Source organism: Eleutherodactylus coqui, unplaced genomic scaffold (assembly GCF_035609145.1).
Source record: "Eleutherodactylus coqui strain aEleCoq1 unplaced genomic scaffold, aEleCoq1.hap1 HAP1_SCAFFOLD_73, whole genome shotgun sequence".
Taxonomy (NCBI): Eukaryota; Metazoa; Chordata; class Amphibia; order Anura; family Eleutherodactylidae; genus Eleutherodactylus; species Eleutherodactylus coqui.
The window spans coordinates 456,228-528,316 of NW_027102266.1; the positions used below are offsets into that span (position 1 = coordinate 456,228).

General features: G+C 47.1%; 1 long non-coding RNA gene across 2 annotated transcripts; it reads left to right on the forward strand.

Annotated features, from left to right (window-relative positions):
* The first annotated feature begins 5,008 nt into the window (after nucleotides 1-5,008).
* LOC136601608 (uncharacterized) lies at nucleotides 5,009-44,792 on the forward strand. 2 transcript variants are annotated; one of them, XR_010789365.1, is made up of 3 exons: nucleotides 5,009-5,128; nucleotides 40,802-40,874; nucleotides 44,715-44,792. It is a non-coding gene; the product is annotated as an uncharacterized lncRNA (long non-coding RNA). The 2 variants fall into 2 exon arrangements; XR_010789364.1 differs by lacking the exon at nucleotides 5,009-5,128 and adding an exon at nucleotides 13,932-13,973.
* The last annotated feature ends 27,297 nt before the right edge of the window (nucleotides 44,793-72,089 follow it).

The following is a 72,089-nucleotide window of genomic DNA, read 5'->3' on the forward strand; positions in this document are numbered from 1 at the left end:
CTCAGGGACCGCTAACAGGTCATATTTTCAGGATTTCCTCAGTGATGCACAGGTGATGTAATTATTGTTGGTGCCTCAGACATTGGCACAGGTGTTCTTTCTATAGGATATCCTGAAAACATGACCTGTTTGTGGTCCCTGAGGACTGGAGTTGGGGACCGTTGCTCTACACAACCTGACTCTGTCAAGCACTGATTGGATAGTGTGAGAATGTCTAGGGACACGACCCCCAACTAGTAACACCAAGTGGTCAAGCTATTCATACCATAGAAGTGGAAGGAACAATAAAGGAATAGTACAACAAAGAGCTATAAGTAAAGCTGCTCCAAGGTCGCGACAATAATGGGGAATACAATTATTTACCAAAACGGGTATGTCGGGCCTCTTGACAGGTCCTCTTTAAAGCCAGACAAATGGGGCAATTTTGCAATATATGGGCATCCATTTGAATACTTCCCATGTCTACCACACCTCCAAAATAAGGGATTTTAAAGCTCTCACCATTTAACACTCCAAATAAAATGTTTTTCATAGATACATTTGAAGGTCTATAAAAGTAAAGAACTGGCATACTAAGTAGAGAGGGACATGAAATTACAAGACACTGAACTCCTCCATTAGTAAGTATATAATAATCACATGTGTTAGGCTGGGTTTTATCCCCTGGGGAGAGAATTGTGTGGGGAATGGTTTTGCAGAGGGAGGCATTTGATTAATGAAAATATATGTATTGTCCTTGCCATATATTCCTCTTCTTTTATACACATTTGGAAAATGTGTATGATCTGTATGACCTCTAATGCTTTGTATGTAAGTGGGATGTGAAAAGGTAACGCAGACTGGATAGTCAAATGTCATTGGTGATAGAATTAGAGATGAGCGAGCATACTCGATAAGGCAAACTACTCGAGTGAGTAGGGCCTTATTCGAGTACCTGCCCGCTCGTCTCTAAAGATTTGGGTGCCGGCGGGGAGCTGCGGGGAAGAGCGGGGAGATCTCTCTCCCCCTCCCCCCCCCCCCCTCCCCCCTGCTCACCGCCGTAACTCACCTGTCACCCGCGCCGGCAGCCGAATCTTTAGAGAAGAGCGGGCAGGTACTCGCATAAGGCACTCGCTCGAGTAGTTTGCCTTATCGAGTATGCTCGCTCATCTCTAGATAGAATGCTTTTGTAGAAATGATGTTGTTGAATGGAGCATAGTTAGAGGAGTGATGTTAATGCTAAAAGTGAAGAAACTAATGCAAACACTAATGTATATGAAGAAAAGTGATACTAATGTTATATTTAATGGGAAAAATATGGTTTATTACACAGATGTTAGTGTTTAGTAAAGGAAATACTCAGGTTTATCATAGCAAATACTGTGTTGTTTATTACATAACTACAGAGGTATATTGGATATTGTAATTGTGTATTATACAACTGTTTGATGTAATTGCTGACATGAGAGTTCGGCTGATGATTACTGCCTGACTGATGATGAGTATTGTTTGTGACCATGCAGTTAGAAAGTGTGATAGTCTCTGTCATAGCCTCCATGGACGTCATAGGATTAGTTTGTATCCCAGTCATTTTTTTGGTGTTTCTCCCCGGGTATCGTGCTGCGCAGAGTATGTGTGTTGGATGGATGAATAGTGGATCAAGTCTGATTCTGTGGGAAGGTGCCTGTTGGGGTATGATAGGCAGGGTGTGGTGCACAGCTGAGGGTTGCGTTTTCTGTGCTGATGAAGTGCGCAAGAGAATTGTGAGGTTCAAACAGAAGTTGATGCAACCTATAGTCATTAGTCACAAGTGAAGTTCTGTGACGCCTGCTGTGGGGAAGAGGCTGGGTGAAGGTAAACAGGGTATTAGTGTAGTATGTCTACACCGGAAGTGTGGGCATGACAAGGCTGAGCTACAGGTAATGCCCAGGTCACGCCCACAGCTCCCAATTAGCTGTGGCATACACACCTTCACCGAGCTGCCAAAAGCTCGGTGCATCATAGAGACGCTGTTAAAGGGGTTGTCCCGCGAAACAAAGTGGGGGTATACACTTCTGTATGGCCATATTAATGCACTTTGTAATGTACATTGTGCATTAATTATAAGCCATACAGAAGTTATCAGAAGTTATTCACTTACCTGTTCCGTTGCTAGCGTCCTCGTCTCCATGGTGCCGTCTAATTTTCAGCGTCTAATCGCCGGATTAGACGCGCTTGCGCAGTCCGGTCTTCTTCTTTTCTGAATGGGGCCGCTCGTGCCGGAGAGCGGCTCCTTGTAGCTCCGCCCTGTCACGTGCCGATTCCAGCTAATCAGGAGGCTGGAATGGGCAATGGACCGCACAGAAGCCCTGCGGTCCACCGAGGGTGAAGATCCCGGCGGCCATCTTCACCAGGTAAGTAAGAAGTCACCGGAGCGCGGGGATTCAGGTAAGCACTCTCCGGTTTTCTTTTTTAACCCCTGCATCGGGTTTGTCTCGCGCCGAACGGGGGGGGGGGCTATTGGGGAAAAAAAACAACGTTTCGGCGCGGGACAACCCCTTTAAGGGTTTTCTTAGAGGGAGGCAGCTCCCTCTGTTTTTGTCATCGGACCCCCGAGATAAAAATCGTGTACTGCCGATGGGTTGTTATGGCAAGAGGATTCCAGATACAGGCGTCCTGTTCTGCTATCAGCCCCCACAGTGACGAGCTCTGGCAGCGGGAGCCAGCTGTCAGTGATAGCTAGCCTCCTGCTGCATCAGCTGCAGGGTGCATTAGAGCAGTGACTCCCATTGTTAACCCCAGGTTGAAGGTGTATGTGTGCCACAGCCAATCGGGAGCTGTGGGCGTGACCTAGCCGTTACCTGCGGCTCAGCCCGGTCACGCCCACACTTCTGATGAAGACATACTACACTAATACTGGTAAACAATGTGAGTGAGAAAATTTACTAGAACCTCTTGTCCTGAGGAAGAGAATGCATAGACAGTTTGGACCATGGTACCGTAGCTCTGAACTGGGACTTGTTGGTTTGAGCAGTCCATGAGAGATAGACTAGCATCATAAAGACTGCAAGTAGACCAGTAACTTGACTGTGTTAGGCCGCCTGCAGATGGGTGGGTCGGATCCGGCTGCGAGGTTTCTCGCCGCGGGATCCGACCCGAGCGCCTGCAGAGAGCGGCGCGTACTCACCTGCGCCCGCGGCTCCAGCTGTTTGATGTGCCGGCTTGCTGGGCAGCCGGTGCATGCGCAGACCAGAGCCGGTGGCCGGACAGTGACGTTTCTGCTCTACGAGCCCCGCACAGAAATAAAGCATGCCGCGGTTTGTTTGCCGCGCGGCCAAACTGCGGCCGTCTGCATAGCATTGCGTTTGTCATCGTACCCCTAGATAAATTCGTTAAGGGGTCTACTTTTCAAAATGGGGTCACTTGTGGGCGTTCTCCATCGTTTTGGTCACTCAATGGCTCTACAAGTGTGCAATAGGGCCTAAATCTCCTTCAAGCAAAATTTCTGTTTTGAAAGCCACCGGTTGCTCCTTTCATTTTGGGCCCCATTGTGCATACAGGCGTAATACTAGGGCCACAATGGGTATGTTTCTGAGCACGGGATAAACAGGCTTATCCATTCTGGGGTGCAAATCCTCATTTTCATGTGTACTATAGAAATAATTCCTGCCTTTAAAATGACATATTTGCAAAAATATGAAATTTTAGTTTTTCTCTTCTAAATTGCATTGACTCCTAAAAAAAAACCTGTTTGGTTTAAACACTCATAACACCCCTTAGTGAATACGTTAAGGGGTGTAGTTTTAAAAATGGGGTCATTTGTGGGGGTATCTATCATTTTGACTTCTATGAGCCTTTCCAATCTTGGCTTGGTGTAGAAAAACAAACTGTTCCTCAAAATGCTGAAAAGTAATATTAAATTTGTACGTCTCCTAAATGGTTAAAAAAAAAACGAAAGTTTTTCCAATGTGCGCCCAAAATAAAGTAAACGGATGGAAATATATATCTTAGCAAAAATTTCTATATTATGTTTACACATATTTGAGATATTGCAGTTGGAAATGTGAAAAAATGACTATTTTTAAAAATTTTTCCCAATTTTGGCGCTTTTAATAAATAAACACAAATTCTATCGGTCTTTTTTTCCACCTAAATGAAGTACAACATGTGGCGAAAAAACAATGTCAGAATCGCTTGGATATGCAAAACCTTTCTGGTGTTTTTCCATGCTAAATTGACACGTGTCAGATTTGCAAAATTTGGCCTGGTCATTAAGGCGCAAACAGGCTTGGTCACTAAGGGGTTGATTCCACAAAGACTGGCTAGCAAATACAGCATTAAAAAGATTTCTAAGCCTGTGTAGTTGAGTGTTCCGAATTATATTGACAAAGGATTTAAAACTGTATTACAACATTTGAAAACATATGCTACTTAAAGGGGGTGTCCAATTGTAAGCTATTGAAGGTCTATCCTCAGGAAACGCCATCAATAGCAGATCCGTGGGTGTCTGCCACCTGGGACTACCTCTCATCATCTGTTCTCTGGTCCACTGCTCTCATGCACTGAGCCAATTTTTGCAGGAAGCAGACAGCCCCTTTTCCACTGCAGTAGCCAGGGAACGAAGCAGTCTGCTTCCTGGTAATATCAGCTCAGTGTACAAACTCACCAGCCCAGAGAACAGCATATTGGTGAGAATCCCATGCAGCAGGCCCATTCCAGTCTACTATTGATAACCATCTTGAGGACAGACCATCAGAAGCCTACCACTGGACCAACCCTTAAAGGGTCTGTATGTTTATTGTGTACAACTTAAAGTAAACATTGTTATAGTTTGCTGCAAAATGTGCTTAATCTCTCAAGACTTCTGCACAGTGGGACAACTCCCCTCACATGCTTATACTACTGTCCGGTCTTCCATTCTTCACAGACATGGCCAGTAGGAGGGATTCCTCCTTATTAATGACAGATCCCCTTTGAATGTGTCATTTTGTGATGATAATGTATTAGTTCTGGTCTTTCTTACCATAACAGAGTTTTCCTGACTCATCAGCATCCATATCCTGGAAAAGTTTGGAAACATCAAGGTCTGGAACGCCAAGTGAAGATCTTAACAGGGAACTGAATTCATTTTCTGTGATGCTGCCATCGCCATCAATATCAAATAACTAGGGTAAAGCAAAACATTATAATGGCATGTGATATATCTTGTAATTACTTCAGACTCAGCTGTATGTGATTATTATACCTGTACAGAGACAGAGAAAAGTAATAAGGGCTAATGCCCACGGAACTCCGCGACGTTGCCCTGCAGCTATAAGGTTCTATTGAACCTAATAGCTTAATGTTCATGCAGCGGAGTTTTAAATGCCACAGGAATATGCGTGGCCAGCTTCCATTGTAGACAACGTGGCCTTGCCCACTGTAAATACGTGGCCCTGCCCACTGTAAATACATGGCCCCGCCCACCGCTGGCCACGTCATCTGACACTGCCGGCACGTCATGCACTGTACTGTGAATGCCTGCTGGCCCTCCATGCGGGACGTGTACAGAGGATCCGGAGCGGTAAGTATGGAGGTTTTGTGGTGGGGTGCAGGGGGCGTGGCGGACTGCGCTGTGATATTCCGCTGGCGGAGTCAGTCACGGCCGTGGGCATGAGCCCTAAGGCTGGGTTCCCACACGGCGTATTCCTGGCGGAAATATCGCAGTTTGGCCACAGCGAAAAACCGCGAGATTTCCGCCTGCAAAGCGCTACTTCAAAACCCGCGGCACTTAGAGGAGAGCGCGGCCGCAATGAAAAAAATAAAAGAATGGACATGCTGTGGCCAGTGAATCTGCGCCACAGCACTTGCTTCTGCCACCTTTGCTGCAATGAATTTGCCTTCCCATGTGGACAAGATTTCTGAAAAATCTTGTCCACATGGCTGGCTAATCCCGGGATTACCGTCCGCAAGTGGATTCGCCTCGGCCTAAGAGAAAAAAACAACTGCAGGACTCATCATCTACAAGCCTATAGCAAGTGCTTTACACAAATAAACTGGATCCAGGGTTTGAGCGAACGTCTGATCAACCACATGTACAAGGGTGGACAAAAATATGGAAACACTGAACGAAATGCATAGGATTTTAATCATTAGCACTGAGCTGCCCTATCGGCCCCTGCTTAGTGGAGAGCTTTCCACTAAATTTGTGTTTACTTTACCTCTTGCCCTGCTCTGGGTGGTTTTGGGAGCCAGCTGGTAACAGAAGCTGAGTGGCTCAAACTCCTGATTAAAGGAACCTTGTTGCTCAGGCAGATGTTCACTTTTGCCCAGCAGCATATATGTCCTATTACCTCCACTTAAAATTGGTCTCTATATGTCTTATTGAAATATGGATTATAATCCTAAACATGCATTTTGTACGGTGTTTCCATATTTTTGTCCACCCCCCCGTATGTCTTATGTAAGCACAGCAGTAATACTCATATGACTTACAAATGTTTTACAGAATGTCATTTATCTAAGAACTACCAGTTTTGTTCTATAAGCGTTAACAGGTCCATTAATGATACTTTTTTCTGCAATTTCGCCATTTGTAAGGCTATTAAAACAGACAGATATGGCCCAATTGCTATATTTTATGCAATTTTTCTAATACATTTTGATTTGTTTTCTGCGTGTTTTCTAACGCAATCCTATGGCAGCTTCCACGGGCGGAAATTCTGCCGGAAATCCCGCCGTGGAATTTCTGCCCATGTGCAGGGGGACTAAGGCATTTTTTTTACATGCATAATAATATATATTGTTTGTAGTACGGTATGCATTGCAGAATATCGTTTGTACTTATACTTGCAGAACCTTGCATAAGCTGAGGCTATGCTTAAATATAAGGGTTAAATAGTACAGATAAGAGGTGATTTTGGTTACCAAGCAGATAGATCTTCAGCAAGTTTTGCAGAGTGCATCAGTTTTTGCAAAGCTAAATTCTAGCAGTTTTGCAAGGCATCACAATCCCCGGGAATGTGGGAGGAGCCAGACGCCAGGCACCAGGCAGAGTAGAGTTGCTTGTGGGATGGGGGAGAGAGAAGAACAACCTGGCAGGTGAGTGCAAAGACCAGAGACCCAGAATCTTCACCCGCCCTGCCATGTTTTCTTTGTGCGCAATATGCAATCAATAGAACCCCTTGATTTCAATGGGTTCGTTCACATGCGCAATCTTGCGCGCAAATTTTCAAACAAAATACGCTGCATGCTCTATCTTCCTGTGGATTTGCACAGGCAAATAGCAGATATAGAACTATTAGACTTAATTACCCATTTCAATGAAGAGGAGTATGGTTGCATGTTGGTTTTGCTGTGCAAATGCACACAATTTGCGCACACAAAAAGTACAGTAGGACATGCATTTGCGCATGCAAATATGCAGCATAAATTCTGCAAATATGTGGCGTAAATGTGCACATAACTGCACTCATGCCCATGTGATAACTTTAATAAGCTTAGTCCTCGTGGCTCTAAATCTATCGCCTTTGATGTGTTAAGCCTCTGTCTGCTGGAGAGTCATGTGTGCGGGCATCAGAAATGGTGGCAGCAAGAATCTTGGGGTGTGTTGAGGGGCATTTTATGCTCAGTTTGCTTCCTGAGTGTAAGGTGCATGCAAAATTAAATGATAGATCAGCCTCTTGCAGTCACATCCAAGTCCTGAGATTGCAGAATGTGTACAGGACATAAGGCTAGCAAGGATTAGACAAAAAGGCCATTTTAATTCAGATCAGCACCACTCTTGTCTATTTTGCAGTGCATTCCTATTCAAGTTCATGGGCCTAATCTACAGTATCAGTCATAGTGGAAGGTCATAGACAAAAAATGGGCTGGGTTTTTTTTGGGGGGGAGGGGGAGAGACACAGCATCTTTTCTAACCCTGGATAATCATTCTAAGATCTGTGTTCCTTAGGCCTCATGTCCACGGGGAAAATCAAATCTGCTCCGGATTTGTAACGCGGATTTGGGCCGCGGATGCAGTGCGGATGAGCTTAAAATAGTATTTTATTGCATGCGGATGACACGCGGATGCGTTTTTTTTCACGCGTGTATGCACGCGGATGGCATTTTTGCATCTGCGCGTGAAAAAAAATGCAAGGCCACTGAAAAAGAAGCCAAACTTGTAATCCGCATGCAGATTTCACGCACCCAAATAAATGGCATTTAACACCCGCAGCGGATTTCCCGCACCCCATAGAGATCAATGGGGCCATCCGGAGCGTGATCCGCACCTAAGGCCTCATGTCCACGGGGAAAATCAGATCCGCTGCAGATTCTCCATGGAGAATCTGCAGCGGGTCCCTCCTGCCCCGCGGACATGAGCGCCGAAAATAGCAATTTAAAGCATTTACCTTTCCGGCGCGGGCGACGAAGATCAGCTGTTCCTCACGGCCGGATCTTCATTTTCGGCCGGCGGATGAATTCCTGACGCCGGCGGCACGTCGCCGGCACGTCGTCGACGTGCCGCGCGCATGCGCCGGGCACATCCGCCGAGCCGAAGCAAGGGAGATGCGGCCGTGAGGAAGAGCAGAGCTACGCGGCCCGCTGCGGGTGAGTAAATGCTTTAAATTCCTATTTTAGGTCTCCCGCGGATCCGGACGGCTTCCATAGGCTTCAATAGAAGCCCGCGGGAGCCGTCCCCGCGGGAGACCCGCATGAAAATGGAGCATGGTCCAGATTTTTTCATGCTCCATTTTTTTTTAAATCACTTTTATTGACGATCCGCGGGTATTTATGTACCCGCGGGTGGTCAATGCATCCCTATGGGATGCGGATCCGCATGCAGGAAATCCGCTGCGGATCCTAAATCCTATTTTCCCCGTGGACATGAGCCCTAAATGGAGCATGTCCATTTTTTTTCATGCTCCATGATTTTTCTAATTCACATTTATTGACCATCCGCGGGTATTTAGCTACCCGCGGGTGGTCAATGCATTCCTATGGGGCGCGGATCCGCGCGCGGGTGATCCGCTGCGGATTTTAATTATTATTTTCCCCGTGGACATGAGGCCTTATGATTTTGCAAAGAAATGCAAACAAATCTAACAGGTGGCATTGCTACCTTTCAAGGTAAGTGCATGACTACTATAAAGTCTGGTGTTTATCAGTAGCATTAGGTTATAAGGCAGGGGTGTAGAATCTGTGGCCCAGGATGGCTATTAATGTGGCCCAACACAAAGGGGAGGCTGCATCTGCAGGAGGCGAGGCCGCAGGCAGTACCTGGCACTGGCATTTGCTGTGATTGAGTTACTCCAGGTCCAGTGTGATTCTCCTTGTCCTCCCAAGTCCTGACTGCTGCCAATCCAGTAACAAGGTGAGGACGAGAGACGTGGTCTCATAGTGGACGGCCAGCGCTGTGTCCCCTGTTGTCAGAATGGCTGTAAACTGCATGCGAGTCTGCACAGGCTTCTGTGTCTAGGCTTGCATGCATGGCCTTGCAGCAGTGGGGGTTATTTGCAGGATGATTGGGGTTGTGTGGAGGTTGATGGAAGCTGTATGGAGTACTGTGGAGGACTATGGGAGTTATGTGGAGGATGATGGGGGTTGTTAGGAGGACTGTGGATTAGGATTATTAGGGGAGGATTTTTTTTGCTCATCTGTGGTGGCAGATATCCCTATAGTTATGCACATATCTGTTTTGTTTGCTTATAAGGCCTCCTTCCCACGAACGTATTTCCGCTGCGTAATTCGCAGCAAAAATCCGCTGCGTTGCCCACAGCTATTAGGTTCTATTGAACCTAATGGCTCAGGGCACACGGTGCGGAATTCCGCACCGTGAAATCTCCCGTTCTCACCCGCGGCATGCTCTATTTGCCGCGGGTGTACGCGCTGACGGCTTCCATTGCAGTCAATGGAAGCCGTCCGTTCACGCTATCTTCTGCTGTAACACAGCGGAGGATAGCGTGAAAACGCTTTCCCGCCTACCACGGCGAGGTATATCAGTGGGGCGGACGTCACAGCATGGGGTACTGAGTTTCTAGGAGTGAAGCTTTTCCCGCAAAGTATGCAGTAGTGTAAATAGAGAAGACGCACTGCTGTTTGCAGTAGTCCGGCGTGAAGTCCAGCAGACCTGACCTCTTTATGTGTTGCTTAGCAGAGTCATGACTTAGCCTGGTTGCACATGAGCGAGCCGGAGTCGGCTGTGGGCACCCTGTTCCCAGCTGGCATCTACAGGTACCCATCATTACTTCTCTTCTGTACTGCGGATTCTGCTGTGGGCACCCTGTTCCCAGCCGGCATCTGCGGGTACCCATCATTCCTTCTTCTCTTCTGTACTGTGGATTCTGCTGTGGGCAACCTATACCCGACTGGCATCCACGTGTACCTCATTTCTTCTTTTCTGTACTGCGAATTCCGCTGCGGGCACCCTGTTCCCAGCCGGCATCCACACGTACCTCTCGTTTCTTCTCTTCTGTACTGTGGATTCCACTGTGGGCACCCTGTTCCCGGCCAGCGTTCACACGTACCTCTTATTTCTTCTTCTCTTCTGTACTGCGGATGGCCCGCATGGCTCACCGTCTTCAATGGAAGCCATCTCAAATAGAGAATGCTGCGATTTTTCCTCCACGAGCAGAAAATCACAATTGATTTCCGCTCGTGTGTAGGAAAAACCGCTTTTCCATAACATGCTATGGAAGTGATTTGCTGCAGATGCCCGCTCCGGATTCCGCAATTCAAATACAGTTGTGCAGCCGGCCTTATTTAGTGTACCAGGTGATTGTAATTTCATCCCGCTTGTGCCCCTCATCCTACCGAGGTAGATAAAAGCGTTTCCCTGGCTGTCAGCCTGACCGAAACGTGATTTCCTGCCTGCAGCAATTAAAGCTTGCGCAGTGAAGCCCCTGCCACCTGCAGGTATGTTTTATCAACATCTGGAATATTCCTACTTCTGGACCCGGTTCCATCTGCCACCTAGTCTGCATGGTCAGACCCCCATTACACTCCAATGGGGCCTGTGCATAGGATGGACGTACCCATGAGTTACATATAGACACTTTCAGACGTGGTGGCTTACGTAAGGCTGTCCGTCCTGCCTTGTCCACCACAGTCTAGGATTCTTTTTGCACTATGGAATTTATGCCCGCCTGACACTTCAGTGCGCGACTCGGTATGTCTCTAATGCTTGAAGAAAAGGAAATGCACATTACCTAGAAGGAAAAAAACTACCTGCCTGAATGCCTAAAGCAATGTGTGAAGGTTGATTTTTGAAGTATCTACATATAGTGTCGGGTTATGGTTTGGGTTGGCAGGTTTTTTTATTTTAACCCAATAGTAACTTTGGGTTTTCTTTGTAGATTTTAGATGTGTTTACTAATTTTTATAGAAAAAAAATTTGCACACAATTTTCCTTTATGAGGTCATAAAAAGCTTTGTTGTACATTAGGAACTCCAAAGAGAGGGCAAAATAGCCCTCTGTGGTGACATTGATAACAAGTAGAACTGTTCTGGGCCTGCTAAAACCCTTACAGACTAAGAACATCATCTGATCCAATAGAGGCAATGTATGGTCATGGACAGCTTTGCTTCCTTCTAATGTACACAAAAGAGTTCTCATTCACCGACAGCAAACTAATATCTTGTAAATGGTGAGAAATTACATTGTAAAGTTTTAGAACTTTTTATTTATTGGGTGACTAAGAGTTAATTGTATATAGAGCAGAAAATCTCGTTACGGCCAGTTTCATAGAAGCACACTGTGGGTACATTTATGCGCCCGTAAGATAGACAACTGTTCCAGCCTTTCTACAGGTCTACTACCCTAAATTCAGAGGGTCTAAGGCTGCCTGTCCACGGCCGTGATGGAATATCGCTAGCGATATTCTGCTCCAGGGGAGGAGGGGGTGGGGGAGCACTGACAGGTCTCTGCGATGAGCCTATCTAATAGATAAGCTCACCGTGTAGAATTGCGGCAAATTGTAGTATGCCACAATTTCAATCCCGCAAGCGTAGAAGCGCTATGATTCTCCGCTCGTAGATGTCGGGCTGTGCTTTCCATAGTTAGCCTATGGAAAGCTTTTCATAGCGTGATCCGCGGGCGATTTATCACAAGTGGATCCTCGCCCGTGGAAGGCAGCCTTATGATGCTCTCAGTTCTGATTAAAGGTGCATTTATGCTCGTATAAGCAAACGTAAATGCACCCTTAATACTCATGTGAAATTAGAGGAGAAGGGAGGAAGTGTTCCAGGCACACACACTTGACACTACTGAGACCACTGCGAGTGGGGGTCGCTATTACAACTGAGACCACTGTGGTGGGGGTCGCTATTACAACTGAGACCACTGTGGTGGGGGTCGCTATTACAACTGAGACCACTGCGCGCGGGGGGGGGGGGGGGGTGTCGCTCTTACAACTGAGACCACTGAGGAGGCGGGGTGTCGCTGTTACAACTGAGACCACTGTGGTGGGGGTCGCTATTACAACTGAGACCACTGTGGTGGGGGTCGCTATTACAACTGAGACCACTGTGGTGGGGGTCGCTATTACAACTGAGACCACTGTGGTGGGGGTCGCTATTACAACTGAGACCACTGTGGTGGGGGTCGCTATTACAACTGAGACCACTGTGGTGGGGGTCGCTATTACAACTGAGACCACTGCGCGCGCGCGGGGGGGGGGGGGGTCGCTCTTACAACTGAGACCACTGAGGAGGCGGGGTGTCGCTGTTACAACTGAGACCACTGAGGAGGCGGGGTGTCGCTGTTACAACTGAGACCACTGAGGGGGGTCACTTACTACTGAGACCACTGTGGGAGGGGGAGGGGGTCACTATTACTACTGAAACCACTGGGGGAGGGGGTCACTATTATTACTGAGACCACTGGGGGAGGGGGTCACTATTATTACTGAGACCACTGTGGGGGGGCCACTATTACTACTAAGACCACTGGGGGGGCACTATTACTACTAAGACCACTGGGGGGGTGGGTGTCACTATTACCATTGTAGTGGAGGTGGGTGTCACTATTACCATTGTAGTGGGGGTTAGCATTACTACTGAGACCACTGTGGGGGGGGGGGGTCACTATTACTACTCAGACCACTAGGGGGGGGTCACTATTACTACTGAGACCACTGTAGAGGGGGGTCACTATTACTACTGAGACCACTTTGGGGGGGGTCACTATTACTATGGTAGTTGCCGTTTGGTTGCATAAGGCATATTTTTCACATGCATAATAGTATATATAGCTTGTACTTTGCATTGCAGAATGTTGTTTGTACTTATATTTCATCATAGCCTGAGCTTATATAAGGTTCTGCAATTATAAGGGTTAAAGGGGTTGTCCCGCGCTGAAACGGGTTTTTTTTTTTTTTTTCAATAGGCCCCCCGTTCGGCGCGAGACAAACCCGATGCATGTATTAAAAAAAAAAATCGGATAGTATTTACCCAAATCCCCGCGCTCCGGTGACTTCTTACTTACCTTGCTAAGATGGCCGCCGGGATCTTCACCCACGGTGGACCGCAGGTCTTCTCCCATGGTGCACTGTGGGCTCTATGCGTTCCATTGCCGATTCCAGCCTCCTGATTGGCTGGAATCGGCACACGTGACGGGGCGGAGCTACGAGCGGACCCATTTAGAAGGGAGAAGACCGAACTGCGCAAGCGCGTCTAATCGGGCGATTAGACGCTGAAATTAGACGGCTCCATGGAGACGAGGACGCTAGCAACGGAGCAGGTAAGTGAATAACTTCTGTATGGCTCATAATTAATGCACAATGTACATTACAAAGTGCATTAATATGGCCATACAGAAGTGTATACCCCCACTTGCTTTCGCGGGACAACCCATTTAAACTGTACAGAAGAGATGTGATTTTACCAAGCAGATCTTCAGCAAGTTTTGCAGAGTGCATCAGTTTTTGCAAAACTAAATTCTAGCAGTTTTTTGCAAGGCATCACAATCCCCGGGAATGTGGGAGGAGCCAGACGCCAGGCACCAGGCAGAGTAGAGTTGCTTGTGAGATGGGGGAGAGAGAAGAACAACCTGGCAGGTGAGTGCAAAAACCAGAGACCCAGAATCTTCACCCACCCTGCCATGTTTTCTTTGTGCGCAATATGCAATGAATAGAACGCCTTGATTTCAATGGGTTCGTTCACGTGCGCATATCTTGCGTGCAAATTTTCAAACAAAATCCGCTGCATGCTCTATCTTCCTGTGGATTTGCACAGGCAAATAGCAGATATAGAACTATTAGACTTAATTACCCATTTCAATGAATAGGAGTATGGTTGCATGTTGGTTTTGCTGCGCAAATGCACACAATTTGTGCACACAAGTAGTAAAGTAAGACATGCATTTGCACATACAAGTATGCAACATAAATTCTGCAAATCTGTGGTGTAAATGCGCACATAATTGCACTCGTGCCCATGTGATAACTTTAATAAGCTTAGTCCTCGTGGCTCTGAATCTATCGCCTTTGATGTGTTAAGCCCCTGTCTGCTGGAGAGTCATGTGTGCTGGCATCAGAAATGATGGCAGCAAGAATCTTGGGGTGTGTTGAGGGGCATTTTATGCTCAGTTTGCATCCTGAATGTAAGGCGAGTGCAAGATTGAGGGATAGATCAGCCTCTTGCAGTCACATCCAAGTCCGGGGACTGGAGAATGTGTACAGGACCTAAGGCTAGCAAGGGTTAGGGTGCGGGCAGACGAGCGTAGGCGTATTTACGTTCACACGAGCGCAACGTATAATCGCCCGAGAGAACGTTTTTCACAGATCACGACCAGAGCTAGAAAGCGTATTTTCGGTTGTTCCTACTTTGCAAACTATCTTTTCGGCCATCGAATATGCGTTGGCGCGTATTTCGGTCGCATATGTCCCGTTTTTTTTTCGGGTTGCCGTTTTTACGCGCCGTAAAATCGCCCATGTGAACGAATACATTCGAAACCATTGCCTCAGATGGTCACGTATATACGTTTGTTCGCAAAAACGCGCCGTTTATGCGCTCGTGTGAACGCACCCTTAGAGAAAGAAGGCCACTTTATTTCCAATCAGCACCACTCTTGTCTGTTTTGCAGTGCATTCCCATTCAAGTTCATGGGCCTAATCTACAGTATCAGTCATAGTGCAGGGTCATAGACAATGAATGGGCTGTTTTGTTTTTGTTTTGCTTTGTTTGGGGGGGGGGGGGACACAACATCTTTTCTAACCCTGGATAACCATTTTAAGATCTACTGTTTTCCTTATGATTGTGCAAAGAAATCTAACAGGTGGCATTGCTACCTTTCAAGGTAAGTGCATGACTACTATAAAGTCTGGTGTTTATCAGTAGCATTAGGTTATAAGGCAGGGGTGTAGAATCTGTGGCCCAGGATGGCTATTAATGTGGCACGCAAAGGGGAGGCTGCATCTGGAGGAGGCGAGGCCGCAGGTGGTACCTGGCAGTGGCATTGCGGTACCTGGCATTTGCTGTGACTGAATCACTCCAGGTCCAGTGTGATTCTCCTTGTCCTTCCAAGTCCTGACTGCTGCCAATCCAGTAATAAGGTGAGGACGAGAGACGTGGTCTCATAGTGGACGGCCAACGCTGTGTTCCCTGTTGTCAGAAATGGGCCCATGGCTGTAAACTGCATGCGAGTCTGCACAGGCTTCTGTGTCTAGGCTTGCATGCATGGCCTTGCAGCAGCGGGGGTTATTTGGAGGATGATTGGGGTTGTGTGGAGGTTGATGGAAGCTGTATGGAGTACTGTGGAGGACTATGGGAGTTATGTGGAGGATGATGGGGGTTGTTAGGATGACTGAAGATTAGGATTATTATGGGAGGATTTTTTTACTTATCTGTGATGGCAGATATCATGAAAATTATGCACAGATCTGTTTTGTTTATCAGATTTTGTTAGTGATTGTGTATTTACTGTTCGCCCGAAGACAACTCCTCTTCTCTGCCCCAGAGATGCCAAAAGGTTTGACAATCCTGTTAATAAGTTTTGTTATGTGGTAATGTAATATTGCAGGCTGGCGAGACCCTGCTGTAAGTGAAAAGGAAGTTGAATTTGTTGCCCGGTGGGGTATATAAGGAAGATGTACATCACAGCATGGGGAGTTTCTTTCGGTGAAGCTTTTAGCGAAGTACAAAGTAATGTACATGGAGGACAAGACACACTGCTGCCTGTGGTTGACCGGCGTGAAGTCCAGCAGACCTCTTTACATGTAGCTGAGAAGAGTCCAGGACTTAAGAGACTTGGCGTTGCCCGGCGAGGTATATCAGTGGGGCGGACGTCACAGCATGGGGTACTGAGTTTCTAGGAGTGAAGCTTTTCGCAAAGTATGCAGTAGTGTAAATAGAGAAGACGCACTGCTGTTTGCAGTAGTCCGGCGTGAAGTCCAGCAGACCTGACCTCTTTATGTGTCGCTTCGCAGAGTCATGGCTTAGCCTGGTTGCACACGAGCGGGTCAGATTCTGCTGCGGGCACCCTGTTCCCAGCTGGCATTTAACCCTTTTCAATCCAATTTGTATCCTGGTTTTCCTAGGTTGCTTACTCTTTTTCTGCCGTTATATAAACGGCGCTATCTGCTGGCTAAAGCTAGTACTGAATTAGTTGACATGTTGGATAGGCTCCGACAGCAGAAAGGGCTGGCAATATACAGTAAGACAACCCCGACTGACGTCTTTCAACATCGGAGCTGTATAGCCTTAAATCATAATGTCTTCAGATGTCAGACAGTGGATTGGAAAGGGTTAAAGGTACCCATCATTCCTTCTTCTCTTCTGTACTGCAGATTCTGCTGTGGGCAACCTTTACCCATCTGGCATCCACGCATACGTCTCATTTCTTCTTCTCTTCTGTACCTCGGATTCCGCTGCGGGCACCTTGTTCCCAGCTGGCATCTGCGGGTACCCATCATTCCTTCTTTTCTTCTGTACTGTGGATTTTGCTGCGGGCACCCTGTTCCTGGCTGGCACCCACACGCAAGTCTCTTTTTTTTCTTGTCTTCTGTACAGCAGATTCCGCTGCGAGCATCCTGTTCCCGGCCAGTATTCACGGGTATCTCTCATTTCTTCTCTTCTGTAGTGCGAATTCCGCTGCCGAGACCCTGTTCCCAGCTGGCATCCACACGTACCTCATTTTTTCTCTTCTGCAGTTCGGATTCCTCTGTGGGCACACTGTTCCCAGCTGGCATCCACGCGTACCTCATTTCTTCTCTTCTGTACTGCGGATTCCACTGCGGGCACCCTGTTCCCGGCCAGCGTTCACACGTACCTCTCATTTCTTCTTCTCTTCTGTACAGCGGATGGCCCGCATGGCTCGCCGTCTTCAATGGAAGCCGTTCGCGCAGAATCTGTTTAAAAATAGAGAATGTTGCAAATTTTCCACCGCAAGCGGAAACAAATCACGATTGATTTCCGCTCGGGTGCAGAAAAAGCGCTTTTCCATAACATGCTATGGAAGTTATTTGCTGCAGATGCCTGCTCCGGATTCCGCGATTCAAATACGGTTGTGCAGCCGGCCTTATTAAGTGTACCAGGTGATTGTATCTTCATCCTACCGAGGTAGATGAAAGCGTTTCCCTGGCTGTCAGCCTGACCGAAACGTGATTACCTGCCTGCAGCAATTAAAGTTTGCTCAGTGAGCCCCTGCCATCTGCAGGTATGTTTTATCCACCTCTGGAATATTCCTACTTCTGGACCCGGTTCCATCCACCACCCAGTCTACATGGTCAGACCCCCATTACACTCCAATAGGGCCTGTGCATAGGATGGGCGTACCCATGAGTTACATACAGACACTTTCAGCCGTGTGCCTTATGTAAAGGTGTCAGTCCTACCTTGTCCACCACAGTCTAGGATTCTTTTTGCACTATGGAATTTATGCCCGCCTGATACTTCAGTGCGCGACTCGGTATGTCTCTAATGCTTGAAGAAAAGGAAATGCACATTACCTAGAAGGAAAAAAACCTACCTGCCTGAAGGCCTAAAGCAATGTGTGAAGGTTGCCCAGACAACAGATGGAAGGTCCAGATTAAACAGGTATTACCACATTAGAAACAAAGGTCACCCAAACCTTCAGGTTATCATTAGGTATATTATATGGAAAAAGCAGCCGGACTCTCCATAAATAGAAAGCTATATCGCTCTAAATAAAACTAAAAGTCGAATGGATTAAAGCAAGGTGATTGGGTAAAAAGGCTAAACATGGACTTTTTAATAGACATGAAACCGTAGCCATGAAATATACAGAAAATACTCCAACACACAGATTAGCCAGAAGAGAAATACAGCTGCAGAATCCAACTAGTCTGCCCCGTTTTCCCCATCAGTCCTGTGATTTGGTTTCTGTCCTTTTTGATGGGTTTGTCATTGATGTTTTTACACCCTTGGTAAAGTGCTTATCACATGGGGAGGAAGCTGTTTTTTTCAGTGTAAAACAATTTTCTCTGATCTTCTAAAGTTACCTTGTGCCCCCCCTTATTTTTGGTTTACCAGCTGTAGAAAGAGAACCAACTATCATTCAATCCCTTCAAGGGTTTGGTTGGAGCCTTCCCGTATGTCCTACGGGACATCATAAAATGGGGACCTTCCACTTGTGACAGCCCTCACTAATGGGCCAAAGCAGAGCGGTACGAACTACGCCGGTCGTAATACTACAGAAGGACCTATATGGCTGGCCACAACTTCCCCTAGAGCTAACTGTGGATCACTGGGGGTTTCAGAAGGCAAACCGGATCACTGCGCCATTTTCATTTTAAAGGATGTTGTCACGGCAACACAACCTGTTTAATGTAATTAAAGGTTTCAGTCCTGTCCCCTCTGTCTACAGTATATTTAGTTCCTCAAACTAAGGGCTTATTCACACAAGCACATTTGCGCAGTGTATGCAACACGCAGTGAATAGAACCCATTGATTTTAATGGGTTCGCTCACAACTGTATTTTGCGTGCGCATTTCATTTTCCCCCTAAAAAAATATACAGCATGTTCTATTTTCATGTGTATTATTCAATGTGCGCATTGGTTTCAATGTGTTTTTCTCTCAGCGATGCTGCGAGATTGAGAAATCTTTGGACAATTCCTCACATGGAATCACCAATTAGTTTCTATGAGATCGTTAAAAAAATGGTCTTACACTCACATGCCATGTGGTGTGAATGAGAATGCAATGTGATCTGTTGGGTTTTTGGACTTTTGCTAGTGACGATTGGGTTAGAAGAGGAAGAGTTCCTATTTTTGTTGAGTACGAGTACTTTCTCTCCCTTCAGCCAATTGTTTCTAATGTTTTTGTTATCAGTGTCCATCCATCCTTGTGTTAGCATTCAACACTGGCTCGGACTACAATATTTTAATGAGATTTAGGGTGCCTGTCCACGGGCGTGATTTGCCGGTGAATCACGTCCTCTGAAGCTTTCCATAGCCACTGCTATGGAAAGCGCCGGCCCCCTGTCCACGAGCGGAGAATCATTGCGATTCTCTGCTCGCGGCGGGCAATTCGTAGCATGCTGTGAATTGGCTCGATTCTCCGCAGTCAGCCTATCTATCAGATAGGGCTGACCGGCGGAGATTCGGCAGCAGCCCCTGCTCTCGGGCGGCGGCTCCCGCGGCAGGGCTTCGCCACAGGATACCGCAACACCGTGGACAATTTAGATTTGTATATATGAATAGTTTTTTTCTCAGTGATAGAAAAAAAAAAACAGCGTGCCAATGCATTATTGCTGCCACATGGATATGCAGATACCGGCTGGTGATCGGCCCATACAGCTTTATTTATACTACACTATTTGGAAGAACATGGACAATTGTACAGAACAAACACTTTTTCCTCGTGTCACCCCAATTTTCTTATAGATTGTAAGTCTTGAGAGCAGCGCCCTCAGTCATTATTCAATTTTGATTTAGTTTTACAGCTTGTGAAGTGCTGCAGTAGAAGTTGGCGCTATATAAATTATTATTAATAAAAAAACATGGAAATTGCTTTGTGAAAGTAGAAAATAGCTGAACTGAAGCAACCAATGCCAGGCGGCTTCTGCCAAGCAAAATAAAAGTCATGGGATGTACTAAACAGGCCTAGTAATGAGAGCATAGTTTTACCTTTCTTTGTCTTAGTAATACATTATCCGCAATACTTTGCGTAGGTAATAGAGATGAGCGAGCACCAAAATGCTCGGGTGCTCGTTACTCGGGACGAACGTTTCGCGATGCTCGAGGGTTCGTTTCGAGTAACGAACCCCATTGAAGTCAATGGGCGACCCGAGCATTTTTGTATATCGCCGATGCTCGCTAAGGTTTTCATTCATCCAGAAATGTGTTACAATAAAAATATATACCGGCGTATAAGGCGACGGGGCGTATAAGACGACCCCCCAACTGTCACCTTATACGCCGGGAATACAGCGGAGCAAAGAATAAAAATCATTACTCACTTCACCGATGCTTCTGCGGTGCTGCTGCAGGCTGTCGCTCCCTCCTGGTCCCCGGCAGAGCATTGCTTTCTGGACGCAGTGGTTGAAATCCCCGCCTCCAGAAACACACGTGCCTTCAGCCAATCACAGCCATTCAATGACATCATTGTCATTGGCTGAGATTGGCTGAAGGCACGTGTGTTTCTGGAGGCGGGGATTTAAAGCCCTTCGTAGAGAAAGCAATGCTCTGCCGGGGACCAGGAGGGAGCGACAGCCTGCAGGAGCACCGCAGAAGCACCGGTGAAGTGAGTAATGATTTTTATTCTTTGCTCTGCTGTATTCCCGGCGTATAAGGTGACAGTTGGGGGGTCGTCTTATACGCCCCGTCGCCTTATACGCCGGTATATATTTTTATTGTAACACATTTCTGGATGAATTGCAGGGAAGGGCTTATATATTTAAGCCCTTCCCGACAATTCATCCCGCGATCGCCGGCAGCCCATTGCTTTCAGTGGAACCTGCTGTATTGCCGGCTCCATTGAATTCAATGGGCAAACATCGTTCTTCTCTGCCACAGCTGTTACAGCTGTGGCAGAGAAGAATGATTTGTCTTCTATATGTTCTCAATGGGGTCGGCGCTGCTGCCGCCGGCCCCATTAAGCGCATATAGAGAAGAGAACAGGAATCGCAGATCGCACATAGGTGCGATCTGCGATTTCTATGGCCTAAGAAGGACCGTTGGGGTTCTTGAAGCCTAAAATAACTCCTAACGGTCTCCCTATAGCAGCAGCACTTTCCCTGATTTATGTCAGAAGGCATCTGTGGCGAGCCGCGGGAGGGCAGATTTTAATACTCGGGTGACACCTAATCTCGCCAGCCACTCACTGCAGGGGGGTGGTATAGGGCTTGAACGTTGCAGGGGGAAGTTGTAATGCCTTCCCTGTCTTTCTATTGGCCAGAAAAGCGCGCAACTTTCTCAGGGAAGAAAATGAAAGTAACCCGAACACCGCGTGGTACTCGTTACGAGTAACGAGCATCTTGAACACCCTAATACTCGAACGAGTATCAAGCTCGGACGAGTATGCTCGCTCATCTCTAGTAGGTAACTAATTAATGGCTATATTCTTCTTGCCATATAAATTATAGTAAAAAGACTCTTATTGTAATTGCCTCACAGAATAACATTTTTGCCTTCTTCTCTGACATTACAAACACTCCATGATAATTGGTCATACTAGATTGACTTTTTATATCTTTACATTAGTGATGATGCAACTGTATAAAACAGAATATGTACCGTGTTTCCCCCAAAATAAGACACTGTCTTATATAATTTTTGCCCCAAAAGACACACTATTTCCAGGGGGTGTCTTATAATACTCACCTAGTAGATTGTGTTCGGGTCCCTCACGCTGGTCTCTGGCCCTGCTGCAGGTCTCCGTGGACTCCTGGACACTGATAGAGCATTACTTCCTGGTAGCGGAGCTTAAATACCCCGCCTCTAGCAAGCAATTGCTCTAATTGGTTCATCGAGCACCACGTCGGCCAATCAGAGCTGGCACTTGATTATAGCCAATCACAGCCATTCATTGAATGACATCATTGAATGGCTGTGATTGGTTAATCGAACGCCGGCTCTGATTGCTTGATGCGGTGCTCAATGAACCAATCAGAGCAATCACTGGCTGGAGGCGGAGTATTCAAGCCCTGCTACCAGGAAGAAATGCTCTGGCGGCGTTCAGGACTACACGAAAGCCTGCAACAGCGCTGCAGCCCAGCAAGAGGGACCCAAATGCCGTCTACTAGGTGAATATTGCTTTTTTTCCCCCCATGTATTGTAGCTAGGATTAATTTTCGAGGGAGGGATTATACTTCAAACAACCCCCTTGCCTCCCAAAAATTAAATCTGGGTAGGGTTTATTATTGGGGTAGGTCTTCTTTTCAGGGAAACGCGGTAGGTATTACTGATGACCCTGATGTATACTTAGACCCACTCATCCCTGCTAAAATAACAAAGGCAATGTTGTTCTTAGGCCTCGTTCACACGAGCGTGGTTTTAGTGCAGATAAGGCACGTAAAAAAATTGCGACTAACTGCTCAAAAAATAGCGTGAACGGGCGATTTCCAGCTATCAAGTCTCCAGCTTAATTAGCAGTGAAATTGCCCATTCACACGATTGGAGCTGCGTGTTGCGTGTTATCCAGCTACCACAGGAGTCTATGGAAACTCCCATACATCACGCACCAAAGATAGGTCAAGTCCTATCTTTTCACGCACTACAGACCTTAGATGCGTGTATTGCGACGGTGCATCTCCTATTTTTAAAGGTTTGTTGCGTGTCTAGATTTCCTTCAGCTAAACGCTTCTATAGGAAACCATTGATTCTATTACATGAGGTTTTTTTTCCACGCGCCTAGTCTGCACTAAAACCACGCTCGTGTGAACAAGTCATAACCAAAAGCGATTTTATCGTGCATCGCATTGCACCGCGATGAGATCCCGGGAAACAAATCGCGGCACGTCCTATCTTTGGGCGTGCCCTCTCATCACATGGGGCCGGCGGCAGCAACACACCACGTACTAGGTGCACGCAGGGCGATGTGTGGTCTCCCCATTAAGAACAATGGTAGACACTCCGCAATCCATCGCCGCGGTCTTGATATAAAAACGCTTCAAATCTGCGAAAAAGTCGCATGTTGGCGAGTACGATATTGGACCATGATTCACAGCCCAATATCGCACTCGCCCGTGTGAAGTTAGCCTAACACAGCTTTTTTTTCTGCAGGTCGATACAATTACCACAATATCAAAATTATAATTTTTTTAGGGTTTTTCACAATGAAAACCTTTTCCCCATGGATGGAGCTTTAAGGACGTAACGATTTTTGGCTGATTTTCACCTCCATTCTTCAAAAGCCGTAGCTTTTTATTTTTTCGGCGACGCGGCCGTATAAGGGCTTGTTCTTCGCGTGGCGCACTTTAGTTTTTATTAGTGCCATTTTTTTCGGTACATAGACTATATTGTAAGGCTTAAGGGACAGTTAGGAGGGAAAGCCTCATGGGATCTGGGAGCTTTATGTACATGATGGATGGATGATATGTCACCCTCCATGGAGGAGGTTTTCTGGTTAACCAAGATATGTTACAAAGGTCATTACTGGGTCAGATGAGATGGAAGAGAGTGAGTTCTGCCCAGTGATGGACTGGTTGGCAGCGGCAGATGATTGGCTGAAGAAAAATGGCGGGAAATGGCTGTGGTTGTCAGGCAGAATCAGGTGGCCTGACCGTGGCTGGTGATTGGCCCAGAGGAACAAACAGAGGAGCAGCAGTGAGATATGGAGGTGCAGAGATGTGGGGCCATGATCTGGAAAGGAAGCAGCACCCAAGTAACAGTTCCCTGTTTGGATGGGGAGGAATAGTTTCACAGATGTCTGGAATTCCCTGCGCTTCAGCTTAGGACTTGTCAGCAGCGCCGGCCAGGAGGAGCAGAACAGGCAGAGGACATTGTGTGAACGCTTGTATCTGAGGAGGACTTGTCAGTAGAATACCACCAGCGAAACGAATGTGGAAGGAGAGAGACATCTTTTACCTTCATCCGATCGGAGGCAACTGAGACATAGCAGCAGGAACAGTGCCCACTAGATGCCAACACCAGCGGGAACAGTGCCCACCAGATGCCAACACCAGCGGGAACAGTGCCCACCAGATGCCAACACCAGCGGGAACAGTGCCCGCCAGATGCCAACACCAGCGGGAACAGTGCCCACCAGATGCCAACACCAGCGGGAACAGTGCCCGCCAGATGACAACACCAGCGGGAACAGTGCCCGCCAGATGACAAACCAAGTCCTGTGCTGCTGCAGGCACAGCGTACAGGTGAAGCTCTACAAGTTGGTGAGATCTCTGGTACCCAGGTGGTATACCTGGTACGTGTGCATATAAGGACTTGTTTAACCAGTTGGGGGCGATCCGCTCGCCGCTTTTTGTGTTTGTTTTTTTGTGGGCCAGAACCAGGAGTGGCACGGGGTCCGTCCCCTCTGAGGTAGCCACGGCACGAGGGTCCGTCCCCTCTGAGGTAACCACGGCACGAGGGTCCGTCCTCTCTGAGGTAACCACGGCACGAGGGTCCGTCCTCTCTGAGGTAACCACGGCACGAGGGTCCGTCCCCTCTGAGGTAGCCACGGCACGAGGGTCCATCCCCTCTGAGGTAGCCACGGCACGAGGGTCCGTCCTCTCTGAGGTAACCACGGCACGAGGGTCCGTCCCCTCTGAGGTAGCCACGGCACGAGGGTCCATCCCCTCTGAGGTAACCACGGCACGGTGGTCCGTCCCCTCTGAGGTAACCACGGCACGGTGGTCCGTCCCCTCTGAGGTAACCACGGCACGGGGGTCCGTCCCCTCTGAGGTAACCACGGCACGAGGGTCCGTCCCCTCTGAGGTAGCCACGGCACGAGGGTCCGTCCCCTCTTAGGTAGCCACGGCACGAGGGTCCGTCCCCTCTGAGGTAGCCACGGCACTGGGGTCCGTCCCCTCTGAGGTAACCACGGCACTGGGGTCCGTCCCCTCTGAGGTAACCACGGCACGGGGGTCCGTCCCCTCTGAGGTAACCACGGCACGGGGGTCCGTCCCCTCTGAGGTAACCACGGCACGGGGGTCCGTCCCCTCTGAGGTAACCACGGCACGGGGGTCCGTCCCCTCTGAGGTAACCACGGCACGGGGGTCCGTCCCCTCTGAGGTAACCACGGCACGGGGGTCCGTCCCCTCTGAGGTAACCACGGCACGGGGGTCCGTCCCCTCTGAGGTTACCACAGCACGGGGGTCCGTTCCCTCTGAGGTAACCACGGCACGGGGGTCTGTCACCCTCTGAGGTAACCACGGCACGGGGGTCCCTCACCTCTGAGGTAACCACGGCACGGGGGTCCCTCACCTCTGAGGTAACCACGGCACGGGGGTCCCTCACCTCTGTGGTAACCACGGCACGGGGTCTGTCACCCTCTGAGGTAACCACGGCACGGGGTCTGTCACCCTCTGAGGTAACCACGGCACGGGGTCTGTCACCCTCTGAGGTAACCACGGCACGGGGTCTGTCACCTCTAAAGTAACCACGGCACGGGGTCTGTCACCTCTGAGGTAACCACGGCACGGGGTCTGTGGTTGAGGCGGCTGCTGCTGTTAATCAGATCGGTTTTATAATTACTTGTTATTTTATAACTGTTACTTTCATATAAAGAATCAGAATAGAATGATGATAACCAGAGGAGACAAACCTTTTTTATAAATCGGGGCACCGCAGTATCTGGGATGCGAGAAGGGGGGTGGGTTTTACATTTAATGGGAATCAAAGTAAAGGGAGCGGTGTGGGTACCGACATGAGGGCTCATATGGTGCCGCTCTCATCCACAGATTGTTGTTTTAGTCAGAAATCAGTACAAATTCCTTGCATCCAGGAAATAGAGAATGTCCTGCAAAAAGGCAAGACTCCAATCAGGCTCTCATGTTGGAAGTAGGCCCGGCTCATTTAAGAAGGCTCTCAGTACATCTTAGGCAGGGGTCACGCGGGACGTATTCCCAGCGGAAACCTCGTGGATTGGCCGCAGCGAAAAACTGCAAGATTTCCGCTGGGAAAGTGCTGCTTCAAGACCCGCGGCACTTAGCCGCATGCTTTTCCGTTATAGAGGAGAGCGCAGCTGCAACAGAAAAAAATATTGACATGCTGCGCCCGGGAAATCTGCGCCGCAGCGCCAGCTTCTGCCGGCTTTGCCGCAACTGATTGGCTCTCCCGTGTGGACAAGATTTTTGACAAATCTCGTCCACATGGCTGGCTAACACCAGGATTAGCGGCCGCAGGCGGACTTGCCACAGAAAAATTCTGGACAAAATTTCCGCGCCAAATCAGTCCTTTGTGAACCTAGCCTTATATGTGCATGAGTGCAAGGGACTCGGCTGTGAAGGGGTTTGATGAGTTAATTTATTTCCTATCCTGAGGTAGTTCCGTTGATCAGGACATAGATGAGGGCAGAGTTGCATGTCATTCCCGGGACGCAGCATGTCAATTTTTTGTCTTCCATTGTGACCCCGCTCCTCTATGGAAAAGCTGGTCGCAACAGAAAAGCGTGCGGCGAAGCTGCTCCAAAACCCGCGGCTTAGTGCAGCTGGTTTTGAAGCTATGCTTATCCAGCAGAAATGTCATGTTTTTTCAATACAGCAAAACCGAGAAATTTCTGCCGGGAATACGTCCCGTGTGACCCCAGCCTTACAGAGTGCGATAGCGCGGGATCTCACGCTATCCTCACGGTGTAACTGTACGCCCTGTGGAGCTAAGTACCATGTCGTGGCAAGGGGTTAATCACTTTTATTACATCTTTTTGGGGGGCGAAATAAACAAAAACATTTTTGACTCCATCTTTTTTTCGTTCCTTTACAAAAAAAAGGGAAAGCACACAAAATACTTGTTTTACATGGATTTAAATTGTTATTTTGCTTCTTTTCTAGGTAGGGTACTTTAACCTATGATTCAATGATTGCTCAGATTATAGGAAAAAAAAGATAACACGCTATGACGACCCATCGGCCCTCTGCAACCGGATGGTAGAGGGCCAATGACATTAAAGAGGGAGCTCACTTCTTTTGTTGGTAGCTTACATTGCGGCCTGTAAAGGGTTAACAGTAGTGATGAGCGAGCATACTCGCTAAGGTCAATTGCTCGAGCGAGCATTGCCCTAAGTGAGTACCTGCCCGCTCGAGACAAAAGGTTCGGGTGCCGGCGGCGGGCAGGGAGCTGCGGGGGAGAGCGGGGAGGAATGGAGGGAAGATCTCTCTCTCCCTCTCTTCCCCCCGCTTCCCCCTGCTGACTGCCGCTACTCACCGCTCCCCCGCGCTGGCACCCGAACCTTGTGTCTCGAGCGGGCAGGTACTTGCTAAGGGCAATGCTCACTCGAGCAATTGCCGTTAGCGAGTATGCTTGCTTATCTCTAGTTAACAGCTGAAATCAAAGTTCTCTGTAATTCCTATGATAGAGGTATTTCCGCTATCCGTTACTGCCCTGCAGTTGGCGCTGACTCAGTCCTGAGCTCTCGCCATCTCATTATGGTACACGTACGGCATTTCGTGCGAACCCCATCCCTACCGTGAAATACATATATATATATATATATATATATATCATGGGGTGGGAAGGGGTTAAATGAAACGGTTTGACATTTTCAACACTTCACATCCATGTTTACTATTGTAAAAGGGTGTTCTGGTTTCAGAAAATGAATGCTATTCTTTGCATAGTGAAAAGTTGTGCAACTTCACAATATACTTTCTGTATCAGATCTTCAGAGATTTTAAGAACTCAGCTTGCTGTCATTTTAATAAGAAACATTCCAGGTCATGTGATGAACGTCCGTACAGTTATGTGTCTTGTATCTGCCATACACTTGTGTGCCCACCACCACATAACCAGATTTTTACCCCCTAAAAAAGTTTCAATTGAGTGACAGCAAGCAGAGATCTTGACATATGTGAGAAACAGAAAAAAATATTGGAAAATTGCATAACTCTTTTGTTATACAGAAAATAACCTTTATTTTCTGAAGCCGGACTACCCCTTCAGTGTGACAGGGTTTAAGAAATCAAACGTTATCCTTGTGTTGTTACAGAGCCGCTTGGTGTGTAGAGACATAGGAAGCATGCTGGGCAATATAGTTGGCGAGGCAATGTATGGCACCCTTAGGCCCCTTTCACACTGGTGATAGCACTATTGGCGCTACAAAATCGCGTGTACATTTTTTTCTAGAGAGAAATCCCGCATTGAATTGCTGCCGCGTGCGATAAAATGACGCAACGTTTTATCGCAAAAGTCAATGGGACTTTCTAATGTTAAAATCGCATCGCAACACGATAAAACGCAGGCTCACTGGCTCACTGGTTTCAAAATGTGCTTTTTTATTAATGCCTCATGCGAAAATCGTGCGATTTTTGCGGTGTTATACGAGAACATCGGAGACTAATTAGGCTGCCCAGCCGGCTCAATACCATCACGGGTGTATCCCGCGCCAATGTGAACTGGAAAGGCAATGTGGAAAGTACATTAGAATGTGCACATTTTCGCACAACAGCCCACATCGTTTACGGATCGTATTTGTGCACGCATTAGCGCCGTGTATTTGTGGAACAAATTATGCTTCCCCCCCATCTGCAAAAATATTCACACTTATTGAAATGTCTAATTAGGCCGCCTTCACGCGACCGTATGCATTTTTACGTTCGCCCGTACGCACCGTATTATCGCAGATTTGCCACGATTGAGACTCGGACGTTATTTGCGTATTTCATGCCATTCACACAACAGTACCGGATAGGAGCGCGGTTACACTCGCGAGAGGATGTGGTAGCACTCTATTCAGAGCGCAATGACGTCAAGCTCTCGCAGGCGTGAACACGTTATGTGACGGAGCCCTCGGGGGCGCACACAAGTGTCTGTAAAAACGGAGCGTCTTTTATCAAGTGTTTTGCTCGCAGAGCTGCGTTTTTATGCATTTTGTTTTTGTGCGCGTTTGCCCGCGTTTTTACGACGCATTTTGTACAGTAACAATAGGATGTTGTCGCCACGTTTTTTACGCCCCCTATTCATTTCAAAGGGCGATTTAGTGGGCGAAATATGTGCCGAAACGCCGAAAATGGGACACGCTGCGTGTAAAATATGGTGCAAAAACGCTAATGTGAGGCCCCATGAAATATGTAGAGCTTCAGTGCAGAGTAGTACGCGGGCATGAAAAACGTGCGTAATACATGGTATAAAACCGCTTGTGAGGGAGCGGCCCTAACACTGCTTCTCCCCTGTTGTCAGACAATGGCCGCCGATCGCCATAATCAGTGGAATAGAAGGGTCTATATAACAAGATGGCGTCTGCCGGCCTTCTGTACTGTGAACTATTAAGAACTACAGAGCGATTCACTCGCTAGGAAACCCGAATGTTCCTCAGTAACTTCTCCATTTTTGTCTGGCTCCTCATGAGGAAGATGCTGATGCCTGAGGCGGCCCGCAGGCTGTTGCCCCCGGCAACCAATCACAGAGCAGCTTTCGCTTTCCCTCAGCTCTGGTTTAGGACAGTTTTTGTTTTAGCCCCCTTCATAAATCTCCCGCCATGTCTGTCAGACCATCAACTCTCAGCAACGTGCGCCATTCCCCTGACGTCGTGACACGACCGCTAGACAGGTGTGCGCCACAGACATGTACTCCGGTGAGCATCTCGTGGCAAACGGCTCCATTTAATCAGTGTCAGAATATATCTATGAAGGCTGCGAGACGCGCAAAACTTGTGTGAATATGAATTATGTATTATGTCCATACACACGAGCGATGCTGTGAGGGGGAAAAAACAAAACAAAAACGCAGCAGGTCGTATTTTTTTCCCGCGTTCCTCAGTCTGCCTCGCCCATTGATTTCAATGGGACCTTAAATACGTTGCATGGCTCTCGTGCGATGCGATGATTCCCATTGGAATCAACCAGAAACACTTCTGATCCGCTCTTATGTGTGAGACTCGCACCAGAGGATCGGAATTTCACAAAAGCAATATGAAGCGTTTTTGGCTGAAAGTCGCCTCGCAGCCGCGGAGTAAAAAGTTGATAAGCGTGATATCGGGCCAAAAATTGCGCCCGCCTGTGTGTAACTAGCCTCAGAGACGTGATATGGCGGGAGGCTGCCGCCATCACTGGTGTCACACTAGCAGATGGCCGGCTATATGCAGATTCACATACAAAAGGTCATGGATGCTGCAGGCGCCATTTTCTGCACTCTTCAGAGGGAATGAGGCAAAAGAGTACAAAGTTAGGGCTTAAACAGACAAGCGGATGCACAAATATGCTCACCGCAATGGAGGGTGTTGGTGCATGAACACGTTAGAAGTCTTGTTTACTGTTCAAACCCGTGTAATCGCGTGCGTTAAAAAAAAAAAAGAAAGCGGGCAAGGCCTATCTTTTCTCGCACGCGAGAAACACGGTCGTCAGAATTAAACCATTAAGATCAATAACTATGCTTCTTCATGTTGTGCGTGCGCAAAAAGCTCCACAACCGCGTTCATCTGTTTACGGGCTTATTTAGACGACCTTTAGTGCTGTTAGAAAAGAAAAAAAAACATGAAACGCGACCCCGCGAAGCGCTGGATTCCAAGGTGTTCGGTCTGACGAACAATTTTTTGACGCTTAAAATATTGCGCCTTGAAAAATAGGACATACGCGCCCGTTTTCAGTCGTGCATTTTATATGTCACGTGAAAAGACAGGTCTTCAGGGAGTTACTGGCGTACAACGCAGGGAAAAGAAGGAGGCTCACCCCAACTAGGCGTTCATCGACCTTCTGAGGATTCTACAGCGATCGCTGGTTTCATCGCTTCTGCGTGCTTTTTTTACATTCAAACGGCAGCGAATACAGATCAGGACTTGATTCATTCATCTGGGGCGACCGTTAAACACATACGGTCGTGTGAAGGTGGTCTTAGGGCTTCTTTACACTGGCAATTGCGGCAAAATCGCGTCTTTTTTCCCACAATTTGAGCGTCAGTGCTGCTTTCTCTCACAAAAAGATCAATGTCGCTTAAGATTTTCTCGTGTGATTTTTTTTTTTTTTTTTCTTCACGCAATTTTGTGGTAATTTTTGCGTAAAAGTCAATAAGACTTTGTAATGTTAAAAATGCATTGCACGGTCGTGCTTTGCGATGCGGTAAAAGGGAGCCAGTATAGGGAAAAAACGCAAAACGCAGAAGGATAGGGCATCCCGTGATTTTTTTTTTTCACGCAACATCGCATGAGTAAAAACATTGCAGATGTGAAGGAAAGCATTAAAAATCATAATTCTGCATTTTTACTAGCTCCTGCATGGCGCAAAAATTGCATGATTTTATCACGTGTGGGTTTTGCAGGAAGGGAATCTGCCTGTATATGATCTGATTTATAAGTCCGGCGCACACGACCGTAAACGTAAAACGCTGCACGTTGCCGCTGTGGAGCCGGCCTATCGCTGCGTATGGCAGCGGTTTTGCACTGCGCATGACGATGTATCTCGCTCACACTGTCGTGCGCAGACTTCCTGGTTTTGTTTAATTTTCAAGCTCTGTCGCTTTGCAATGGCGCGTATAAACGCCGCACATGCGCAGTGTAATTGTGTATTTATAGCGTAAATTATGCGCCCATAGAGAACAATGGGCTTCATGACACAGTAAAGGCTACGGCCTCTTTCACATGCGGACCTACGCGTGCAAAAATCACCGCAGAAAAATCACGCGACTATTAGGAGGAATGGTTTCCTACGGGATCGTTCAGATGTTTTTTGCGCATGTAACATTTCTTTATCTGAACGTTCGCATAGAAAACCGTCGGTTCCAATAGCTGCAGGTTTTTTTACGTGCGTGATTTTTGCACACGTAGGTCCTCGTGTGAATGAGCCCTTAACCGGGCCCTTTTGTTTTTTGCTCCCCCGTTCTAATAAATCATAACTTGTATTTCTCCGTCGCCGTCGCTGTCTGAGGGCTCGTTTTTTGCAGGCTGAAAAAAAATTGTAAGTGGAAAAAAAAATGAAATTCCGCCATCTTTTGGTGCGTCTTGTTTCTACGGTGTACACACTGCAACGGAAATGACATGATAGCTTTAATCTATGGGTCAGTACGAATACTATGTTACCAAATTTATGTAGTTTTTTTTCTTTTTTCGCCGTACTACTTTTATTTTTTCCAAGATATTTAATTTTTTTTAATTATCTTCTGCCGCCATTTTCTGACGGCCATAACTTCTTTATTTTTTCGTTGACGCAGCTGTGTGAGGGCTCTGTTTTTGCAGGATATCCTGTAGTTTTCCGTTGGTACCATTCTGGAGCACATGTGACTTTTTCATCCCTTTTTATTACATTTTTTTCTTAAAGACGGGGTGTCCAAAAAGCAAAATTCTGGTGTTTTTTTTTCTTTCCTGATGACGTTCACTGTGCGGGGTAAATAATGTGCTACTTTGATAGGTTGGTCATTTACGGAAGCACAGTTTTTTTTTTTCTATTTAATAATTAAAATAACCTTTTATTTTTTTATATAATTAGTAAGACTTTTTAAAACTTATTTTCACTTTTTTTTGTCCCAGAGTGAACATGAGCGTGTGATGCTCTGATCGCTCTTGCAATATGATGAAATGCCATAGCCTTACATCATACTGCGAATTGACAGGCAGTCTACCAAGCCACCCCACGAGAATGCCTGGATAAGCATTCTGCTTTGACAGTCCTGGGGCCTTTCAGAAGGCCCCTGGCTGCCATGACACCCGCACGGCTCCCTGTGATCTCCATAGGTTCATTCTCATAAGCGTGTTTCTCACCTCATCTTTCTGCATGACAGGGAAGGGTTGTGACCCAGCGGACGTCGCAGGGAGAAGATGACCGCCGGCCCTTATTAAGCTTTACATCGGCACTGTATGCCACGGAGAGGGGTGAACGCGCGTGTGAACTGGCATTGTGAGTGCAACCCGATTACTGTAAACCTTGTTTATGCACAAATACGCTCCACTGCGACAATCGTCTTGTCGCGTACATTCGTCTGCCGAAGCCCTAGGGCCTCTTTCACACGGCGATTTAGCACGCTGATTTCTGTGCAGAAAAGCGGTCACAGAAACCGCAATGATTTTTACGTGCATTTGCGCTCCTGATATTCCATTAGAGTCTAGGGGGGTAAGCAAATGCGCTCTCATATGCATAAAATTGCGCCGACGGCTCCTTCACACGAATGTACTTTAGTCCCCTTATAATCACAACCGTATAAAGGGAAAAAACAAAACCGCGGATCTCTATGGGATTTCAGTGGTTTTGTTTTCACCACCTCCTTTCCTGCCCGTGATTTGTACGCATGATTTGCCCGTGCTGCCGAGCGTAGTTTCGCCTGTGCCAGTCTGAATAAGCCTTAGGCCTTATTCACAGGACGCCTTTTACATCAGTATTTTGTGAGCCAAACCAGGAACGGCCCAAAATACGGAAGAAATGAAAATCTTCCCAATTAGACTTTCTCTCCACTTCTGGTTTTGGCTCACAAAATACTGATAAAAAATCCGCCCGTGTGAATAAGCCTTCAATTCTGTGTGCATGAAAAGAAAAATTGTGTCTCACTGGCTTGGCAAGTGATTTATATGCGATGCGTTTTTTCTGTCATATTGGAGCAATATATGATTTTTTTTCACTCGCGTGAAAGTAGCGTGCACAGTATATACAAAATAGCTGAAAAAGCGCAGCTTTAGGCCTCTTTCACACAAGCGTTGCATTTATACGCAAAAGCATCGCGTGGAAGAATTGCGGCAGCGCAGCATTACTGCAATCTAATCCCTTTTGTAATTAGCGCTGTCTCGTCCATTCACAGGGCTGCATCGCGTAAATGGACTCCGCTGCCGCGCTCGGCAGAATGGCTTCTATTAAGCCTTAATAGCTAAATAGAAACCAGCCGTCTTCTGCAACAAGCGGCGGTAAACTCCTTCCCCCTCTCTGCGATTTTCGGCAAAAGATAGGTCATGGCCCATATTTTGATGCTGTGCGGGAGGGGGAGGAGGGGAGGTAATAATCGCCCGTGTGAATGAATGCATTGCAGTCCAATGCTTCACATGGCGGCGATTTGTGGGCGACGTTTATCTGCGAGAAAACATTTGTATGAAAGCAGCTTTATGAGTGCGATATCAGTCCGATTTTCTAATAGCGATATTGCGCTTGCCCGCGTATGTGTATTCGCATCTGCAGATATTTTGCTGGCTTTTGTGCATTCAGAAAAATACCCACCGCTGCTCCCAGCTATTGAAATTAGTCTAACGAGTTCTGGATGCGTTCCTTTCCTGCGCAATTACGCAGCGTATCACGCACCTCCTGGCATATCACATGCATATTTGTGTATCCCCATTGACTTCTATGGGGACTTTTGGTGTGCAAAAATGCCGCAAAATAGAGTATGTTGCATATTTTTTTGCGTGAATTGTGAAAACGCGCATTTGTGAACAAACCCATTGAAATCTACAGGGTTCTATTCGCTGCGTAAATGCGCACGCAAACACAACCATGTGAAGCCAGGAGTTCCTGCACATGGACATTTACACGCGTGTGTTAGCATGCGCAAAATTTCTGAGCACAATACGCAGAGAATAAAACCCATTGATTTCAATGGATTGGTTTTCATTTCCTTTTTTTTTTTTTGCCCAAATGCGAAAAAACCGCTGCATGCTCTACTTTTGTGTGCATTTAAAGTCTATAGGGAGTGCGCAAATGTGCGTGCAATACGCTGTTGAATTCCACGAGAAAAATAACACACCTGGAACTCACTAGGGTAAATAACCATTTAAGTCGGGGAGGGCTCGTTTGCAGCACGCAAATGAATAGGCCCTGTGACACAGAAATGACAGTAAAATACACGTAAAAAAAAAATTGTTCACTGCGTGCAAAAACGCATACGCCCATGTAAAGCCCTTAGCACTCCTTCACACGCGCGTGACGCAATCATGCGAGTGTGTGACGCATTTTCACTCTAAAATGGAGCGCAATCACTTCGTCTTGTGAGCGTTCCTGCGCAGGTAAGTGTCCTTTTCTGCACTGGCGGCCCTGTTCACACCTGAGAGGGACACAACCAGCAGTGAAAATTGACCAGTGGTTGCAGTTCCCACGGCCGATTCTCAGCGCGCAAAAGCACTCGTGTGAAAGAGCCCTTACTGATCTCTAAGGGCTCATGTCCACGGGCAAAATAAGAATTAAAATCCGCAGCGGATTTTAACTCTTCTCCTGCCCGCGGATCCGCACCCCATAGGGATGCATTGACCACCCGCGGGGTAGATAAATACCCGCGGATCGTCAATAAAAGTGATTTTAAAAAAAATGGAGCATGAAAAAATCTGGACCATGCTCCATTTTCATGCGGGTCTTCTATTGAAGCCTATGGAAGCCGTCCGGATCCGCGGGAGACAAAATTCGGAATTTACTCACACGCTCCGTTTCTTCTCTTCGCGGCGGCGCCATCTTCTCTCCGTCGCGGCCGGATCTTTTTTCTTCGGGACGGCGCATGCGCGGGGCACGTCACCGACGTCATCATGCGCATCCGCCGAGCCGAAGAAAGAAGATCCGGCCGCGACGCAGAGAAGATGACACCGCGGCGAAGAGAAGAAACGGAGCGGATGGGAGGTGAGTTAATTCTCATTTATTCTTATTTTCAGCCCTCATGTCCGCGGGGCAGGAGGGACCCGCTGCAGATTCTACATGGAGAATCCGTAGCGGGCCTGATTTTCCCCGTGGACATGAGGCCTAAGGCTTTATTCACACGAACGAGAAACTTGTGCAATTTCTGTGTGATGCAATGCGTACAAAACACGCACGGATGTGAAGTCCATTCTTTTGAATGGGCTCATACACATGAGCGATGTTTTCCCGCATCGCGGCACGTCCTATCTTTGGGTGAGCTCTCGCATCGCATCTCCCATCTACCTCACTGAAAGGAATCCCTGCAGCTTGGGACGACCTTCATCGGCAAAGGAAGGGGGAAAGAGATTAACATCCCCGTAGGGACTCCCTTTATCCCCACAGGGATGTTAAACACCGTCCCCCCTCCCTTTGCCGGTTGGCTCGCATAGTCTCCCATAAAAGTCTATGTGGCGTCAAAATTAGAACATTTTCAATGTTTTCACTCATTCGATGTTGCAAGAAAAAAAAATAGCGGCGTGTTCTATCTTTCTGCGCTTTGTTTATCTCCCATGTTTCCCTATGGCGCCTCCTTTTTATCACATTGCAAAGCACCAACTTGTGATTTCCATGCGATGACTTTTTAACATTAGAAAGTCCAATTGACTCATAAATCGCGAACGGCAGCCATGTTTTTGGGAAAAAAAGCAGCGCTGATGCTCAAAAAAATTGCGGGGAAAAAAGTAGCGATTTTGCCACGATATCGCGATCGCCAGTGTGCAGGAGCCCTTAGGGAGCTTTCACATGAGGGGGGAAGCTAGTCGCACCACAAAACCATCATCAGACTTCTCGTGATTATTTTCAAACTCCTGCACTCGGATGCGGAGTTTGAAAACCCAACGAATGGGAAGAAATTCCCCTCGTTCAGGCGCACCGCAGCTCCGTACTGCCGAGTGTAGTTGTGCCCGCACTCATCTGGAACCGCCCTCACTCTGTATTTGGTCTTTCTTGTGGTTTTCTTTGCAGGTGTATAAAACTACAATTTTTCACACACACACAAAAAAAAAAAAAGCGCAAAAATCTCACACAGATTCACTGAATTTAATTGATTTGAATGAACAATTTCGATCAGTAATACAGACCATAACCGGACGTACTGCGTTTTTTTTTTTTCACGCATGTAAAATACACGTGTGAAAAACACAAGTCTGATTGCCCTAATACAAATCAATGGCGTTTATGCTATCCGTATAAGGGTGCCCACCCACTGGCGTTTTTTTTCACTGCGAAATTCGCAGGGTTTTTTTTTCTGCAGGGGGTCTATGGGACTTGTAAAAATCGCGATTTATCGCGATTGCGATTTTTAGCTTTGCATGTCCCATAGCCCAAAGACCCCTGCAGAAAAAAAAAAACGCTGCGAATTTCGCAGTAAAAAAACGCTAGTGGGTGGGCACCCTTAAGCGCGTAATCTGGAGCGCAAATACACCCGTGTGAATGAGGCCTGAGTCTAAGGGTGGCTTCACACGGGCGTATGCGTTTTTGCTAGCACAAGGCATTTGTGAGCGTGTTTGCATGCACAGAGCATCTTCACATGGGCACAAGACACACGCCCGCCCTGATTTAAATGCGCATTCTTTCACGGATCCCATTGTACATTTGTCCACCCCGCATAGACTTCTGCTCACGCAAAAAAGGATAATGTGTACGAACCCATGCGTCTCTGCATTTTGCACATGTACATTTTATCCACACGTGTTAATACGTCCGTGTGCCGGATCCCTAAGACACTACGCCTGCTGTGATTGACTAGTGCTGCCCACATGAGCGGCTCTGGCCAGTGAGATCTGCATGCACACAGTATGCATCAGGTAGTCGAAAAAGCGGTCCAGCCATCATTGTTTGGCCAGTACCAGAGGATGTGCTTTAAGGGGTTGTACCAAGATATAAAGAGATCTAAAGTTACTCAGAAGATGGGGAGTAACTCTATGATCAGTGGGGTGTAACCACTGGGGTTCCCACGAGTCCTGAGTATGGCGGTCCTGACTGTCCCCACAGAAATGGAGGACATGCATGCATTCCATTTATTTCAATGACAACACCGAAATTACCGAATACAAGGACAATGTCTGTCTATAGAGGGGGACTGGAGCATTATATCAGGAAAAATGAGCTTCGGCCATTAAACAGATATAATATGATCATGATCAGTGTGGAGTTTTGCACAAGACTGAAGTTTTATTATTGGGGTTATTTAGTTTAGCAAAAAAGACGGTTGGGGGGGGGGGTGGCGACCTAATAATTATGTATAAATATATCGGGGGACAATACCGAGATCGCTCCCATCATCTGTTTATACCCAGGACTGTGCCAACAGAGCGCCCTCTACGTCTAGAGGAAAGAAGGTTTCTACACCGACATAGAAGGGGGTTCTTTACTGTAAGAGCAGTGAGACTATGGAACTCTCTGCCTGAGCATGTAGTGATGGTGAACATGATAAGCGTACAAGAGAGGCCTGGACGCCTTTCTTGGGTGTTACAATATAATATGTTATAGTCACTGATTACTTCAGAAGGGTCGGTGACCCGGGGATTATTCTGATTGCCAGATTGGAGTTGGGAAGGAATATTTTTCCTAAAGTGAGTATAATTGGCTTCGGCCTCATTAGGTTTTTCTCCTTCCTCTGGATCAACATTGCAGGATAGCAGGCTGAACTAGATGGACACAAGTCATTTTTCAGCCTAACACTATATGCTACCAAGTTCCCAAAAGTTACACGTCTCAAGTTGTGACATCTTATAGTAAGCCTTATAATATAAGACTTACCCGGTCAAACAGTGCGAACAGCTCTCTTAGTAGATCCGACACCGGCAGCTTGAGATGATTGGCAAACTCTTCTATTCCAATCCTTCCTCCCTTTGACAAGTCGGCAATAGATGCGTACACTTCCAGCTGTTTCTCAAAATTGTTCCATTTTAGGCTGAAAACAAATTGCTGAAAGTAAGTAATACAGTAACAAATATAAGTAAGGTAAACGTATTGGGGCACAATCATTTGGCATAGTTTTGGCGCAGAGATTAGCGCTAGCGTGTGTGCTTGTCAAGAATCTGGCACTAGTTTTTGCTTAATGTTAAATATTCTTTAGGACTCACATAGGCGCAGCGATCTACAGCCGCAGTGAGGCTGAAAAAAAAACAAACCGCGTAATCATGCGATACTTCCGCTGTGCTCACAGCGGAAGTATCACGTGATGCATGGCTTCCATTGACTGCAATGGACGCCGGCTGCGCGTTTTTCCGCAATTAGAACATGCCACGATTTCTTTCATGCTGCGTGAACATTTAAAGGCAGTAAGCTATTGGGTTCATGAAACGTGGCAGAAATCCATCCGTGGGCATTAGCCCCAAGTAGGTAATTCCTGCCTTGACTCCTCTTTTAGGTCCATTGACTTACTTGCCAAAATATATATTCACCTCAATTCACAGCTCATCTAGGCTACAAAATCAGCGTGTATACCAGAACTATCCCTCCGACTATAAAAGTCAGCGTGTATACCAGAACTATCCCTCCGACTATAAAAGTCAGCGTGTATACCAGAACTATCCCCCGACTATAAAAGCTAACAACACACGGACGAGTGCGATATCGGGCCGTGAATCACTCGCTCACCGACATGCGATTTCCCCGCGGATGTGAGGCATTTTTATCTCAAAACCGCCTGGCATCACTTCGGGGAAGTAGCCATGCTGGAGGATAGCTAATAGCCATGGCAGAGGATCGCAGAGTTTCTCTCATTGTTTTCAATGGGAGACCTCGCATTGCATCGTGTGCGCCTAGCATGTGGTGCGATGCTGCCGCCGGCCCCATCGGGGCTGCTATGTAAGTTTATGCAGCAAGATAGAACATGCTGCAGTTGGTTACCTGCAGTGCATTGTGGTGCCATGCGGGAAAACATCCTTCATGTGTAGGACTCAATTCAAAAGAATGGGATTTATATTTGTGCGTCTCGCATGATTTTCTCGCCAGTGTGAAGGCGGTCTAAAGCAAAGAGCTTATTCAAAGATTTGGGAAGTTTTTGCCCATGACAAACCTATTGTTCTCTTATCTTAACACAACAAAACCCATTAGAATCAATTCCAAGTGTCAGTAAACCACCCTGATAATGCAACGTGATGACGGTGTGCCGCGCTAAGAGTCAAGCTTAAGACCAAGGCATCTGTACACTGAAAAGAAAAGTCAAGCGGCACAAAAAAAAACTTTTTCAGAAACCTGTGGCTTTGTTCAAACTTCCATGTTATTTTTTTGCATTAGACTTCCTACACAAGGACGAGTGAGACGTCGGGCCATGAAGCTGCCCGATACCGCGCTCATGAGGCATTGCTCAGGCATAAATACATTGGTGAAGTTCCGATCCTCTTGCACGAATTTCAGGTGCGATAGAGGATCGGAAGCGTTTTCCATTGATTTAAATGGCAACCTTGCATCGCACTCGCATGCACATTGCATGTAATGCAAGAGCAATGCGAGGCATTAAAGCTGTGACGATGCATTCTGAGGAGTGTGAGGAGTTAGAGCATGCCACGATTTTTTTCCCACACTGCAATTCATATTCGTGTGAGATTGGTGTGTCTCGCAGTGCACAGATGTCGTGCAATTTTGTTGGCCACACATATGGACTATTTATGGATGATTACTGGGGGCTGGGTGACTGATGACAGCATGAAGTATTGCTAGCGCATGAACAAAAAATATATATATAAGCCTTTCATTGCCCAAATACGTTGCGCAGGAGCATGCATATTTGCGCTTGCGCTCGCCTGCAGAAGCCTTTAACAAAAATCAATCAGCAACACACCTCCATGCATCAATAGGTGGCGACGATGATGAAAGTGTGTTTGGGTCGAATGGTAGTATTAAGGATTACTCCTCTCCCATACAATCTGCATTGGCCTGTGTAAAGACTATTTAAATGAGCGCAGATCTTGATGACCTGCGCTCATCATCTAGCTCAAATTGAGTCAAGTAATGAGAACTCAAATTCAACTTATATCCAAAAAAAATGGAACAACTGCTTCTCACTCTAACTGCCGGCTGATTTTTGTGAACTCCACAAGCCCAGCCTCCATGGGTAAAGTCAGGTCTCTAGCTGTTAGCATTAGTCTGCAGTCTTCATAGGTATGATCAGTGAATGGTATTCCAAGTGACCTGCAAAAGACAGTAAACCATTGTTAATGGTAGGAGCTGCTAAGGAAGGCTCCAAATCCACATCCAATACACAAAAATAAAGCTGTGTACTCCCATTCTAACACTTTTTATTTTTATTTTTAGGTGACTTGGACATTTTCGCTCCTAAGATCTGCGTTCAACCAACAGACTGGCCTAATGTCACACGATGTCAATAGTAAGTAGCTTGTGCCTCTTACAACTAGGAAGTAGCTTGCTTTCTCCCGCAGGGTTTTGAACGATAATCGTTCCATGTAAAAGCATGCAGAAAATGAATGACTGGGTCAGAATCGTCCAGTTGTTCACTGATGAGGGGAGAGGACAGAATATGGGGGATGTAATGAGGGGAGAGGACAGTATATGGGGGATGTGATGAGGGGGAGAAAACAGTATTTGGGGGATGTGATGAAGGGGAGAGGACAGTATATGGGGGCTGTGATGATGGGAGAGGACAGTATATGGGAGATGTGATGAGGCTGTCAAGCAGCCTAGCAGTGGTGTACATTCACCATGTCCAGTGGCGTCAAGGTAAATCATTACCAGACAGTATATGCAGGATGTGATAAAGGGAGAGAGGACTACATGGGGTCTGTGATTGGGGGGAGAGGGCAGTATATGTGAAATGTGATGAGAAAGGAGAAGACAGTATATGATAATTGTGATGTATAGGGGATATGATGAGCGAATAGGATAGTATACGGGGGATATGTTAAGGGGAGGGGCCAGTATATAGGGGATGTGATAAGGGGAGAGAGAATACTATATGGGGGATGTGATGAAGGAAAAGGTTAGTATGTGGGGATGTGATGAGAAAGAAAGTAAAGTATATGGGAGATGTGATAAGGGGAGAGAGGACAGTATAAGGGATATTATGAGTGGAGAGGACAGTATATGGGGGATGTGATAAAGGGAGAGAGGACAGTATAAGGGATATTATGAGTGGAGAGGACAGTATATGGGGGATGTGATGAAGGAAGAGGACAGTATATGGGGGATGTGATGAGGGAGGACAGTATATGGGGGGGATGTGATGAGGGAGGACAGTATATGGGGGGGATGTGATGAGGGAGGACAGTATATGGGGGATGTGATGAGGGAGAGGATGGTATATGAGCGATGTGATGATGGGAGAGGACAGTTTATGGCGGATGTGATGAGGGGAGAGGACAGTATATGGGGGATGTGATGAGGGAAGAGGACGGTATATGGGGAATGTGATGATGGGAGAGGACAGTTTATGGGGGATGTGATGAGGGGGAGAGGACGGTATATGGGGAATGTGATGATGGGAGAGGACAGTATATGGGGGATGTGATGAGGGGGAGAGGACAGTATTTGGGGGACGTGATGAGGGGGAGAGGACAGTATATGGGGGCTGTGATGAGGGGAGAGGACAGTATATGGGAGATGTGATGAGGCTGTCAAGCAGCCTAGCAGTGGTGTACATCCACCACTTCCAGTGGCTCAAGGTAAATCAGTACCAGAAAGTATATGCAGGATGTGATAAGGGGAGAGAGGACAACATGGGGTCTGTAATTGGGGGGAGAGGACAGTATATGTGAAATGTGATGAGAAAGGAAAAGACAGTATATGATAATTGTGATTTATAAGGGATATGATGAGGGGAGAGGATAGTATATGGGGGATGTGATAAGGGGAGGGGACAGTATATAGGGGATGTGATAAGGGGAGAGAGCATACTATATGGGGGATGTGATGAAGGAAGAGGTTAGTATGTGGGGATGTGATAAGAAAGTAAAGTAAAGTATATGGGGGATGTGATAAGGGGAGAGAGGACAGTATAAGGGATATTATGAGTTGAGATTATAGTATATGGCGGATGTGATAAGGTGAGAGAGAACAGTATATGGGGGTTGTGATAAGGGTAGGAGAGGACAGTGTATGGGGGATGTGATGAGGGGGGTGAGGACAGTAGTTGGGGGATGTGATGAGGGGGAGCACGGTCTATGGAGGATGTTATGAGGGAGAGGACAGCATATGGGGGATGGGATGAGGGGAGGGAACAGTATATGGGGGATGTGATGAGGGGAGGGGACAGTATATGAGGAATGTGATGAGAGTGAGGACAGATTATGGGGAATGTGATAAGGGGGGAGAGGACAGTATATGGGGTCTCTAATGAGCGGAGAGAGGACAGTACATGGGGGCTATGATAAGGAGGGAGAGGACAGTATATGAGGGCTATGATGAGGAGGGAGAGGGCAGTATATGAAGGATGTTATGAGGGGGAGACAGAACAATATATGGGGGTTGTTATGAGAGGCAGGGCAGTATATTGGGGATGTGCTGAGGGGAGGGGACAGTATATGGGGGATGTGATTCGGGAGGGGACCGTATATGGGGGATGTGATGAGGGGAGAGGACCGTATATGGGGGATGTGATGAGGGGAGAGGACCGTATATGGGGGATGTGATGAGGGGGGAGGACAGTATATGGGGGATGTGGTGAGGGGGAGAGGACAGTATTTGAAGGATGTGATGAGGGGAGAGGACAGTATATAGGGGGTGTGATGAGGGGAGAGCACAGTATATGGGGATTGTGATGAGGGGAGAGGACAGTATATGGGGGATGTGATGAGGGGGAGAGGACAGTATTTGAAGGATGTGATGAGGGGAGAGGACAGTATATAGGGGGTGTGATGAGGGGAGAGTACAGTATATGGGGGATGTGATGAGGGGAGAGGAAGGTATATGGGGGATGGGATGAGGGGGAGAGGACAGTATATAGGGGGGTTGATGAGGGGAGAGCACAGTATATGGGGGATGGGATGAAGGGAGAGGACAGTATATGGGGGATGGAATGAGGGGAGAGGACAGTATATGGGGGATGGGATGAGGGGAGAGGACAGTATATGGGGGATGGGATGAGGGGAGAGGACAGTATATGGGGGATGTGATGAGGGGGAGAGGACAGTATTTGAAGAATGTGATGAGGGGAGAGGACAGTATATGGGAGATGTGATGAAGGAAGTGGACAGTATATTGGGGATGGGATGAGGTGAGAGAACATTATATGGGGGATGTGATGAGGAGCAGTAGACAGTATATGGGGGATGTGATGAGTCTTAAAGAGGATCTGTAGCACCTGAAGTAAGGAATGTCTTCTCATTCACTGCCTGACTGACATGAGGCTCTTCTTAAGGAGAGTATATAGTAGATAGGTTGTTGAACATTATATATTGTATATAATACATGTGACTATATATATATGTGTGATCAAGGAGACGTACTGTCAGATGATGGGTTCTTCTTCCCCCTTTCGTTTACTTCCTTTCCTTAATTAATTCTGAATACTTGTAAATTTCAGCTTTTTCTTTCCCAGCGGAGGACACGGCCCAGGTACGATCCTGTCCTATAACAGAGCTAACAGTGCGGTTGCTATACTTTGCATCAGCAGGAACCCCTAAACATTCAATCATCCATGGCTAATCTGAGATCAGAGGTGGGCAAGAAATATAATGTCACTCGCAGTCACCAATAAGATGGTGGATCAGTGATTTGCAGCCGACGGCTCTCCAGCTGTTCTGTGACCGCAGTGTGATGGGAGTTACATATCACAGACCACTTTATGTAGTAGTACAAGTATTTTGTTAGTGTTTTATATAATTGAAGCTTAATTTATATAAAACCCTAACAATATACTTGCACTACTACAACCGATCAGCTGTTCAGCGGTCGGTGCACACCTTCACTTATATAACTTCTGCAGGAAGCACGCAGCTCTGTTCCCGCACTGGTGAGGCTTGGTATTACAGGCCATTCACTTCAATGGAAAGTTACCCTGCAATATGAGACCGGACCACTGCTGTGGGAACAGAGCTGTCTGCTTCTTGTAGAGATTAGCTAGTGTGCAAGTGCAGCGGCCCAGCGAACAGCAGAGTGTTGGGGGTCCTGGAAAGCAGACCCCACTGATCTCCTATTGATCATCTATTCTAAGGACAGGTCATCAATGGTTTATAACTGGACAACCCCTTTGTCTTCTCTTATTTCTCTCCAGATTGAGGCCAATAAAGAGCAGATTTCATAAAGAAGAAGCTGAATGAAGAGAAGAAAGAAGCTAAAGAAAACAACCCGGAGAAGCTGGTGTAGTATGTAGGATGCCCTAAATGTCATCTTAATAGGACTAGCATTGTGGTGTGCACCATGTAAATGAGCGTGCAGCTATTTCTGGGGGACTTTTTCCTTCCAGATCCCCCTGTGTATTAATCCTTCGGATTCCATATATCAGCTACCACTATGGTCAGTTCATATGAGGTGTAATGACGATGTGATGCTGGCAGGAAAATTCATCAAAACTGGTGCAGGTGAAAAATGGTCAGTGGAAATCTATTTGCTTTGGGTAACTGCGCCAGTTTTCCTTGCACAAAGTTTATTGAAATTCTCCCTTTGCGAGTAGACTACTGTAGGTGAAGTGATATTCTGAGATGTTCCCCATGAATGGAGCAGAGATAACGCATGCCTACTGCCACTCAAATCAATTAAATGACAGCACTGGAGATTGCTGGGAGTTTGTACAATTTCAGCATTGTGATTGAATGAATAGAGCGACGGTCACATGCGCATTCTCCTCTCCATTTATCTAGGCACTTTCAGGAACTCTTTTCTCAGGATTGGTGGGAGTCCCAGCGTTTGGATCACCACTGATCATAAGGTTATTCCCTATCTGGTGGATACGGGATAATTTTAGTTCTTGGTACAATTCCTTTAAACAAAGGTTTTAAACTCCTCGTTTCTGCTGGAATCAACTCCTGGGTTTGGCTCAAAGAACTGCAGTGGAGTTATTCCAAAAAGCGCTGTGTGGGAAACCACCTTTAGCGTAAGGCCAGACGTAGAATACGCATCTACCGCCGCAGAATTGTGTGCGGTAAATCAGCGATGTGTCACAGTACAAGCAATGCAGATGCGACTTCACGTAACCTTCGCACCACTTGGGGCAGATTTTGCCACTGCAAAAAATTAGTGTCAGATCTGTAACAACGTACGGCTTTACCGTAGCAGTCACTTGGGGAACTCTTTCTATGGATGTGGTATATGATGTCTTCCTTTTGTCTTAGACTTGTGGAAAGCAAGAAGAAAGCTGTCATAAGAACAGAAGAACGGCAACTGAACTTGGAGGTGCAGGAGACTGACTGAGAAGACAAGAAACAGATGGCCTTGAGTTCCTTCAAGCTGAACTATCTGGATCTCCGGATTTCGGTGGCTGGTGAGTTCTTTAATTTCTTGTGGAAAGTTTGCATATTCTTCTTGTCTGCAAATCAATTATGTGCATTGCATGTCTTTATAAGAAAGTCTATTGCTGGTCTCACACATTAGATAGCAGTCGGCCAAATAGTTATTTGGGTGACAGCTATTCCTTTTGACACAGTTGGAACATCCCTGTACACATGAAATGGTAGTCTGGTCCTACCAAAATCAGTGTGTTCAGCTGCTGTTGATCTAATGTGTATGGGCGCATTTTAAAGGGAACCTGTCACCACCTGAGAGCACCATAAACTAAGCTCTACTGCTCATAGGGCAGGTTCTGAGGGGTTCAGGAATGTTATTATGATTACCTGTCTCTCTATTCCCGCGCGGTCACCCACGGAGGTCGGCAGCAGAGGACTCATCTCTACAGCTGTGTGTCCGCTTCCATAGAGCGCAATATGTATTTTCCTGCACAGCCTGCAGACGTGAGTCCACTTGCGCATCCTTTCACATGTGATGGTGTGGGAATGAGCCGGGTGAGCTTAAAAACTACATCCCCGGACTCCTTGGAACCTGCCCTGTGAGCACTATAATTTAGTTTATACAGATTCAAGAATAGGTTTTTGTCCTGCGCTCATAAGGATTACATAAAAACAGTCTGATATATGGAAAACTTACTTAGATGGGAGCTCTCATGTCCTTGAGACCTCCCCAAATGGATTCCAGGCTGGGTAAGTTTATCCAAAACAGTTGTCGTCCAAAAAGGGGGGATTTTAATTGACCAAATAGCAATAAATACAGGTAGGTAGACAAATCACTGGGCACAGGTAATAAAACAGATGGTGCAACGTGTTTCAGGACGGTATGTGGCCTTTTATAAAGCATAGTAAACAGGGTATCAGGACTTCCTTTTATACTAGGTGGTATTCCCTTCATAGAGGAGCAGTGTACTGGCGCTGTTCTCACAGTAAGGCCCACATCGATGACATCACACGTCATAACGCTGGCGTCCGTCACTGCCAGCTTTATAGTAACGTGGTGTCTCCCTGAGCTCGCTCGCCCGGGTGCTGTCACGGCACCTAGTTGTGATGTAACTAGGGATATTAGCTATGTGAAACGTTATCCCGAACGGGCGCTGCGTTCCAGCGCCCGTTCCACTGGACATTGGATGGCCTCCCTGGAGTGTCATGTGCTCCAAAGGGTGCGTTCCAGCGGGGTGTGTATATCTCTTAGCTAGGTAGCCATCCTGAGAGTGAAAAAATGTAGTGTTGTTGTTTGTACAGCATTAATGATTAAAGCAGTGTGTTTAATATGGTCCATCCCTGGTCTAATGTATAAGGTTGTTAAAATGTTGCGGATTTGGGAAACATTAAATATAAATAGTTGTAACATATAGTATTTTTGAATATGAAAACTACACAACTAATTACATATATTATTAAGCAAATAAAAGCAGCTGCAGCACTACTGCGGGCAATCAATATATTATGCCATGGCTGCGACGATACAAGCGGCTGCAGCACTACTGCAGGCAATTCATATCTAAATATAAGCGGCATTGTGATATATATATTTTTTTTAAACTCGTTTTATTGAACAGTATGTATTTTGTACAATACATGAATAAATAACTTTGAATACATCATAGGCTCCTTGTGCTCATGTAATCAAAACTTGAGTACGTTACATTGATATATGCAGTAGTTGAATACAGTGCGTCAGTACATTTTCTCATGGTATCAGTGGAAGGCGGTAACATTCGTTCGTTTTACCGAGCATTCCTAGGTATCGTTGCCCTCAGCAGGTCCTGTAATCGATCTTGCGTGAATACTGTGTACGTTGATCCGCACCATCTTTCCCAAACCTTATTGAATTTTTCAGGGCATTTTCTATTTTTATATACTATTTTTCATATGGCAAAATGGTGTTAATAATATTCTGCCATTTCGAGAGTGTCGGAGGACGTCTGTCCATCCAACGTAGGGCTATTGCTTTGCGGGCAAAGAATAATACTTTGGTAAGGAGTATCCTGTCATGGTATTGCCATTGTTCTTCATCTAGAAAGCCTAATAGGCACACTGCTGGATTGTGTGGTACTGGTATACCCATCAATTGGGTTAGAAATTCTGTGATCACTCCCCAGTACGTATAGATATCTGGGCAGCTCCATATTAGGTGGTTAAAATTTGCGTTAGGTGCTCTGCACCGATGGCACTGGTTTGTGGGTGTCCTATTCATTTTATATAGTCTGGTCGGTGTTAGATAGCATTGGTGTAGTATGTATAATTGTGTTAGTTTATTATTTGCAGCTGGTGATACCGTGGTGTATGCGGACATTGCAGACTCCCAGTCCTCGTTAGTGAGAGTGGGAATGAGCTCTCTCCATCTCTCTACCACCGCCATCGGCGTGTCAGGGATCTTGGATTGTAGTAAGTGAGTGTACAACACCGATATCAGGCCTTTGGGCCCTTGGGTGCGAAGTATGCCTATTAATGGATATTGTGAGAAGGATTGTCTGGGCTCTGGGAATTGTGTTGTCAGAGCGTGCCTGAGTTGCAGGTATCTAAAGAAGCCCTCTCTTGGGATTTGATATAATTGTTGTAATTGTTCGAAGGAGGCCAATACTTGGTCGATATATAGATGTTCCAGTGTGGTAATTCCTAGATTTATCCAGAACTGTTTATCCGGTAGATTCATCAGGTGCGGCAATGCTCTATTGTCCCATAAGGGGGTCTCCAGAGGGGTGTCGTCTTACTTAGTCAGTGCTTTGCATGTCTGCCAGACGTTGACTGCAAGTCTATGGATTGGTAGCATCTGCTTAGTCAATAGTCCTGGTTTTTCCAGGAGGACCCAGAGTGATGCCTCCGAGAGAAAGAACATCAAGTGGTGCTCGGAGTTTGGGAGAAGAGAGCCCGATAACCAGTGACGGATATATCTCACCTGTCCCGCTAAGTAGTAAAGTTTGAGGTCTGGTAGCTCCATTCCTGCCATCTCCTTGGGTCGCTGTAGGGTGTCCATGCGGAGTTTCGCTCTGGAGTTCCCCCAAATGAATGATGTTATTAGGGAGTTAGTTTTTTTGAAGAACTTTTGTGGTATGGCTGTTTCTGCGTGCTCTAGGCAGTATAGGTACTTGGGGAGTATTATCATTTTTATAAGGTTCATTCTGCCCGCTACAGATAGTGGTAAGGAGCTCTAGTTTTTTAATTTTAGTTGTAGGGTTGCCAATAAGGGGGTGATGTTTAAATCAAGGCTCTGAGTGTGATCTCTGGTGATGTGTATCCCTAGGTATTTGAATTTAGGAGTGACTTGTAGTTTACAAAATACGTCTCCCATTTGCCATCCCTCTGGTCTTAGGGGCATAAAAGCGGATTTTTGCCATTTGATACACAGGCCTGAAAAGTTCCCGAATTCATCTATTAGTGAGATAGCCAGCGGCAGGGCATTCTTGGGGTCTGACATGTATAGTATTAGATCGTCTGCATATAATCCTATTCTATCTTCTCGGGGTCCTATCTGGATACCCCTATATGACGTGTGTTGTCGGATTCTCAGAGCCAGCGGTTCTATTGCAATTGCAAACAGGAGGGGGGAAAGTGGGCAGCCCTGTCGGGTTTCTCTGTGGAGTGAGAAGGAGGTGGAGGTCAGGCCGTTTACTACTACTCTGGCTGTCGGAGATTTATATAGAATAGAGATCCACTTGATGAATGAGTCTCCAAATCCAAACCTCCGTAAGACCTCCATCAAATATGGCCATTCAAACGGGACGCCCAACCCATAGCCAGCCGGGACCTTACCTCCGCCGAAGATCTCCGGTAAGGTCTGCAGACCCATCGGCCCCCGCCCAAGACATACCGGGAGCGCCGGGGACACTGCGGCCTGGACGCGCCCAAAGCCGCGGACTAAATTTCCGGCCGCGAGAACCGCGACCAAGCCCGGTAAGAGCCGCGAGAGGGGGGAAGACCTCGGGAAGCCATAGAGGACTAGGGGAGACACCCCGAGAGTAGATACCCCACCGGAACACCAAAGCGGGCAGCAGCGGGCATCGCGCCACAACACCCGGGCCGTGACAGACATAGCCCAGCTCCGCACGGGGAGAATTGCCCGGGAGAGCACCCGGACAACCGGAGAAACCCCCCCCCTGAACCGGCGACCCCCCCCCGAAAACCTGTGGGGACGCAGCGGCCTAGCGGCAGCAGAAGCCACGGCCTAAATTTCGACAGCGACGCCCACAATAAGCCCCGCCCATTACACCAGGCAGGGGAAGGAGCCGAGAGGCAGCAAAGAAGTGTGAAGACACCACACAGCCACACCAACGCTGCAGAGAGGGCCCCAGAACGCAACAGAGGCACAGAGATCCCCTTCAAAGAGAGAGAGGGGGGGGGGGAAACAGCCCAAGAACAGTGGGCAACCATAACTACCACACGAGCCCCATCCCAACCTCAAGAAAAACACAAAACCCAGTACATACCACAGAAAAGATCCCAAGGGACTATCATTCGAATTTAACCCCTGACAAATCCCTAAAGAACAAAACAGCAACAGGGGGGGGGAAATAAGGAAAAGAGGGGAGAGAAAGCACAGACAGCACAAAACAGAATAATTAAAGTACACCAAAAACAGGAGTGGGGGAGATAAAAGCGACAAAACGAAACCAGCAGGAACATTAGTCGCGGAGCGAACCAAAGACCCCAGACAAACAGAGATGGAGCAATAGATAATGAAAGATAAGCCACATCCACAACAAAATTAAACTGCAATAAAACCAGAAAAACCTCAAGAACAGGGAAGACATCTCAGCAAATCAACCCGCATAACCACTCGACTTAAAAAAAAACAAAAAAAAAAACATGGACAAATATCTAAACGAAAAAAACGCGGGCACCTCAACAAGGGCAACACGCCAGCCAAACACAGACAAAACATCTATGGGAGGACAACAAAAGAACAAAGCTGCCAAAAGCATCAAAGAAAGAGAAAGCAAAAGCACACACCAACCTACATCCCCTTTGAAGAACCCCCCACCATGTACCACGGTCTTACCAGACACCGACCACGAGACAATGGACACTTCCGCCATACAAACTAATGACCAACCAATGAATAACAACATGGACATAACCCAGGCAACACTGGTGGCACAAGAGGTGTCAAAAATGAACCAACAAACATGCAGGACATAAACAGTTTCCTAGAATCTGTGAACCTACCAAAACTAACAGAAGAACAAACATCTTTACTAGACGCTGACATACGGGAGGAAGAAGTAAGAGGGGCGATCTCGAGGGCACTAGGGGGAAAAACACCAGGCCCCGACGGATTCTCGACGGAATATTATAAAATACTAATAACAGATATGGTGCCAGTACTGACCCAACTGTACAACACAATATACAAAAACGACACACAAGCAGAGGACTTTGGAGTATCAAGAACGATACTACTCCCCAAACCGGGCAAAGACCAGACAGAACCAAAATCCTACAGACCAATAGCGCTGTTAAACTGCGATTATAAATTCCTGTCCAAAATACTAGCCGACAGACTCCAGCTAATCCTCCCGTCCATACTAGATCCAGCACAGAAAGGCTTTACACAAGGGAGAAGTGCTTTAAAAAACATCAGAGCCGCCATAGCGGCGACGGTCATAGCACAAAACCCCGAGAGCCAGACTACAATGCTGCTGAGTCTGGACGCAGAAAAAGCTTTTGATAAAATGGCCTGGCCATATTTAAACAGACTGCTGGAAAAAAGAGGCTTTGGACAGATTTTTATGAACTATATAGACACAATGCACACAAGGGCCACCACGACTCTCACAGTCAACGGCCTTAATACTCCCAACATAGACTTATTTAGAGGGGCTAGACAAGGCTGCCCCCTTTCACCACTGTTGTTTAATCTATCAATAGATCCACTGCTTAGATACTTGACACAAACAACGCTATTTACAGGAGCCACATGCGGAGGGACAAAGATAAAAGTAGAAGCATTTGCAGACGATCTTTTACTGGTGATAGACAACCCTAGGGAAACACTAACACCCCTATTACAGGACGTGGAAAAAATCGGCAAACTCTCGGGTTACACTTTAAACCTAGACAAAACAGAGGCTTTACTTCTTAGGGGACAGGCCAAACCCCCATGGGCAATGCAGTATCCATTTAAGTGGGAAAAACACGCAATACAATACTTGGGAGTACAAATCACAAGAAACCCTTCCAAATGATATAACACAAACATAGATCCCCATATCAAAAAATTAGAAGCGACCCTAAGCACATGGAAAAACTTCACGATTTCTTTTCTGGGAAGGGTGAGCCTATTAAAAATGATAGAATTTCCACGTCTATTATACATCCTACACTCACTACCCATATTCCTAAAATTAAAAGACATAAAGAAAATAAACTATCTGTACAGGAGATTCATATGGGGAGGGAAAAGACCACGCATCGCGCTCAAAATATTACATAAGCACAGAGAGAACGGAGGAACCAACTTACCCAGCATACGAGACTACAACCTAGCGGCACAAACACGAATCATTCATGACTGGATTCATTCCAAGTCACACTTCACAAACAAACCACTCGAACAAGAAATGGCCGGCCCAACACGACTCCAGAATATCCTCCACTGCTCATACGCAGAACTCCCAGGAAAAATCAAAAAGAACCCCCTGATATTAACGGCCTGGAAAACATGGAATAAACTGCGCAAAGATAACCAAACATCACCCCAAGTATCGCCATACCTGTCGATAATGAACAACCCCAACTTTCAAGACGGTAATCCCCATAATATATTCGCGGAATGGGAGACCAAAGGAATACACACAATAGACAGACTGCTGCACACAGAGGAAAAACGAATCCTAACATATGACGAAACGAAACAAAAATACCCTGAGATCCAAATCCCACTATTTTCATACCTTCAAGTCAGACACTATATCACAGAACTCATACCACGACTTCGAGAACCTGACTGGGTACAAGCAAATGACATATGGACGGCTAGGAAAACAGGCCCACAGGGAATGATCTCCAAGCTGTACAGGATAATAAGAAATATGAGGGAGCAAGATGACATTGACTCGGGGGTTGGTAAGTGGGCCAGGGACAATCCTGATTTCACACCAACATTGATAATGAAGTCTCTGACCTCAGCACACAGATACTTACCATCAGCCAGATTTCTGGAGATGAGACTGCAAAATGCCCACAGATCATACATAACCCCAAGTAGGGGATTTCAAATAGGAACTTACGACACCCCAAATTGCCTCAAATGCCAGGCGCCATATGCAAACTTATATCACAACCTATGGACATGCCCCCCAATACAGGACTTCTGGACACGGATAGGAGAGTACACAAAAACACACCTGACGAACTTCTGCCCACAAGAACCAACATGGGCAATATTTGGCTACTTAGACTCTGAAGTCTACCACTGCTCGAGAGGCGTTAGAAAACTACTGCACTTCATAGCAGCAGCGGGATTAAAAGCCATTTTACAAACATGGATACAACCATCAGGGCCCCCATTCAGACTGTTCCTGGACAAGCTAGCGTTCCTGTTCCAGATGGATTGGGCGGAAACTTCACTTTTCAAAGAAAAGAAGGTACAAACCTTCTTTGAAACCTGGGGGAGCTTCATTCAATTATTACCACAAAGGGTAAAAGACAAATTAAGAAACTGCTTCTACTACACCTGCTGGTTCCAGGAACAGATAGCAATGGGAGACACACTAATTTAGGGTGATCTACAAATCGTGCCATAGCCTGCGGGGCCTCCGAAAACTTTGAAGATCCTCAACATACAGGTCAGTAGACCAAAAATATCCGTGGTCAAAATGGGTCAAAGGTTAGATTTCATGTATATAATCTGTCTGTTTCAATGTTTTGTTTTTTATTTTGTTTAGTTTAATATAAATAATATAAAAAATGCAGGCTGGGACAACCAAGACTGATACGGAAAAAAGAACCTGCAAAAATACTGTAATGTTACATGTTTGTCCAGACCCGCTTAATAAAGACAAAGTTAAAAAAAAAAAAAAAATATGGCCATTCAACTGAATCGAATGCCTTAGCCGCATCTAGTGAGGCCAAGGCCCAATCTGACCTCCACCTCCATCCCACCTGTGTAATCACCTGCGTCCTTCTGATGTTGTCTGATGTAGACATTCCTGGGATAAAGCCAGATTGATCAGGGTGTATAATTTCCTTAATGGCTTGGTTTAAATGAGAGGCCAATATTTTAGTGAGGATTTTGTAGTCTGTATTTAATAAGGAAATTGGTCTATATGAACCACAATCTTCTGGGTTTTTATCTGGTTTTAAAATAAGGACTATATTGGCTTCTAACATTGATTCTGGGAGTTGGTTTTTGTCGAATATATATGTGTATAGGGAGAGCAGGTGCGGCATTATTTCCTTTTTGTAGTGTAGGTAGACCTCCACTGGGAGTCCATCTGGACCCGGTGTCTTATTTTTTGCCATATCATTTATTGCCTCCTCTATCTCTTCCTCTGTAATGGGGGAGTCTAATAGGGTCTTAGAGGTATCTTGCAATACTGGGAATGTTATGTCGGCTAGGTAAGACTCTAGTTCTGCAGGTGAGTAGTCTGTTCGCGATTGGTAGAGGTCATCATAGAATTGCTGAAACCTGTCTAGGATGTCTTTTGGGTCTGTGAGCGTTATTCCTTCAGCTGATTTAATTCTTAGAACAGACGGTGGGGCGGTCTCCTGTCTTGCCATGTAGGCTAGTAATTTGCTGGACTGGTTTCCTAATTCAAAAAGGGATTGTCGAGTAAAGAAGAGGTTTCTCTGGGCTTTTTCTTTTAGATATATTAAGTAATCTCTACCTGTCTGTAGCCATCTATCTCTTTTGGTATCTGTAGGGTCGGCGACAAATTCCTTTTCTAGTTGTTGACATTGCTCTGCTAGGAGTTCTCCTTTCCTTGCGGTGGCTTTTTTAATAAAGGAGATTGAGGATCTAAAGCAACCTCTAAGGTACGGTTTGAATGCCTCCCACACTAGCATTATATCCGTGTGTGCCTAGTGCGCTTCGTAGTATATCTGGATCTGGTCCGGTATGCGGTCTTTGGGGCCAAATAGCGAGAGCCAGAATGGATGCACCTTTAGTCTCGTAATTGTGGCCGGGCCTGGGTTTTTAAGAGCCATGCGGATTGGTGAGGGGTCTGAGATCCCTCGAGGGAGGAACTCTATGGATTCAATTTTGGGAAATAGTGAGGGGGACCCAAATATATAGTCTATTCGACTAAGCGCATGGTTGTGGGCTGCGTGGCAAGTAAACTCATTTTGTTGTGGGTGGAATATGCGCCATAGATCTAGCCAGCCCGTCACTGATATAATAGAGGCTACGCGGGTCATATTGTGTCTCCCTCCCTCCGAGCACCACTTTCGAATCTATCAATAGTGGGATTCATTACTATGTTCATATCTCCCATACAGACGATCGTTGCGTCTGGCGAGAATGATGCGCATTGGATGCCGTCTGCTAAGATGGCTGTTGTCGCCGGAGGTGGGTTATAGCAGCACAAAAGGACGTATGGGTCGTTATTGATTCTGGCTCTCACAAAGACGTATCTACCCTCCGGGTCTCTCCTAAGTTGTTCCATCTCCCATCTGAGCGACCTTCCTATTAATAGAGACACCCCTCTGGAGTAGGATGTGTGGCATGAATGGGCAGACCACTGTATCCACGGTTTCGACAGGACTTTTGTAGTTTCAGGTGTCAGGTGGGTCTCCTGCAGGCACAGCACATGTGGTTGCCAGGAGCGTACTAAAGAATTTATTGCTGATCGCTTTCTGGCTGATCCCATGCCCCTGACATTCCAGGACACAAAAACTATCCCCGCCATAGTCTGGGGAGAGTCGATCGGGTCCGGATGAATTTCTTTATATTGTTCCGACCGTCAGGAGTCCCACCCCGACACTCGGTTACATTCTTATTATACATCATGCAGCAGTATTTCAGTGCATTTTTAAGATCATCATGGAGCTCTTGATGCGTACAATTTGTTAACATTACGGTAGTATACTACCAACTTAACACTTAAACAGCTTATTTTGGAACAAACTTTAAATGCTTTTTCTGTTGAGATAGTATGCGTGGCGAACTGGTATTAGGGGGAACCTACTTAGCATAGCTTTAATATGGGCTATACTTGAGATACTGTTATATAGATCAATAATAGAGGCCGACTTTAGCCTGGTGGGCATCATCTAGGTGGGCCCCCTTGCGGGGGGGGGGGGGGATCTCTCCTCTTCGGGCACTTCCATGTTACCTTTCTCTATATAAATGATAAATTTCGCTATGCCCGGAGCAGAAGACAGGAGGGGGAGAAGGGGGGGGGGAGGAGGTATATGATAGGTCAGAAGGAAGGGGGGGGGGGGATTAATGGTACCAAGGGAGAGGACGGCTCACCGCCATCTTTGGGGGGGAGCAAGTCGAGCAGCCACAATAGTTTGCAGGAGTCACAGTCCTGTGTCTCAGTCTCAGATATGGTCTCGGTATGTCTGGGGCACAGTTTCTGATGCGCAATCATGTGGCTTTTAAAGGTATGTTCGTGTGTTTACACGGGAGTCCTGGCACCTGGAGGAAGAAATGAGTGGGGTTATGTATACATTACGGCCCTTCTGAACGACGTCTGGTAGCCAGCCACTCTTCTGCTTCGGATGGGGTAGAGAAGAAGCGGGCACGGTCTCCGTTTGTCACTCATAGTTGTGCCGGGTACATCATGGAGTACGGGAGCTGCAGGTCTCGAAGTTGCCTTTTAATTCCCAAGAACGATGCTCGCTGTTTTTGGAGGTCCGCTGAGAAATCTGGGAATATGGAAACTGTGGCGTTGTCATATCGCAGAGGTCCTCTTTTTCTAGCAGCTTGTAAAATTATATCTCTATCACGAGAGTTGAGTAGTTTAACCAGCAAGGGTCTAGGTGGTGCGCCTGGTATGGGCGGCTTCATGGGCACCCGGTGGGTTCACTCAATCACAAAGACTTGTGATAGTCCGGCATTGGGAATAGTGGCATCCCACAGCAGTCCCCAGCAGTAGTAGTGATATCCCACAGTGGCCTCAGTAGTAATAGTGACATGCCACTGCAGCCAGTAGCAGTAATAGTGACATCCCACAGCGGCCCCCAGTAGTAATAGTGATATGCCACAGTGGCCTCAGTAGTAATAGTGACATCCCACAGCAGCCCCAGTAGTAATATTGACACCCCACAGCGGCCCCAGTAGTAATAGTGACATCGCACAGCGGCCCCAAGCAGTAATAGTGACACCCCACAGCAGCCCCAGTAGTAATATTGACACCCCACAGCGGCCCCAGTAGTAATAGTGACACCCCACAGTGGCCCCAAGAGTAATAGTGACATTCCACAGCAGTCCTCAGTAGTAATAGTGACATCCCACAGCGGCCCACAGTAGTAATAGTGGCATCCCACAGCGCCCCAAGAAGTAATAGTGACATCCCACAGCGACCCCAGTAGTTATAGCACCCTCCTGAGACCCATATACTTACCCCTTCCTCCTCATGAAGCGCTGCTGCTCCTCTGCTTGGCACTGCTAGCGGCGCTGATCCCAGGTGCACAGTCTGACCTCAGTGTACGCTGCCGGAAGCCTCCTTTCCCTGCTCTCGCGGAACCTAAGAGGAAACGTCAGGGGAGGTGAGAGGAGGATCCCGGCTGCACATTAACGTCACAGTGTGCGCCGGGATTAGCACCGCAGCTGAGTGAATATCGGCATGTGCTGCTGCTTAGCCCAATTCCTCCCATTCTTTATGTGCTATTTTTATTTTTCTTGCCCAGATGCAGGACTTTGCATTTCTCCTCGTTAAATATCATTGTGTTAGTCGCCACCCACTATTCAAGCTATTCTAGATCTTTTTGAATACTCTCTCTCTCTTCCCCAATGTTAGCTATCCCTCCTAGCTTTGTGTCGTCAACAAATTTGATCAGTTTACCATTATTTCCCTTCTCCAGATCATTTATAAAAATGTTGAACAACACTGGGCCTAGGACAGAGCCTTGTGGTACCCCACTTGATACATTCTTCCACTTGGATGTGCAGCCATTTATGACCACTCTTTGAGTACGATCACTCAGCCAGTTGTGAATCCACCTACCAGTTGCCTTATCAATCCCATACTTGGTCATTTTTTCAATAAGTATGGTATGAGAAATGCTTTACTAAAGTCAAGATATACTATATCCAGCGCATTTCCCTGATCAACCCACTTGGTTATTCTGTCATAGAAGGAAATTAGATTTTTCTGGCATGACTTGTTTGTTACAAATCCATGCTGGCTCTGGTTAATTACTCTATTTTTATCCAAGTACTTGCATACTTGCTGTGTAATAATTATAAATGTTAGGCTCACAAGCCTGTAGTTTCCTGGATCTACCTTCTTCCCCTTTTGAAGATAGGGACAGCATTGGCCCTTTTTCAATATTAGGGGCATACTGTAGGATAAGGCAGGGGGAGTGTCAAGGGAACACTGTATGATAAGAGGGGAAGAACTATTAGGGGCATACTGTGTGACATGGAGGAAAGAGCTGTGTGTGTGATGTCCAATGACATCACACACAGCTCCGCTGCATCCATCCTGATCCCCAGACATCACACACACAGCTCCGCTACATCCATCCTGATACCCAGACATCACACACACACAGCTCCGCTACATCCATCCTGATACCCAGACATCACACACATACAGCTCAGCTACATCCATACTGATCCCCAGACATTACACACACAGCTTACATCCATCCTGATCCCCAGACATCACACACACAGCTCCACCCACTCCATCCATCCCGACCCCCACAGCTCCAACACACACACCATAGTCCTGAATCCACTGATCTCCATGGTCATGTGATCCCTCACTCCTCCCACACAGGGTATCACATGATTCTGCCCCCCCCCCTTCCCTCATGTCAGGACTGAATAGAAAAGATTAGTCGGCGCTAGGGGGTAGTGTGGGCTCTGTGAGAGGCTTATGGCAGACTGGGCTGTGCGGGAAGCTAATCTGCAGCCAGTCAGTCACACGTCGCATCGGGCAGAGGGAGGACAGGACGGCCAGTAGGCGCTGGTTCTCCTGCAGCAGCTCCAATAGTAGCTCCTTCACCCGCCAAATGGCTGAGCTGTCACCCCCTCACTGATAGCACCAGGGGCATCCTGCACCCAGCTTGCTACGCCACTGCCCTTAGCTCAGATGTGACACCGCCCTCACTGGGAGACATCTGGTGCATTTTAGGCGGTCCTGGATCTGTTTGCCCTGTGTGATTACTGCCCAGCATGAGTATATCAGTGAATAGAGGGCACTCAGTAACTGCACAGCACGCAGCAGGGACAGAGAAGGGGGACTAAGCACCAGGGCGTCCAGCCCCGAGGCTCCGCCTACAGCAGCCAACTATCTCCTCCGCAGGCTCTCTTCTGCTGAGGCCCGGAGAGCACTGGCCGCTGAGGAGCGGGAAATAAGCCGTGCGCTGACAGGCCGAGCCGTAGCCAATCACTGCTCAACTCCCGCAGTACAAGGGGAGCGCTGACTGGAGGCTGGCCAATCACTGCACAGCTCGTACAGTACATGGGGGAGAGCTGACAGGAGGCTAGCCAATCACTGCTTAGCTCCTTCAGTACATGGGGAGCGCTGACTGGAGGCTCTGTAATTGGTGCATTGCTTGTTCTTGTGGTGTTTACCCTCTTTATCAGGCCCGCAGAGAACAAGAGCGCAGGGCGGTGGAGCGCGGGAGGAGGAAGTACACAGGGCTGTGATGGGGAAGAGGACAGTATATGGGGGATGTGATGTGGGGGACAGGATAGTATATGGGGGCTGTGATGGAGGAGAGGGCTGTATATGGGGGATGTGATGAGAGAGGACAGTATATGGCGGATGTCTTGAGGAGGAGAGGACAGTATATGGGGGATGTGATGAGGGAGAGGACACTATATGGGGGATGTGATGAGGAGAGGGCAGCATATGCGGGATGTGATGAGGGGAAGAGGACAGTATATGGGGGGATGTGATGGGGGGAATGGGACAGTATATGGCGGATGTGTTGAGGAGGAGAGGACAGTATATGGGGGATGTGATCAGGGAGAGCACAGTATATGGGGGATGTGATGAGGAAAGGGCAGCATATGCGGGATGTGATGAGGGGAAGAGGACAGTATATGGGGGGATGTGATGAGAGAGAGGGCAATATATGGGGATGTGATGAGAGAGAGGACAGTATATGGGGGATGTGATGAGGGAGAGGACAGTATATGGGGGGCTGTAATGAGTGGAGAGGACAGTATATGGGGGATGTGATGAGGGGAGAGGACAGTATATGGGGGATGTGATGAGGGGAGAGGACAGTATATGGGGGATGTGATGTGGGGGACAGGATAGTATATGGGGGCTGTGATGGAGGAGAGGGCTGTATATGGGGGATGTGATGAGAGAGGACAGTATATGGCGGATGTCTTGAGGAGGAGAGGACAGTATATGGGGGATGTGATGAGGGAGAGGACACTATATGGGGGATGTGATGAGGAGAGGGCAGCATATGCGGGATGTGATGAGGGGAAGAGGACAGTATATGGGGGGATGTGATGGGGGGAATGGGACAGTATATGGCGGATGTGTTGAGGAGGAGAGGACAGTATATGGGGGATGTGAGCAGGGAGAGCACAGTATATGGGGGATGTGATGAGGAAAGGGCAGCATATGCGGGATGTGATGAGGGGAAGAGGACAGTATATGGGGGGATGTGATGAGAGAGAGGGCAATATATGGGGATGTGATGAGAGAGAGGACAGTATATGGGGGATGTGATGAGGGAGAGGACAGTATATGGGGGGCTGTAATGAGGGGAGAGGACAGTATATGGGGGATGTGATGAGGGGAGAGGACAGTATATGGGGGATGTGATGAGGGGAGAGGACAGTATATGAGGGATGTGATGAGGGGGAGATGACAGTATTTGGGGGATGTGATGAGTGGGAGAGAACAGTATATGCGGGCTGTGATGAGGGGAGAGGACAGTATATGGGGGATGTGATGAAGGAAGAGGACAGTATATTGGGGATGGGATAAGGTGAGAGGACATTATATGGGGGATGTGATGAGGAGCAGCAGACAGTACATGGGGGATGTGATGAGTCTTAAAGAGGTGGCCTCTGCAGTAATAGTGAACCCCCCCCCCCCACAGTGGCCCCAAGTAGTAAGTGTTCCCCACAGTGGCCCCAAGTAGTAAGTGTTCCCCACAGTGGCCCTAAGTAGTAAGTGTTCCCCACAGTGGCCCCAGTAGTAAGTATTCTCCACAGTGGCCCCAGTAGTCCGTGTTCTCCACAGTGGCCCCAGTAGTCCGTGTTCTCCACAGTAACATAGTATGTAAGGCTGAATGAAGACAATGTCCATCTAGTCCAGCCTGTCTATCCTACTGTGTTGATCCAGAGGAAGGCAAAAAACCCCAAGGCCAGAAGCCAATTAGCCCTTTTGGGGAAAAAATTCCTTCCCGACTCCCTAATGGCAATCAGACTGTTCCCTGGATCAACCCCTAATAGTTCCTACCTGCCTGTATACCCGGATTGACACTTATCCTAATATTTATATCCTGTAATATCCTTCTTCTCCAGAAAGACATCAAGTCCCCTTTTAAACTCCTCTATGGATTTTGCCATCACCACTTCCTCCGGTAGAGAGTTCCACAGTCTAACTGCTCTTACAGTAAAGAATCCCCTTCTATGTTGGTGATGAAACCTACTTTCCTCTAATCGTAGCGGATGTCCTCTTGTTACCGTCGTGGTCCTGGGTGTAAACAGATCGCGGGAGAGATTCATGTGTTGTCCCCTCATGTACTTATACATGGTTATTTGGTCGCCTCTTAACCTTCTTTTTTCTAGAGTAAATAGTCCCAATTTGGATAGCCTCTCTGGGTATTCCAGTCCCGTCATTCCATGTATTAGTTTAGTTGCCCTTCTTTGAACCCCTTCAAGCACTGTGACATCTTTCCTGAGCACCGGTGACCAGAATTGTACGCAGTATTCCATGTGAGGCCTGACAAGTGCCTTATATAATGGAAGGATAATGTTCTCGTCCTTCGCCTCTATACCTCTTTTAATGCACCCCAAGACTTTATTTGCCTTTGCAGCAGCTGACTGGCATTGGTTACTCCAGTTTAGTCTATTATCCACTAATACCCCCAGATCCTTTTCCATATCACTTTTCCCTAGTGGTACCCCATTAAGTGAATATTTGTGACATCCGTTTCTCCTGCCCATGTGCATAGTCTTACATTTTTCAACATTGAACTTCATTTGCCATTTTTCTGCCCAAGCCCCTAGCTTATCCAGGTCCATTTGTAGCCGCACATTGTCCTCCGTTGCATTAATTATGTTGTAGAATTTTGTGTCATCTGCAAATATTGATATTTTGCTGTGCAGCCCCTCTATCAGGTCATTGATAAATATGTTGAACAGAGTGGGGCCTAATACTGAACCCTGTGGCACCCCGCTAGCGACTGTGGTCCAATCAAAGTACGCACCATTTATTACCACCCTCTGCTTTCTATCATTGAGCCAATTTTTTACCCACTTACACACGTTTTCGCCTAGTCCGAGCTGCCTCATTTTGTATATTAGCCTATTATGTGGCACGGTGTCAAAGGCTTTAGAGAAGTCCAGATATACAAGATCAATAGATTCTCCCTGGTCCAGCTTAGAGCTTACTTCATCGTAGAAACTGATCAGATTTGTCTGACATGAGCGACCCTTCATGAATCCATGCTGGTGAGGAGTTATTCCCTTATTCTCCTTGAGGTACTCATCGATGGCGTCTCTCAGAATCCCCTAGAAAATTTTTCCCATTACTGAAGTGAGACTTACTGGCCTGTAGTTACCAGGCTCACTTTTGCTCCCTTTTTTGTAAATTGGAACCACGTTGGCAATGCGCCAATCCAATGGTACTACACCGATCTTGATAGTGTCTAGAAATATGAGATATAGTGACCTAGCTATCTCGTCACTTAGTTCCCTTAGTATCCTTGGGTGTAATCCATCTGGGCCCGGCGATTTATCAATTTTAGTTTTCTTTAGCCGCTTCCGCACCTCCTCCTGCGTTAGGTATGAGATCTTTTGTGAGGGGTTCATTTTATTCCCCTGCATCTCGTGTGGCATTTCCTTTTCTTTTGTGAATACACTTGAGAAGAAACTGTTTAGTAGATTTGCTTTCCCTTCGTCATCATCAATGATTTCTCCTGCATTGTTTTTTAAAGGGCCAGCGCTCTCCCTGCAAATCCTTTTGCTGTTAATGTAGTTGAAAAATAGCTTCGGGTTGTTTTTGCTCTCTTTGGCGATCCGTCTTTCTGCTTCCTCCTTGGCAGTTTTGATCGTATCTTTGCATATTTTGTTTTTTTCCCTGTATGTTTTTAGCGCTTCTTCGCTGCCTTGTTGCTTTAGTAGTTTGAACGCTTTCTTTTTTTCGTTTACTGCCCCGCTTACCGTCTTGTCGAGCCACATTGGTTTCCTTTTAGTTGAGTTTCTTTTATTTTTAAAGGGAATGCACTGTTCACATGAGGCGATTAGGATTCTTTTGAACTTTTCCCATTTGTCCTCCGTACTGATATTTTTGAGGATGCTGTCCCAATTAATGTTACCGATAGTTCTAAGCTCATCAAATTTTGCTTTACTAAAGTTTAGTTTCTTTGTCACTCCCTGATAAGGCTTCCTATTGATTGACAGCTGGAAGTTGATTATATTGTGGTCACTGTTCCCCAAGTGCCCCTCAACCTGCACCCCCTTTATACGGTCCGGTTTGTTGGTTAGTACTAGGTCCAGAATGGCCCTCCTTCTTGTTGGTTCCTGCACAAGTTGGTTCAGGTAATTGTCTTTAGTTACTCTCAAGAATTTATCACCCCTGTGAGATTTGCAGGTTTCGTTCTCCCGTGTTATATCTGGATAATTAAAGTCCCCCATGATAATTACTTTGTTTCGCTTTGACACCTCTTCTATCTGCCTTAGTAGTAAGTTTTCAGTTTCTTCTGTTGCTTTTGGTGCTCTATAGAAGACCCCTATCAGGATTTTGTTATTTTTTCCTCCCTGTATTTCTACCCACAGAGATTCCACCTGTTCGTCTCCTACCCCTATATCCTCCCGTAGCCTCGGCTTCAAGTTCGATTTGACGTACAGACATACCCCTCCCCCTTTCTGGTTCCTTCGGTCTCTTCTGAAGAGATTGTACCCCTGCAAATTCACCGCCCAATCGCACTTATCATCAAGCCATGTTTCCGTAATTCCGACTATATCATAGTTTTCATCAGTCATTCTCGCTTCAAGCTCACCCACTTTACCAATCAGACTTCTTGCATTCGTGGTCATATAATTTATATCATTTTTTTTGTTTTTTAAATTTGTTTTGTTGCTATTCGTACTTATGGCTGATCTATCAGTTCTTTCTGTACTAACCCCACCCCCTGCTCGACCCCCATTCCCTTTGCTTGGACCCGGATCGCTAGTTACACTGGCTACCCCACTATTTCTCATTTTACCCCCCCCCCCCAGTCCCTAGTTTAAACACTCCTCCAGCCTTCTAGCCATCTTATCCCCCAGCACAGCTGCACCCTCCCCATTAAGATGCAGCCCGTCCCTACGGTAGAGCCTGTAGCCGACAGCAAAGTCAGCCCAGTTCTCCAGGAACCCAAATCCCTCCTTCTTACACCAACTCCGGAGCCACTTGTTTACCTCTCTAAGATCCTGCTGCCTTTCTAGTGTGGCTTTAGGTACAGGTAGTATTTCCGAGAAAAGTACCCTGGAGGTCCTCGCCCTAAGCTTGGACCCGAAGTCCCTGAAATCATTTTTGAGTGCCCTCCATTGAACTCTAACTTGTTCATTGGTGCCAACGTGCACCATGACCGCTGGATCCTCACCAGCCCCTCCCAGTAATCTGTCAATCCGATCCGCGATGTGTCGAACTCGAGCGCCAGGAAGACAACACACCGTTCGACGATCCCGGTCTTTATGGCAGATTGCCCTCTCTGTCCCCCTAATAATTGAGTCCCCCACCACTAGAACCTGTCTAGCCTGCCCTGCGCTCCCTGTCCCCATCTCACTGGAGCAGTCATCCCCCTGGCGTTCAGAGGGCATGTCGTGCTGCAGCGGTGCTGGCTCTGTAATGGCATCGCCCTCATCTGCCAACGTTGCAGACATGTTGGGTTGTGCCAGTTCAGGACCAGCCTCCCTGGATCTATTCCCTCTACGCCTCCTTCTATCTGACACCCAGCTGACTGCTTGCTCCCCCTACACTTCCGTACTACCATCCGCCCCCGCCTCTACCCCAGCGAGTGTCTGCTCAGTGAGCACCAAACTCCTTTCCAGGATGTCAATGGCTCTCAGTGTTGCCAGTTGCCCATTTAGATCCAGAATTTGGGCTTCTAAATGTGCGACGTGCACGCATCTTGCGCAACAGTATGCACCCTCGATCGGCTGATCAAGGACCGCATACATTGCACAAGTAGCACACTGGATGACATTGCCAGACATGGAGCTCATCCTAATGGGGATCTACAATTTACTTGTGGAAGTAGTGAAGATAGACTTGATCACACTCCGCTCACACGCTGCTACAAACGCTCACACGCTGCTGCAACCGCTCAACCGCTGACCCGCTGCTGCAACCCCTCACCCGCTGCTGCAACCCCTCACCCGCTGCTGCAACCCCTCACCCGCTGCTGCAACCGCTCACACGCTGCTGCCTCTGTGCAACTACTCACGCTGCCGCTCTCACGCAACCTCTTACCCGCTGAGACTTATGCACAACCGGTCACAAATTTATTTTTTTTTACCCCCCTCACAAACACTTAGACCCCCAGACACACACACACACAGAAGACACAAATAACCAGATACACAGAAGACACACACTTAGCTCACAAACACACACAGAAGATACTTATCAGCTCCTCCACTCCTCCTGGTGACGTCACCCGCTGTCCCGGCGGCCGCTCACTCTGCCCTCCTGTCTCAGCTGCTCCGTTCTGGTCCCCTCCGCTGCTGCTGGCGCTGGACTCCTGGTGGCCTCTTGGCGCCGGCTACTGCGCTCCGGTCTTCTCCTTGCTGCCCCCGCACCTGCTTCGGCGCTGGTATCGGCTGCTGAGCTGCTCCGCTGTCCCCTTCAGCCCCCCGCTCGTGCCTCCGTCTCGTGCCGCTGCTCCTGGCGTCAGCCCCAGAACTACGTGTTCCCCACAGTGGCCCCAGTAGTAAGTGTTCCCCACAGTGGCCCCAGTAGTAAGTTTTCCCCACAGTGGCCCCAGTAGTAAGTGTTCCCCACAGTGGCCCCAGTAGTAAGTGTTCCCCACAGTGGCCCCAGTAGTAAGTGTTCCCCACAGTGGCCCCAGTAGTAAGTGTTCCCCACAGTGGCCCCAGTAGTAAGTGTTCCCCACAGTGGCCCCAGTAGTAATAGTGTTCCCCACAGTGGCCCCAGTAGTAATAGTGTTCCCCACAGTGGCCCCAGTAGTAATAGTGTTCCCCACAGTGGCCCCAGTAGTAATAGTGTTCCCCACAGTGGCCCCAGTAGTAATAGTGTTCCCCACAGTGGCCCCAGTAGTAATAGTGTTCCCCACAGTGGCCCCAGTAGTAATAGTGTTCCCCACAGTGGCCCCAGTAGTAATAGTGTTCCCCACAGTGGCCCCAGTAGTAATAGTGTTCCCCACAGTGGCCTCTGCAGTAATAGTATTCCCCACAGTGGCCTCTGCAGTAATAGTGTTCCCCCAAAGGGACCCCCACAGTGGCCTCTGCAGTAATGGTGTTCTCCCAAAGGGACCCCCAGAGTGGCCTCTGCAGTAAGTGTTCCCCCCACAGTGGCCTCTGCAGTAATAGTGACCCCCCCCACAGTGGCCTCTACAGTAATAGTGACCCCCCACAGTGGCCTCTACAGTAATAGTGACCCCCCACAGTGGCCTCTGCAGTAATAGTGACCCCCCCACAGTGGCCTCTGCATTAACAGCGACCCCCACAATTGCCCAAGTAGTAATAGTGCCCCCCAACCCCCCATAGCGGCCCCAGTGGTAATAGTGAATTAAGATGAGTCAGCACGATGAACAATAAAATGTCCTAATATATAGGGGAGCCAGACATGACTACACAGTGCAGCCTTAGTACTTGTCCTAATATATAGGGGGCCCACAAATGGCTACACAGTGCACCCTTAGTACTTGTCCTAATATATAGGGGACCCAGACATGGCTACACAGTGCACCATTAGTACTTGTCTTAATATATAGGGGACCCACACATGACTGCACAGTGCCCCCTTAGTACGTGTCCTAATATATATAGGGGACCTAGACATGACTGCACAGTGCAGCCTTAGTACTTGTCCTAATATATAGGGGACCCAGACATGGCTACACAGTGCACCATTAGTACTTGTCCTAATATATAGGGGACCCAGACATGACTACACAGTGCACCATTAGTACTTGTCCTAATATATAGGGGACCCAGACATGACTACACAGTGCAGCCTTAGTACTTGCCGTAATATATAGGGGACCCAGACATGACTACACAATGCACCGTTAGTACGTGTCCTAATATATAGGGGCCCCAGACATGGCTACACACTGCATCGTTATTACTAGTCCTAATAGATAGGGGACCCAGACATGACTACACAGTGCAGCCTTAGTACTTGTCCTAATATATAGAGGACCCAGACATGACTAAACAGTGCACCCATAGTACTTGTCCTAATATATTGGGGACCCAGACATGACTACACAGTGCATCCTTAATACTTGTCCTAATATATAGTGGACCCAGACATGACTACACAGTGCAGCCTTAGTACTGGTCCTAAAATATAGGGGATCCAGACATGACTACACAGTGCACCGTTAGTATTTGTCCTAATATATAGGGGACCCAGACATGGCTACACAGTGCACCCTTAGTACTTGTCCTAATATATAGGGGACCCAGACATGACTACACAGGGCAACCTTAGTACTTGTCCTAGTATATAAGGGACCCAGACATGACTACACAGTGCAGCCTTAGTACTTGTCCTAATATATAGGGGACCCAGACATGACTACACAGTGCACCCTTAGTACTTATCCTAATATATAGTGGACCCAGACATGGCTACACAGTGCACCCTTAGTACTTGTCCTAAAATATAGGGGACCTAGACATGACTGCACAGTGCAGCCTTAGTACTTGTCCTAATATATAGGGGACCCAGACATAGCTACACAATGCACCGTTAGTACGTGTCCTAATATATAGGGGACCCAGACATGGCTACACAGTCCATCGTTAGTACTAGTCCTAATAGATAGGGGACCCAGACATGACTACACAGTGCAACCTTAGTACTTGTCCTAATATATTGGGGATCCAGACATGACTACACAATGCATCCTTAAAGGGGTTGTCCCGCGCCGAAACGGGTTTTTTTTTTTTTCAACCCCCCCCCCGTTCGGCGCGAGACAACCCCGATGCAGGGAGGTAAAGAAAGCTCACCGGAGCGCTTACCTTAATCCCCGCGCTCCGGTGACTTCTCTACTCACCGCTGAAGATGGCCTCTTCCTCCGTGGACCGCAGCTCTTCTGTGCGGTCCATTGCCGATTCCAGCCTCCTGATTGGCTGGAATCGGCACGTGACGGGGCGGAGCTACACGGAGCTACACGGAGCCCCATAGAAGACTGCAGAAGACCCGGACTGCGCAAGCGCGGCTAATTTGGCCATCGGAAGCCGAAAATTAGTCGGCACCATGGAGACGAGGACGCCAGCAACGGAGCAGGTAAGTATAAAACTTTTTATAACTTCTGCATGGCTCATAATTAATGCACAATGTACATTACAAAGTGCATTATTATGGCCATGCAGAAGTGTATAGACCCACTTGCTGCCTCGGGACAACCCCTTTAATACTTGTCCTAATATATAGTGGACCCAGACATGGCTACACAGTGCACCATTAGTACTTGTCCTAATGTATATGGGGACCCAGACATGACTACACAGTGCAGCCTTAGTACTTGCCGTAATATATAGGGGACCCAGACATGACTACACAATGCACCGTTAGTACGTGTCCTAATAGATAGGGGACCCAGACATGGCTACACAGTGCATCGTTAGTACTAGTCCTAATAGATAAGGGACCCAGACATGGCTACACAGTGCACCATTAGTACTTGTCCTAAAATATAGTGGACCCAGACATGGCTACACAGTGCACCCTTAGTACTTGTCCTAATATATATGGCGACCCAGACATGGCTACACAGTGCACCCCTAGTGCTTGTCCTAATATATATGGCGACCCAGACATGGCTACACAGTGCACCCCTAGTGCTTGTCCTAATATATAGGGGACCCAGACATGGCTACACAGTGCACCATTAGTACTTGTCCTAATATATAGGGGACCCAGACATGACTACACAGTGCACCATTAGTACTTGTCCTAAAATATATGAGGACCCAGACATGACTACACAGTGCAGCCTTAGTACTTGCCGTAATATATAGGGGACCCAGACATGGCTACACAGTGCATCGTTAGTACTTGTCCTAGTAGATAGGGGACCCAGACATGACTACACAGTGCAGCCTTAGTACTTGACCTAATATATAGGGGACCCAGACATGACTACACAGTGCAGCCTTAGTAAATATCCTAGTATATAAGGGACCCAGAAATGACTACACAGTGCAGCCTTAGTACTTGTCCTAATATATAGGGGACCCAGACATGACTACACAGTGCACCGTTAGTACTAGTCCTAATATATAGGGGCCCAGACATGACTACACAGCGCATCGTTAGTACTAGTCCTAGTATAGAGGGGACTGAGACATGACTGCACAGTGAACCCTTAGTACTTGTCCTAATATATAGGTACCCAGACATGGCTACACAGTGCACCGTTAGTACTTGTCCTAATATATCAGGACCCAGACATGGCTACACACCGCACCCTTAGTACTTGTCCTAATAAATAGGGGACCTAGACACGACTGCACAGTGCAGCCTTAGTACTTGTCCTAATATATAGGGGACCCAGCCATGGCTACACAGTGCACCATTAGTACTTGTCCTAATATATAGTGGGCCTAGACATGGCTACACAGTGAACCCTTAGTACTTGTTCTAATATATATGGGGACCCAGACATGGCTACACAGTGCACCCCTAGTGCTTGTCCTATCACATAGGGGACCCAGACATGGCTACACAGTGCACCCTTAGTACTTGTCCTAATATATATGGGGACCCAGACATGGCTACACAGTGCACCCCTAGTGCTTGTCCTAATACATAGGGGACCCAGACATGACTACACAGTGCAGCCTTCGTACTTGTCCTAAAATATTGGGGATCCAGACATGACTACACAGTGCACCGTTAGTACTTGTCCTAATATATATGGGGACCCAGACATGGCTACACAGTGCACCCCTAGTGCTTGTCCTAATACATAGGGGACCCAGACATTACTTCACAGCACACTTTTAGAACTTGTCCTAATATATTGGAGCCCAGACATGATTACACAGAGCACCCTTAGTACTTGTAGTAATATATAGGGGCACAGACATGGCTACACAGTGCACCCTTAATACTTGTCCAAATATATATGGGGAGCAAGACATGACTACACAGTGCACCCTTAGTACTTGTCCTAATATACAGGGGACCCAGACATAGCTACACAGTGCACCCTTAGTAATTGTTCTAATATATATGGGACCCAGACATGACTACACAGAGCACCCTTAGTGCTTGTCCTAATATATAGGGGACCCAGACATGACTACACAATGCACCCTTAGTACTTGTCCTAATATATTGGGGACCCAGACATGACTACACAGTGCATCCTTAATACTTGTCCTAATATATAGTGGACCCAGACATGACTACACAGTGCAACCTTAGTACTTGTCCTAAAATATAGGGGATCCAGACATGACTACACAGTGCACCGTTAGTATTTGTCCTAATATATAGGGGACCCAGACATGACTACACAGTGCACCGTTAGTACTTGTCCTAATATATAGGGGATCCAGACATGGCTACACAGTGCACCCTTAGTACTTGTCCTAATATATAGGGGACCCAGACATGACTACACAGGGCAGCCTTAGTACTTGTCCTAGTATATAAGGGACCCAGACATGACTACACAGTGCAGCCTTAGTACTTGTCCTAATATATAGTGGACCCAGACATGACTACACAGTGCACCCTTAGTACTTGTCCTAAAATATAGGGGACCTAGATATGACTACACAGTGCAGCCTTAGTACTTGTCCTAATATATAGGGGACCCAGACATAGCTACACAATGCACCGTTAGTACGTGTCCTAATATATAGGGGACCCAGACATGGCTACACAGTGCACCATTAGTACTTGTCCTAATATATATGGGGACCCAGACATGACTACACAGTGCAGCCTTAGTACTTGCCGTAATATATAGGGGACCCAGACATGACTACACAATGCACCGTTAGTACGTGTCCTAATAGATAGGGGACCCAGACATGGCTGCACAGTGCATCGTTAGTACTAGTCCTAATAGATAGGGGACCCAGACATGGCTACACAGTGCACCATTAGTACTTGTCCTAAAATATAGTGGACCCAGACATGGCTACACAGTGCACCCTTAGTACTTGTCCTAATATATATGGCGACCCAGACATGGCTACACAGTGCACCCCTAGTGCTTGTCCTAATATATAGGGGACCCAGACATGGCTACACAGTGCACCATTAGTACTTGTCCTAATATATAGGGGACCCAGACATGACTACACAGTGCACCATTAGTACTTGTCCTAAAATATATGAGGACCCAGACATGACTACACAGTGCAGCCTTAGTACTTGCCGTAATATATAGGGGACCCAGACATGACTACACATTGCACCGTTAGTACGTGTCCTAATATATAGGGGACCCAGACATGACTACACAGTGCACTCTTAGTACTTGTCCTAATATATAGGGGCACAGACATGACTACACAGTGCACCCTTAGTGCTTGTCCTAATATACAGGGGACCCAGACATAGCTACACAGTGCACCCTTAGTACTTGTCCTAAAAAATAGGAGACCCAGACTTGGCTGCACAGTGCATCGTTAG